This window comes from Adiantum capillus-veneris, chromosome 3 (assembly GCF_014529385.1).
Source record: "Adiantum capillus-veneris isolate H3 chromosome 3, ASM1452938v2, whole genome shotgun sequence".
Lineage (NCBI taxonomy): Eukaryota > Viridiplantae > Streptophyta > Polypodiopsida > Polypodiales > Pteridaceae > Adiantum > Adiantum capillus-veneris.
The window spans coordinates 122,904,068-122,976,156 of NC_140933.1; the positions used below are offsets into that span (position 1 = coordinate 122,904,068).

A 72,089-nucleotide genomic window follows, 5' to 3' on the forward strand; every position below is an offset into this window, starting at 1 on the left:
TTGTCTGTTCTTATCTGGCATGCATGTCGTGCTCAATCACGATATTGTTTTATTCATTTCAGACTGCATAACAGCAAAAGTCTAGTATTGAGGCCCTCTCAAAAGTCAGGCCTAGTGAAGTCTTCTTTGAAGTTTTTAAGCTTATCATCAAAGCACTTGTGGAGTTCCACCTCAACCAAACATGAGCAGGTTGGGATATAATGGTAGGATTTCAGCTGCCATTTTGGAGTAATTAAATTGGTGTGCTGAAATTTTAGGAAGTTTACACAATAGGCATCATGGTAACTATTTGAAAAAGTTTTGGGTTACAACTGATCATAAATTTGAAATTGTTTTTAATAGAAAAAACCCACGGCGCTGGAGGTTTCTTCTCTACACGAGGAGATTCTTACTGCAGAAGAACGTGAAGCTGCTCTTAAAGCCAAGTAAGATTTCACATAGTTAGTTAAGAGCATATTTCGTAGAAATACAGATACCCAAAATGCCACTTTGTAAAGGTCTACCCTACTTCACTGTGGAGGGTGTGAACGAGAGAAGGGAGGTGTGCTATATGCACCTACTTTTAGAGGCGAGAGATTCGGTTGTGAGTCAGCTGACCCTTAGCTTTGAATTTTAGGGTGGATCACTTGGACGAGATTTTAAGAACAGCGCAGCTGGCTAGCTATTTGTATACACGAATGGTAAATAAATTTTTGGCTTTGTGATAAACTTGTAGGAGTTTACCTCGTGATTAACGAACTTGTTTCTTCTGCTATCAGCGCTGGACACCTTTGCCTGGTGAATTGCCAGTGGAAGATGTCGATGTTGATGATTGGCTCCAGAGATTTCTTGTCCTTGAAGGATCTACTATTTTTTTCTATCCCAAGGCAGCAGGTTGCATGGAGTTTCTCAATTATTTGTGTGGAAAGTGCAGATTTTATAGTTCCACATTGAACAAATTTTCTTTCGCTTGTACAGATTTAAGGCCTCAAGGAGCTATCTTGTTTAGTGAAATTGTTGACGTTGGAGCAATAACTGGCCAAATTCAACATGACCAGGACAGTATAACCTGGTTTGGATTTCACATTACAACGTACGAGGGGCTTCGTCTTGAATGTGCAACTCCTCTAAAGTTGCAGGTACTATTACTATACATGCGTGTTTAATTGTTTTCTGTTGCAGAAGAAATACAGAAAGAGAATGTATGTTGAAGGAGTAGTGATGAGGCCCGAGGGTAGTTAGGTAGTTAGGTGCTTTGGTAGAAGTGACTCTGTGGTGGGTTAATTGTTCCTTCTCAGTGCTAACTTGCATTTTTATAGAGCTGTTCTTTTTGAGGTTTGTCTCCTAATTTGGTTTGATGTTGTTGAGAGTATGTTGGAGGGGGTCACCTGCATATATGTAACATAGCACGTGAGCTCAACAGAGGGGTTATTTAGCTTCACCTATGCATTTTGTAGATGTGATGCAGTTCTTTGCCGATTTTTCTCAATCCCTGGCTTAATGTACATGGCTAACTGGAGTTACTATGTGCAGGCAGAACTGTGGATGTCGCTCTTACAAGCTGCATGCATGGATCAACATGTAGATGAGGCAAAAATTGCTGAACCAGAACGTCAAAATGCATAGAAAGCTCCCAATTGATGCGAAGTTACTGGAATTTTTGATGCTATAGCCCTGTAAATGGTTAGGTGTGGGATAATTTTTTTTTGGCTGAGCCATATTATTGATTTTGTAAATTATGACAGAAATCCCTTTGAATTCAGGGGAATGCAACATATGAGATATTTGTATAATTGAGATGAGGCAAATATTTCGTAGACGGTTGGTGTTGGAGACTACATGGTACCAGATATCCATCCAATCTTTGTGGTAGTCTAGATTTTGCAATAGAGGTATTGTCCCCCCTTGCTTGCTTCTATGGCACCTAGCCCCCAGAGGCTGTTCCCCATGCTGGTATGATGAGTTCGCTAGGGTTATCCGGTCGGTTCGGCCCCAATCTCATGGGGGTTCGGTGTGTGGGTGGTTTGTACTGCTCTCTTGGATTTCGGACCAGAAAAATACCAGCAAATCTATCAATTCCTCCCACACGACATTTATGAGAGTGTAGATCGGGTTTCTATGGGGAAATAGTCCTTTTGAGGTTATTCTCGTAAAACTCTGTACTTAACTAATACCATCAGGTTTGCATGGCAACCTATGCGAGCTATTGAAAGTTTTTACTACTTTCAGTTGTACTTGGAAAGAAAAGGAGGGAGGCTTTATGTTGTAGAGAATTTCATGCGACACAAACAACTTTCAGGGTGCCCCCTAAAATCTCTAAGCAATTTGTATGTCAATTCACCTGCAAGATCAGCTTGCCTAACTCTTGCTGAGAGCAAGACATGTTGTTTTATATGCGTTTAAATGGTATCCCTCGACTAGACCCAAGCCACATGATCATTGGTATCTTTGCTTTAGAGTATTCTTCCCTTTAGAGTATTTTCTCTCTAGGGTATTCTTCCCTTTAGAGTGTCCTTTCTGCAATGTCGATGTGTTTGTATTCAAACTGATTTGATTGAACTCCATGTAAAACAAATCTATGAATAACTACACAAGTAAGACTGCTGGCTTAAGATGAGATTTCAGAGCCGAATCTTACACTAAGATTTGCTTAACATACCTTGAGCAGAAGATTTAATAAGTATTCACAATGCTTGGACCCATGCATATTCCTGTGAATAATGCTCGCTCTCTTTGGCTGATTTATGTGAGCAAGTAGGTGCTCCGAATTCGTTTTAATTCAAGATTTATTTGAAAGTGAATGAGAAAAGGTTAGAAACAGTAGTAGGAAATGTGAGATCTAGTATGGAAAATAAATGGACTTACATTTGAAAAGTCAAGTAGTGTAGAGGAGATGAAATGAGGAGTTTCATTTGCTTGTAAAACGAAAACCTTGCACGTACTCTCCCTCACACACACACACACACACAAAGACTACTGATCAACGCAAGTGAACTGTGCGACAACGCTCGCCAAATAGTAGGGAATCCCTCCTCATTATGCGTGCCCTTGCGAACTGCAGCAGCTTGGAATGGCTCGCGTCTTCAAATAACTGCCTCACAGGCAGACCTTCCATGTCAATGAGATTCTGTTTCTTCATCATTTGGAATAAGTAAAGCTGACAACCATCACATCCAGGGGATGGGACTCGGTATTCATCTAATATTACTAGGTTTCTACGGGTTCACCGAGGACATTGAATATTCGGCCGAGAGTGCTTGCAGCAGTTCGACTTGGGATTAGCGCAGCACACACACATTGTCACTTTATCTGGCTATAATGGCTTCATCTAGCTACAAACACCCACACTTGAGCTACTGATATGGTTGGTGACTATTTTATATTGAACCTGACTTTGGTTTTTAATAAGTTGTGCTTAAACTTCAATCTTTGGCTTGAGGATGGGAGCTTTGTACTACATAAACAACTACATCTCTTCTTTTGGGCGACTACCCTTTCTACAATAGCTCAACTTGAGCAGTGAATGAGTGTTGGTTTGTCTTGGGTATTCCATCTAGCTATAAGTGTCTCACCCAACTACAAACACTTGCACCTGAGGGGTGTTGGTTTGAATTGGTTTTTATCTCAATGGTACATTTTTTGTGTTACTTAAACTAAGGTTATCTAGCCTATATGCACCTAATGGAACTTATCCCTAAAACTATGTTAGAGGATATTACTAGTAGGCCTAGAATATCTTAACTAATTGACATTAGATGGAACTCTTTATACATATCCTTGGAGCTCATTGGGCAGGTGTGAACTAACCCATTTGATGGTGTAAAACAATGTGGTATGCTGGGAACATAACCCTAAAAACTCTCTCAATGGGTTATTCAAAACTAGGGACGTGTTGGGCACACTCTCTAAAGGGTTGGCCTAATCTCGAGCATGTAATGAATTGCACCGCTATTCGTCTGGCTATTGCTATGCATCGCTCCCTTGTCTCACTCTCTTTATATCCCTTGCACCTTGGCCTTGGAGACAGGCTGTCGGGATGATGGTATGGCACGATCGGATTACCGGGATGCTTTGAGGCTTCTACGAGTTGAGCTTGCAAATGACGCCTCCCATATTCGATCAAGGGAATTGCTATATTAAAGTGAGGGTGGCTCATCCCCCTCGCTTAGCCTTGCTTTACAAGTGTGTGTTTGTCATGAAAAGGTTTAGCTATGTATTCTATTGCCGACTTTTACACTGCAAGGTCTGGTGGGGCTGTGAGGGTGCGTTGCTTCCTGCTCTTAATACATTACACCTCGGTGATTATAGAACAAGGCTCTTCTTCTTAGGTTGGTACCATATCTTTTGATTAAATTGTTTGCACTTTGTCATAACTGGTTTTTGTTCTTGGGATTTGAACTATGGCATTTACTGTTGATTTTTTTACTCTGCTTGGTATGGGCATGCTATCACTAGATGTTTTTGTTAAAACAAGTTTTTACCTCTTCCATGAGTATGATTGGCAAACTGTTAGCTCCTTCTCATTGGTTCGGATTAAAGGATTGTTATTCACCAAATTTCATGCTCAGTGTTGCTCTATTTTGTGCATTTGTACACGTACAAACCTCTGAAAGGTTGACACTTAAAAGTACCTAGTGCTTGGAAAACAATGACAAGATTAATGTTGAGATTTCTTGGTTTGGCATGCCTTAATATTTTGTTTTTATTTGTGGACTGATCTCACTTATGATTATTGGGATGGACTTGTAAACTTATTCTTCCAAAACTTACTTAATATTGTTTTCAACATAGATATAAATTGTGGTTATGTGGTGGTATCGCTCTAAATGTATTAAATCTAAGGTTTGTTAATTTTTGGGATTGATTGAGCAAGGTAGGCTCCTTCCCATAATCCCTCTCGGATTTTGGTTAATTTTTGTAATTTTCTTTAAAAACTAAGTTTATACGAATTATGGTCTGCTTGGACCTTTTACTCCCTCGGGGCGCTTTTGGTGGCCCCTGATTGGATTTATCCCTTCTCAATGGGTCTGAATAATGGAAAGTGTAGGAGATGCTGACTGATTAGACTGTTTCACCTAGTATCTAACTTACCCATCATATCTATGTTGGATACCTTGGTGACATCCATTTCGTGACCTACCCAGTGTTGGATGCACTTTATGAATCTACATAGTATATTTTGGCTCTAAAATAGATAAAGCTAGGGTTAATACTGCTGTTTATAGATTATGTAAACTAGGAACACTTACAGTCGAAAAAGCTCTACTCCTTCTAACACTCCCTTCTTGGATTAGCTGCTAGTCATGAACATACTCCTGATGGTTTTTTTTAATGCCACTGCTTACGGTAAAGACCATTACCTGGCTATTACTCCCATAATTCTATTTTGATACTTACACTCTAATTATAAAACTGATCCTAGGAATTTTTTTTCTGCCACTACTTAGGGTAAAGCAATTACCTGGCTATTACTCCCCATAATGTTGTTTTTGATACTTACACTCTAATTATAAAGCCGATCCTAGGAATTATTCATGTCTCCTTGGATCATTTTTTCTTCGTTGGGGTGATTTGGGCTTACTTTTCTCACAGTGATAATGAATGTTTACTGGTTGAGAACATGAGAACATGTTGGCTAAGAACATGCTAGTTCTTGAGAGCTTGAAAATAAGTAATGGCCTTTCTGTTTGTTTAACTGTTAAAACATGAGGGATATTGATGGTACAAGCTACCCTACCTGTTTGCTATTGCATTGATGAATATCTCATACAATCTACTATGATACGGCATGGGATAGCTTAATATATGGTATAAAGATGATGGTATTACATTTGCATAGCCTAATCTATGGGTATAGTTTGGGTATTGTGAAATAGCCATTGGTTATTCAATACACTATGTTGACTAGTTGTGGCTTTCGATAAGCCTCGCCTATAGGCGGTTGGAGAACAATACCTTGATATAGAGTTAAATAAATGCTACTTTACAGTTTGGGGCTGAATAGGCTTTTGATAGTTATTACTTAGGATCATTTCCTAGTTATTACTTCCCATGCACCGGCATGGGGTACTGGCAGTGCTTGGGTATCGATTAGCTTGGATTGCCTAGCTGATATGGTGCTTTCCTACTTTTGTGCTTTGAAAGTCTATATACCCTACAATAGGTATAAATTGGAATTTCTTATATCACCAACTCTCTTATGATCTCAGTTGAGTTACGATACCTGGCTATTGATAATTTTTTTCATAAATTAGAAAACTACTTTAAACTACAGGTGGTTTGGTGGCCGGATGTTAGCACCTTCTACTAACTAGCCTGAGCTGATACTATTTTGCTAGGAAGGATTTAACATTTATAACTTCTAAACTACATGTCTTAAAACTAGTCTGTTGTACTATTTTAATAGATAGTGAATAAACCATAGATGGTTTTGGACTAAGATGTGATCAAACCATTTTTATTTTCAAAACAAGAACATCTTAAAACAAAAAAAGGGGGTACTTCACGAGATAAAAAATGGTTTGGATCACAAGGGGTGATGGCCTTCTGATTAGAATTTAATATAATTATTATGATAATATCCTTTTAAAAAATCAGGGTTAACTAGCTATTTTTACAAACTATTATAAAGATACCACTTGGATTAGAAGGGGTGATGGCCTTTAATCACAAGCCTTAAATAAAATTCATTTTTTTTTTGAAACACGCATTATACTTGAGGTATTATGGCCTCCAGATCTCAGGGTGATAGCATCATTACATTTTTTCGGGAAAGGATATTGGGTGAATGAAACTCTTTACAGATGGTTGGTATAGGTTTAAAAAGGTTTTAAGTAGGACATGGATAGAAACTGATAGGTTCGCTGATACCTGTAATGCGTATTCAAGGCTAACAAATCTGTTGTCTTGTTTATATGGATGGAGATGAGGACTCTATCTTTACTTAGAATCTTTTTAGTTGTGCTGCTATCTGTCACCGACATACTTGGCTTCTGTCACCTCATATCATATGCTTTTAACTATCTTATGTACAGATCACTAGAATGATACCTCATTCTCACTATGATGTACAAAAATGAATCAAAGACTGAGTCTTTTTTGTGCTAATCCTTGTCTTTAGAATTGATATGTTCTTTTATGTATAAGTATTAGTTTGAAAACAACAACACACACACACACACACACACACACACACACAAATAGTCACATTCCTTAGGTATTGGGTCTCATTCTTTGTTATCACTCTAAATTTGTGTTGGGTTCAAGCCCCATATGGTCTAGTCCCATGGGAACATGCCCTTATCATGCAGGAAAGGACAGTTCAATTCTAGTTTTGCATGGATAATCTCTTTTTATATTGTAAGGTTTTACGAGATAATACAATAGCGTTGTTTTTCATTATACTGTGTCGACTCTCTCTCTGCTCTTTCTCTCGTTCTTCTCTCTCGCCATGGCTTACAGCTGCCATCACCCACCATAGCCTCCGACACTCAACACTGGTATCAGAGCCTAGGTGGGCAAGCTTGACGAAGTCGCAGGTAGACAGGCCAAGGGCGGCATCACATCTCAAGATGCTGTAGGTTTTGGTAGGCATTGCAAGCGGGGGGCACCGACAACAATCTGCAAGAAACCACGTGGAGCTGCATATCGAAACGTAGGCCCCTCTGGTTTGGTAGCAGTAGCAGAGACACAGAGTTCTCTACATGGTGTTTCAAAACGTTGTTTGAGCACCACTCAACGTGATGGGGCTAGAGAAGGTGACGAAAAGAGCCCTGTCAATGCTGGAATCTCAAAACGCATTATAGGCGGCAGGTGCAACATGTGGTGAATTAGGTGAGGAGTTTTTGCAGCATATCAAAAGGTAGTAGTTGAGATCGTTAATAGGGCAACAAGCACAAGCGATCCACAACTTCTAAAAACGCCTATGAAGAGGGAGTGTAACGCGTCATAGTCGACAAGCACACTCATGAAGAGATTGTCTAGGGTGGTTGCTTACATATAAAGCATAGCAAATCATATCAAAACATTGCAAGTCAATGATATACACGAAGTGAATCAAGCCAAAGGATCTATCGACAAAGACAACCTCTCAACATACAAACACGAAGGTAAAGATGGTGCAATAACAAACAATAACCCTCGTTACCAAGCTTTTTGAAGGCTTCAATATGGCATCGAAAGTCAATAAATTTAATGGATCCGGCTTCCACACCTGGCAAATCAAAGTGAAGGGATATCTGATGCGGAAGAAACTTTGGAGTGTCGTGAAACCTTTATCAACTGACGAAGCCATCACATCCACTGCTGTTACGAGAGCACAGTGAACACATGGATTCTTCTTAAACAATCCTTTTTTGTCTGGTGATTGTTACACCCACAAATGGCAAAAGATCTAGTACCAATGGATGGTGGAGATGAAGATGAGGTAGAAGCACAATTAGTGATTGCATAGGCACTGGTAGTATCAGAAGAACTGATGGGAGATACTGCATTGGAGACTCTATATGCACTAGGAATAATGGGAGAATTGGTATGGGTTACTTGGTATGGAATACCCTTCTTTCTTCTTCCTGCAATGAATCAATGATTCCATCCAAGGAGGGCAGCGGATCTTTCTCTTTTAAAATAGTAACAATTTGATGGAATTTATCAGGTAAACTTTTTAACAAAACAGGTATGAGATCTTCTTCTAGCACTGGGGCTTCGACATAAACAAGTTGAGTTTAAATACTCTTCAGTCGGTTAACTAGAGATGTAATGTTTTCATCAGCACGCATAGCAAGAGAGTATAACTCCATCTTGAGACTCATCATTGAATACTTAGCTTTAGCACCAAAAACCTTCTCTAGCTGTATCCAAGCAGCACTAGAAGATTGCACATCATCCAAGTAATGAATAAAATCATCTTCAAGAGATGTCAGAATAATACCTTATGCTTGCTCATCCTTGCGTTGTTGCTCAGCAGATAGTGGTCAAACAAATCATCCTTCAAATAGGTGCTTTCAAAAAGGTAAAAATCAAATTCATGTGATTGAGGGAGACACCGAATCTCCAATATTTTTTTTCGACAATGATGTTTTTTAGATCAACTCTTTTCATGTTTTTCCTAGTCAAAATAAATTGTACGGGCTATAGACACTACCACACATGAGTGGTAAGACCTCCCAAATATCAGTTTTTGTTCAAGTCCTATTTTGTTATGCTTCTCATGAGGTTCTTGGGTACACCTTAAACCCAAGGTTTGACAGTGAACCAAAAACTCCATTTGTTGGTAGCTAATTGTAATGGAAATGGCCTATGAACTTTGAAAGTAGCCACATCTTCGGAGGACTTTAGGGATTCATTACTTTCTTGATCTTTGGATTCCTCCTCTTGTATGGGAGAGAGTCTTCTTTTGGGGGTCTCATAAAGAGGCCTCCTAAGCTCTCTCTCCTCTTGGAGAGGAAGGGAAATCCCATAAGCACGACGTTGTGGAGTAACTTCGGCTTGCAAAGCGGGGTTGCCCATAGCTTGTTTCAACCTAGTGACAAGATAATTAACAAACATGGGGGAATCATCATTAGCACCTTCATGTGCAAAATCAAAGTTATCAATGTTCATTCTACTCTCTTGGTTATTGTCAGCCATGTTAATTAGACTTATGTGTTTACTGAGTATCTGCTTTGGCAGTTCGAAACCTTAGTTGCTACTCCTCTTAGCCTTTGAAAATAGGCACTTCAGTATCTACACCCACGGCTCGAATTGGTTAATTATAGAAAGTAGTGGAGTGAGTCTAACATAGCGAAGTTACCGAGGGATATCTCCTTTTGGACTTCTTATGGCTCAATAATAGTAAAGCTATAGGCAAGTCTAAAAAGACTCCATTATTAAGAACAAAGCTCTTGAGGTGTGCACCATATCTCACATAGTGGGCTCAACAAAATCGATAATAGATCCCAATCCCACTTACCCTAATATAATTAACAAAATAAACCGTTAATAGGCTACTTAAGGACCTCTCTTCTTAAGCAAGAAAAGAGGAACCAAATGCTATGATACCAATGTAATGAAAATGGCCTATGAACTTTGAAAGTAGCAGAATTAGGAAATTAGGTGAAGCACTTTTGAGAGATTACTTTGTGAGCATAGCGGGTGAACTTAATTGATAGTAGCAACATAAGCATGGTACTTAGTTAACTTGGCATGAACAATAATTTTGCAAGAGAGAGAGAATTTAGAGAACATGACAATAGTTGAGGACCAGATTCATATGGAGCCGGTTCTCCCTCCAATAGGCATTTGTATTATAGTTTCTCCCATTAAGAGAGACTTGGTAAAATAAAATCTTTGTGTTCCTTGTGACCTAGGTGATGCAATGAAGATGGAAAGCTTCATGCATCACAAGCATAACATAAACTTTGTAGAAAGCATTAACTATCCCAAGCCTCAGTCCCAAGGCTTCAAACACATTCGAAGGTGGAGAGAGCTAGCAAGGAATGAGGATAGGGAAGAGGAAGAAGAAACATTCGATAGAAGAAAGAAATAATTCTTGACTTATCATTACTCTTCTTGCTAGCATACATAATAGTATAGTAATGAAGATGGAGAAGATGGCAAGCTTAAGCATTGAAGCATGGCTCTTGGTTGGATTTGCATTCCATAGCCAAGAGTGTTGGTGTAGGCTCTCACTTCTCACAAGCTTGGAGAAGGAGGTGGAGTTCCTCAACTTTTACCAAGCGAGAATGAATCCACAAAATGAGTGTGTGTGTGGTGTATATCTCCCCAACACCCCCCTTGCTTGCTTGGGGCGAGTTGTAGCTTTTACACATGTTTCAAGCTCATTGGACCCCTCTCCCCCTAGACAATTACATGCAACATGCATTCAAGTACATGGGTAGTCTTTGGACAAGTGTCCTCCTTACCCCTTAGAGAGAGAGAGAGCTTGAAAATATCTAGATATTTGCTAGATGGAGCTAGAAGCTCATTGGACCCCTCTTTAGTCGAACCAATAGCATTCGAGAACACCATGTGGTTAAGCATACGGAGACTTTGACATGTGTCCCATGTGCCCTTTGAAAAAGGGGCGCCCTTTGGGTGAGTGGAAAGTTAAGTCAAAGATTCCCCTAACTTTCAATGCATAGGAAGCTTCTCAAGTAGTTTGTAGGGTCTCTTTTTGACTCAAGCACCTTACCCCCCATGTATGGGAAGCTTCTCAAGCACCTTTCTCGTTAAGTTTGTAGGGTCTCTTTTTGACTCAAGCACCTTACCTTGCATGTATGGGAAGCTTCTCAAGCACCTTCCTCATTAAGTTTGTAGGGTATCTTTTTGACTCAAGCACCTTACCCCCCATTAAGTATGAGAAGCACCTCAATTACCTTAGTCATCAAGCATGACAAGCAACTCAAGCACCTTAGTCATCAAGCACGCACCTTAGTCATCAAGCACGAGAAGCACCTCAAGCTTAGGTCGGGTTCCAACCTCAAGCTCAGTCCTTTGCCTAAGGTCAAAGGACTTTTAACACTAACCATTGGAGGTCTTTAATAAAGCTAACCCTAAGGTCTTTTAAGCTCCATTAGATGCACATTGCTCTTTGATAGACTACCTCCTTTTGGACCCTTATTGAGATGTAACCATCTCTCCTCTTGGTCCCTTGCTGAGGTAAGTCTAAAAGCACTTATTGCAAATGGCTCTTTGATAGACCATCTCCTTTTGGTCCCGTGTTGAGATAGGTCTAGAAGCACATGTCTCTATTCTAATTCTTGTTCCTGTTTATTCTCCCACATTAAATGATCAGTTTAATATGAGAAAATCATTTGGTAAAAGATAATATATTTTATTTCATTACCTCTCTCTTGAAATCATAGTGGTCGTCGACTATGAGGTAGAGAAGATAAAGCCTAGTCATTAGTCCATGTTACTTAGCGGGTAGAGGATCCCTTTTTACCCTTCGACATCATTCCAAGATGGATGACTAATCCATTTGGTGCTTGAGAGACGTAGCTGCCGCAAGCATGTCTGCTCTTTAGTCCATATCATACTTCGAAAGTAGAGTGACAAGTTCTACTTGGTGTTTGGGAGACGTCGTCACCACAAACCTGATTTTAAGCATGCACACTTCTTAAATTTGTGCACAATAAAAAGAGAACTAGTCTTATAAGACAAAAACATTTTTCATTTAAAATGCATTTTCATATGCTTACTCTAGTGCAACATTGTAAGCATTGACAAGGTTCATATTATCCTTAAGCTAGGTTCTTTGCATCCATCTAGCATCTTTAAAAGAATAATTCTTAAACTTAATAAGATATTGTCAGATAATCTTACCGTTTCTTAATACCCTGTCTTCATGTCATAGGATGGACCCAGGTTGAAGTACTTCTTCTTGATCTTCAATTTTTGGAGGGTCTGCAACAACGATTGCTTCTTTTGGTGGTGCTCTTTTGTAAGGCTTATGTAGGTTCTCATGGAAAACATTGTGCATGAGCCAATGGTTGGGAAAATTCAATTGATAAGCCATCTCATTGACTGGCTTAAGAATTTTAAGGACCATAGTATCTTTTTGCTAGTTTAGCATCATACTCTTGGTGGTCCCTAGGACTCTTGCCCGTAGTATGCCTCAAATGAGCCTTGAGAAACTTTAGCAAGACCCAATCATTTTCCTTAAATGCTAAGGCTCTTCTATTCTTATTAGCAGCAACCCTTTTTGCCTTTGCTTTGAGATGGATATAACCTCTTTAATCTTTGGAAAAGATTCTTGTGAGTCTTGGCTAATATTCATAAGTAGGAAGGGACTTTTGGATCTTCCCTCTTTAACATTGAAAGGTGCTTTCCCCATAGAAGTATGTACAATGTCATTGTACGCATACTCTATAAGAGGTAGGTACTTCTATCATTGAGAACGTTGATCTACTTCCATGACATAGGCTTTTAGTAGATTCAAGAATCATTAGATGAGTTATTTCACTTTTATCATCCATTTGTGGATATTAGGCCGAAAGAGAAATTTAATCGACTTCTTAGATTCCAAAAGAGACCCTTCTAGAAATTACTGGTCATTCTAGGATCTTTGTCCGACACTATGGAAGTTAGAAAGCCATGATGTTTGAAAATTTGAGATCTGAAAAGGATTTCTATTTGATGTGCCTTAGTAGTCTTTTTGACAGGCATAGAGTGTATTTTCTTGTTAAGCTTGTCGACTGAAACAATCCAAGTTGCTTCCCTCGATCAAATTTCAACTTTTGGTATACCACACATTTTGAAACATACTCTTGTATGTTTACTTTTCATGATAGACCAACAAAAATACATATCTACTCCTAGACTATGGATCCCTCTTTGCCCCGCATAAGGAGAAGTATGGGATTCATACAAGACTTTCTTTTTGTATGGGTGGTTAACACATAGCCTATTGTCATTTGGAAGATAACCATTCTTCAAGGTGAATGGTTCTTTTTTCTTCCTATTGCAAAGGCTGTAATTACATACCTAAAGTCTCGGTCAGTAAAGTAGACTCATCTATCATAAAAGATAGATCATTGTGAGTTGCCATAGTAGACACCACATTTACTCTTAGTCGTTGTGAAAGTGCATCGACCACTCGATTGTGCTTGTTAGCAATGTGAGCAATATGAAATTTAAATTGAAAAAGAAAATTTGCCTACCTCATTTGTTTGTCAGAGAGCTTGGTTTGCGTCATGAAGTTCTTGAGGCTTTGTGATCCATTTGTAAGATGAATGGAGTCCCCAAGAGATAGTGTTTCCACGTGTTTAGGGCATATAGAATAGCCAGTAGCTCTTTTTCATATTTGCCCAATACTCACTTATCGAAGTTGAGTCTTTGACTCTCATATGGTATGGCATGCCCTTCTTTAAGCAAAATAGCTCCAAGGAAATCACCACAAGCATCACATTGGACCTAAAATGGCTTTGAGAGATCTAGTAGTGTGAGCACACGTTGAGAGATAAGATTCTCCTTAAGCTTCTTCAAAAGCTTCTTGCACTTTTGCAGTCCATGAATACTTAACGTTCTTTTTTGTTAAGTCATGTAATGGGCTTGCTATTAGCAAGAATTTTTTTAATGAAGCATCTATAATATACACACATACCTATGAAGCTTCGTACCTCCTGTAGATTCCTTGGATTAGGCCATCCTTTTATTATCTCTAACTTTGTTGAATCCATACGGGTACCATCTTTAGAGATAATGTGACCTAAATATTGAATCTCTTGTAGGAAAAATTCACTTTTCTTTTGATTAATGAAAAGCTTATTCTCTCTCAAAACTTGAAAGATTACCTGGAGGTGTCCCTTGTACTCCTTAAAAGAATTTGAATGGCCTGAAGATTTTGGTCCATCATGAGTTTGAACGCGTCTGGAGAATTTGTCAGGCCAAAACTTGTAAATTATCAAATAGATCTTCTATCCGCGGCACGGGAAATCTATTTTTGATAGTGATTTTATTTAGTGCTCTATAGTCGACACACATGTGATATGTGTCATCTTTCTTTTGCATTAAAAGGAATGGTGAACAAAATGGAGGGGAGCTAGATCTCACCATCCCTTTTTTCACCAATTCATGCACTTGCGTCATGATCTCCTCTTGTTGATTTTGTGAAACTCGATAGGGAGGCTTGTTAGGCACAGTGAGCTTCCTGGTAGGAGCTCAATTGCATGGTCATCATCCCTCATTTTAGAGGTAGCTCACTAGGGATGTCATCAATGAAAACATCTTGGGATCCATTTAGGAAATTAGACAACTCTAATTCCTCTTGATTCCCTTTATTGCAAGGATATGGTGTTCCCTGACTCATTAGCATCTATGTACATGCTCTCTTCCCTATAGTTGAAGTAGATTCTCCTTTCAGGGAACTTCATGTTGGAAGCCATGAGGTTAAACCATGGTGCCCCAACGATAACATTCTCATGTTTGAGAGGGAAGATGAAGAAATAGTTTTTGTCCACATAGCTTTGGATATGAAGCCTTAATATTTCAATGAAAGAAGTAACTGAGACATCTTGTCCCTTGATAGCTCCATTGTCTTTCAATGCATCTCCTATCTTGTGGGCTTGTATGCCTAGCTTAGTGGTCAACTCCGTGGATATGAAGTTGTGAGTTCAACTAGGGTCAAACAAAATAAAGGCATCATGCTCTTGTATCTTTCCCCATGCATAGGAAAGGAGAAATCCTTGGCAATGAGCATCCTCTTTTGAGCTTCAAACATAAAGACTCTAAGAGTTTCATTACGGGCAATTCTCTTGGGGCAAGGACGATAACCATGGCCTTGCTCCCCACACTTAAAACATTTGTGGTCCTTACTAAAAGCTTCTAGCTCTTTAGGAGAGAGTTTATATTTACCTTTGTAAACTCCCTTCTCCTTGGATCGATTGTTGTTGTTGACTATTAAACTAGCTACTATCGTATATGTGTAGATGTATTAAAGTAAAGTTGTATGAGATATTTTCTATTTTTAATTTATTTTGAAACTTTATTGAAAAGAAGTTTTTGAAAACCATTTTGCAACTACTAGGCACCAATATATTTTTCATCGCATAGGTTTCAAAGCCCGATGTTAGAGCTCCAAGTATTAGGAAAAAAATGAGGTCATACCAACCAAGCAAACCGTATGTCAATCATTCCTGAAATAAGTGAGACAACAAGTGCACTTTACTATAATTTATTTTTTTGTGAAAATCCACTCTCAGTCATAACTCCACTCAATCCCCCATGCCCAACCATATCAAAAGATCAAGTAATTTAGAACTAGTAGAAAGAGTGAAATAATGCCGGTAAAAATTTCAAGAATGCTAGAGGAGAAGCTGCAACAATTTTTCTATATCAAGAAAGTCAAAACCATGGTCATATCCATAACCAGATTAGTGTAATAAGCAATTAGGCATCCATCAAAAGGAAATTCTCCTTAGCCAATCAAGCACAACAATATAAAGCAAACTCAATCAACAATAATCAAGGATTAGCAAACTGAGCCATAGCCTCCTAATATCAAAACAACTAGAATCCCAGAACGTTTTTGGAAAAATCTTTAATTTTTAATTAACATTAACTAAGCATTATGCTAAATAATACCTTAGTAATAAAAACGAGAAAAGAGCCAAACAATGAGATAAAAAGGACAAATAACCCAGCCTGTGAAAGACTCTCAAAGCATTCCCAATTTATAGTAACCAAGATTAGAGCATAGTATTTCCATAGTATGAGAAGAACACTTATATCTAAACAAGCATAGAATAGGCATGTGAGGGAGCAGAACCCTCCACAGTCTCTAGGTGGCAAAAACTAGTAGAAAGTACTAAGATCTAGCAAATCTAGGTGAAGGTGGATGCGAACCATGTGCTCCTTATCTAAGCTCGATACTAGTTTCTGCCACAGTATGGTTTCAAATTAAGCAAGAATCCAAAAATCAAAACCAGTAGTGGGTCAATTATGCCAAATGCACACCAAGTCTTAATTGTTTGGTAATAGAAACAGTTAAGACAAGCCTTAGTGAGGTAGCCAGTAAAAATTACCAATTAAGAGCAAGACACCAAGACATTATAAGGTTTGTTTTCCATTTTTTATATGATCAACCATCAACCCATAGCCACCAAAATCTGCTAGAGTATAAAAACCAATAGACTATTGTAACCAACAAAAACTTGTGAGGAGGCTTCTCCAAAATACTATGAGGACAAGGTAAAGGCCTTAGATCAAGTACATGCTAGTAAAATCACAATAATGAAAAGTATTTCAAAGTTAGTTAGTAAGCTGAAGTTTCCTGTCCATACACAAGAAGATTTAGAAATTTTCTCATGTAGGAAAACAGAGTCTTTCTCAGTGTTTTTCATACAGTGCATAACATCATGAGCTTCTGCTCGAGAGGCACCGCATACCTAGCTAGGTATGCGGCGCCTCCCTCACAAAAGCTCATGATGTTGAGGTAAGTCGCAATTTGGGAAATATTATGAGAATTTGTCCAAAACTTCTTGTGATAAACATAATCAAATGAGCCAAGCCATCAGGACTATTTTAGAGTACGACCAATATATACATCTCATCAAGGTAATCACCAGAACTTTGGTACAAGACTTGTGAAAAAGAACCTTCAACAATTTCCATGTGTTAAAATGGTAGTGCAGTCAAAGTTTCCAAACATCGACAAGAAGGCATCGGATCAAAGCATCTTACGTCACACACTCACTCTCTCTAACTTTGAAAGACAAGCAATAATTCCAAAGGCCTTAGTGATCAAGTCAAGATCTAGCTTATGCAATCCACAAGAAGATTTAGAAATTTTCTCATGTAGGAAAACGGAGTCTTTTCTAGTGTTTTCCATACAATGCATAACATCATGAGCTTCTGCTCAAGGGGCACCGCATACATAGCTACGTACGATTGGGAGCAGGGACCACCGGCCCCCAATTGTACCTAGCTTGGTATGCAGTGCCTCCCTCACAGAAGCTCATGATGTTGAGGTAAGTCACAATGTGGGAATTATTGTGAGAATTTGTCAAAAACTCCTTGTGCAAGTTTATAAGTAGTTTCTTATAAAGAGGCAGTAACAAAGTCATGTAAATTTGTTGTATTGAAACAATTTATCTCTTGAAAATGAAAATGAAGATTAACTTCACAAAATGGGACATTTAAAGAAGTTCTCTACGTAAACCTTAGCGTTTAGAAAAAAACGATTTTAGAACAAACTAAGAAACACCATCAAAGTGGAATCCCTTTGTTTCAGTTCATAAGAAGATTTAGGAGAGAGGGATTGGGTCAGATCGATGCTTGGGGTGCATGATGGCTAGAGAAGATCTGACCCACCTATTCATGGACTGCCCAACTATTAAAGGCCTCGCAGGGAAAATATGCAAGTGGGTCCAAAGAACATGGAAAATTAGTTTCTTCAAGACTGATCCTTGGAGGCAAGAATTGAAGGAGTCCTGCCCTCCTCGTCAGTACTCAAATCACCAGATACTTCTTCTTACATAATGTATGGAGGACAAGGAACCGCCGTGTGTTTAAAGGAGGTTTTGAGGTGGCAAGCTTTCGAGAAATTACTCAAGAAAGAAAAGTGCTAATATGGACGCTCAGGCGCAAGCAACACTCGGAGGATTGGTCTAGGACTACTTGTGCCTTGTTGGCAGCAGATGGAATGCCTAGGACGGGGGAAAATCTTGGCCATTGGTAAATAAAAGATCTCATAAGGACAAGTTTATGGACCTTGTGTATCGAGGAGGAGGCGGCGGGTTAGTGGGGGTGGCTGCCCTGATAGTCGATGTAATTATAGTCCTTGGATGATGTCATGGCTCAACAAGAGCATGACAAGACCTTGTAATTTTTTGGGCTGTTCAATATAATTCACTCACAATTGTGAGTTTTGCTTTAAAAAAAAAAAAAAAGAGTAGCCTCATCCCCTCCATCACTTGGAAAACATTAGCATTTTCTAAGTATAGCCTCATCCCCTCCATCACTTGAAAGTAAGATTGCCACAAATTAAACATGCAAAAGGGTTAGAAAATGACATTATCTCTCACTTGTTTGCTCACCTTTTTTGGCTTGCTCACTTTTTGTCGCTTCTTGTTTTGACTAACCTCCACACAAATTTTCCTGTGCTTCCTCCCATAGCTAGGTTTCCAAAAGATTTTCCATCTTTCTGGCTCTTAAGATCTTGTTAGGATGAGACCCCCTTGCTATGAAGAGATTCCCACTTTTCTTTGGTTTATGACATTATTGTGTCTCTCTTATCTTTTCAATCTAAATAGCTACAACATTGCCCTTGAAGGGAGGTATTCTCTTAGTTCTTTAGCATGGATACCCTCAATCCTTTCTTGGGTTTCCTTAATCAACTTTTGATCAAATGATAAATATGCAACCTCCTCTCGTGCACATGGCTATTCTTGAAGCTTTTTAGGAAGCTCCTCCTTGAGGGGTATCCCTGCTGCTATCAAGCTATTATAGCTTTTGGAGGGTTGACTTCTACGTGTGCAAGGATTCCCTATACTCTCTCCACCATTGTAACTAATCTGTGAGCACTATCAGGGTCGCCTAGTCCCACTTGAACCCATGACCGGGTCGCAAAGGACAAGTGCTCAACTAACCAAGCTAGCTCCTTTGGACAAGGTGGAAAATGTTTTAGTCAACCTCTCCATTCTTGCAAGGCCCTTTATGAATTGACCCCTTGAAGTTAGTTTTGACACTTTTCAAATCTCCCCTTTCGGCTCTCGTTCCTTGCACTCCTTGCTCCAGGGCTAGAAAAATACATTTTTTCTAACCGAACAAAATCAGGGGAAACTTGAAATTCTCCCGGTGTTCAGGTCAAAATTTGAAGCTTTTGCCGGTAATTACACTAAAACTTGTGTAAATTTACCGGTTTTCTTAAAGGCAAGCTCAAAATCTAACCGGAATTTTATAATTTCAGTCGGTTAAAATACACTAGACCCCAATTTTTTTCTAACAGTGCCTTGCTCATTGATTGAATCATTGGTTGAGGGATACTATTTTCTCCTTTTAGAACCATGGGCTCTTTTGGAGAACTAGGTTTTTTCAAACAACATCTTATAGTCTTCCTCTTCCTACGAGCTTTAAATTGCATAGTGTCCAATAGCTCTTGTTGAGTTTTTTTTTTTTTTGGCTCAAGCTTGAGCATAAGTGACTACCCTTAAGCAGGTTACTTTGTCGATTTCCAAAGTTGAAGATGAGATTACTACAACTAAACTCAGGCTGATTTTTGGGGGACCTTCTTGCTTGGGCTTTGTTTGGGCAATTGCAGCTAGTTGTGTGATGTGACAATTCCCACAATGGTGTATTGCCATTGGCCATACACCCTCGCTATCATAGGGGCAATCTCTCATACACTGCTTAACTCCACATGTAAAGCACACACATCCTTTTGGCGAAGGTTGTCGTGGTGGTCTATGCATCATTTGAAGTTGTGGTGGTGGTCTTTGCATCATTTGAGGTATGGGCCAATGATGATTCACTAATCTTAGTGGATGAGATCCCTTGTGTGAATAATCCAAGAGATGGCTTCCTGAGTTAGAATATTCAAATAGGTAAAACCTTACAACCAGAAAACTCGTGTACATCAAAAAATCTTACAACCACCACTCTAGGAAAGGGAGGCCGAGTTCCTAAAATTGGGTCATCTTAAGGAGCTTCCTCATGTTAAAGGTTCACCCCCTCCCTAGGTAGCCTATTGTTCATTTATGAGTGCATCCATGGAGCGAGCCAAGAGCAGTGAGCCTCGAGCAAAAATGAGAAATCAGTTGAGCAGATAGAAGCGAGCACAAAGTAGCTTGAGACAACCCCACTGTAGTAAAATCAAGCCCCATGTATTTAGGGTTTAATACTTCTATGACAAATACTCCAGTGCACATAGAGAAAGACGATCCTAAAATCGCGAGAGAGAGAGAGAGAGAGAGAGGAAAATTTTTATAGACCTTCATGAATGTTAATACTCCCTAAGCAAAAATTGGTAGGGCAATGGAAAAATTGCATGCACCATGATTTCTTTTAAATCATGGGAAAAATTTATAGGGAGGAAAATTTGTAGAGAGCTTGTGTGTGTGCGTGTGCGTGTGTGTGTGTGTGTGTGTGTGTGTGTGTGTGTGAGAGAGAGAGAGAGAGAGAGAGAGAGAGAGAGAGAGAGAGAGAGAGAGCGGATTTGAGATGTACTACCTTTGCAAAAGGCCCAAATGATCTATGAGAGAAAAACATACATTAATCATACCTATGATACAATTATTTGAAACACGAATGAAACAACCTGAAAAGATTATGAGTGGTGGGTACAAAATGAGATAGTGACAAGCTAGAGGGGGTTTGAAGTGTGTGTGTGTGCGTGTGTGTGTGTGTGTGTGTGTGTGTGTGAGAGTGACAGAGAGCATGCAATTCAAAGTTGACCATTGGAAAGCAATGTAGAGTTGCAAAGTTTGCAAAAATCTTTGAATATGTTATGGATGAAATCTATCATATTCTTGAAGGAATAACCTAGAAAAAAAATGCTTTAGTACCTACCTCTTACAAAAAGTTTATGCTGATTCATTTCAAAAATTAGGTGCTGAGTGGGTTACAAAATGCACTAAGTAGGAGGAACTAAATAACTGCAGTGATCTATAGACTATAGGTTTTGCTATCTTGTCTACCCTTCCAAAAACAAAATAAGACATCACCCAGGCTATAGCCCTTATAGCTGATTAGGTTGGATTCTGACTGCCTTTGTTAGCATATCCTTAAGAATGGCCTTTGGAATTCGTGCTTGATGGATATGCATGTTGTTGTTGACATCTTGTCCAAGTACAATCAAGTACACAAAATAAAGATGCTTGCAAGCAAGAAAGGATGCTTTTTTTGCCAACCTGCCTTGAAAATCAATGCACGAACAAGATGGGACATTCTGAATTATAACTTCTATGCATGATGTAGGGGCTCTACTGTGACCTGTCAGTAGTTCTATGGTAAAAATCTCTTTCTCTCCTTCCACTTCTACGCGGCTTCCAATCAATTTTGCTGACATTTCTAATGCTGCATTAACTTGAGCATAGGCAGCCTTCGATACCCCTGGTCGATAGGGATAATTTTGATCTTCATTTTTGTTGGCATGGGGCTCTCTCTGATGCACTTCTTTGGGGATCAATGATTCCGTTGACACTCCAATCTCAAATCCTGCCTTCACAAGTGCACAAGCTTCTTGGATGTTGAGTTTGGTGCCCTTTGCAATAGGCCAAACATGCGAAGCGCATTCTGGTGGGTGTATGATGCTTGTGACCATTCTCCATGTATGCCTCACATCTGTGTTGCAAAAGTAGCAAAACTTTTGCTTCCGCCAAGAAGATAATTGACAGTCACTCCAAAAACATGGAGCTGGGTCTCCCGGTCTCTGCCTCAATCCACACTTCTTACCAGCTGTCCAATGGTTACACTCCACTCTACTTGATGTTGGTATCCTGCGAATAGCCCACTTTGTGTCATGGACATTTTGCTCTAGAGCTTGCAACAATTCACTGCATGGTTGCTCATGTGCTGCATTTGACGTCTTATCTTGCGTGACATAATTATACTCAGGCCTGTGGCTACAAATGCTTGTATCCATATCCATTAATGGTCGCTTGGCACGCATTGTCCTCTTCTCACCCTTGAAATTAACTTTGTTATTGAACATTGGAGTACCCATGGAAGCATCATCCACTGCCCTAGAGGTGGCTGCTGGTGATGGACTAGTCTGCATCCTTGACATGGCTCTGTCAACTAAAATTTCCAATGTTGGCCCCCCTCCAATATATTTACCATCCAAGAAGGCTAGACGCCGGGCACACTGAAGATAGGCATTAATAAGATCAGTGACACATGCATCATAAAGACTAATTTTTTGCTTGTACCCCTCTCCAGCCAACCAACTTGCATGTTTGCTCTCAGAGAGGTTGGTCCTTGGAATCAATGCATTCATTATGGGCTCCCCATCCTTGACCATCATATGTCCCCAATGGCTAACCCTGAAATGCCACCAACTCAACCAACTATCTAGCTTTGGTATGTTTTTATCTGTTGTCTTGCCTGTTGCCCACCAGCTCCTAATCCTACGAAATTGCTCGAGTGCCGCATCTGTTGTTTCAGACAATCTCCACTTCTCACACATCTCTTTATGCTTTGATTGGTACTGGGAGTGGATATACCTCTGTGTGTGCACCCTCAAAGTATCCTCCCAGTGCCATAGACAAGACCTTTCCCTACCCACCATTTCCTTCTTGTCCCCGAACACATATCTCACTGCATTCCAATTTGCTCCTGCCTCATCTGACATGAATCCTTGAAAATTGGCTGGCCTATCTGTGTGCTCAATCATAACCTGGTTCATAGATTCCCAAAACATTATTTGTGCTTCCTCATCCTCTTCTTTGAACTCGCATGTGGCAATAGTTAGAAGCTCTCCAATCCTAATAACATTACAAAGCCATGAGCCAAGGTATACAATAGTTTACACAATTAGTATCCACATCCACTTATTTATTTTTTAATACTTATTTGTTACTTACGTGTGATCATAAACATGTGCTCCCATTGTGTGCCAGCCTCCTTCTATTCGATGGACATGGTCAAAACAAACCCATGATAATCGGAGGTCTTCATGTCCATCTCTATCCATCCTTCTGACCACATCTACTCCTGAACCTGGGCCAGTAGTAGACATCTTGAATATGAAGGACCGCTCTTGTGATGTTGATGCTTGCAACGGAAATCGAGAGCCATGGAAGAACTGAAAGTGGCACTTTCTCTTTAGTTCAAGAATTGCATCATATCCATCACCCATTGGTCGAGTGGTCCTTCTACACTGCATCACCATTTGCTTTACCCTACAACATACATAATCATGGGTGAACCAATTTTTCAAGAATACAAGTGTTTTGGTGCTTATAAGTTGAAAACTTACTTCTTCATGTTGACAAGGGTAAGCAATTCTTGGGACATCTCATGGACCTCCTTCTCACTTATAAAATCCCCACTTGTAATATTGTCATCTGTGAAGGCCTTGAGCACCATCTCTCTAGCCAATATCATTTGTACCTTCCTAGGGCCTACTCTATTGTCCATTGTCACTGCCTTAGCTACTAAGGCTTTTATGTTCCGAATTGATGCTCTAGACATTCCCTTAGGGACGATGTGTTTGTGCTTGCCATGGTGCATAAATAGCCTACTATGGCAAGAATCCCTAGGCATAAAGTAGTAAACTGTTGCTGGACAATCTTTCACACACATGGGAACATGCTTGCAAAAAAAGCATTCCAAATTTCCATAGCTCCCCATGGCTAGGCAGCCATTCTTTGGGAGCTTGGACAACTGACCATTCCAATGTTGCTTATTAGTTTGATTAGTTCTGCTCCTAAATGAGCATCGCTCATTCATACATTGGAAAACCCCTCCACAAAAACTCTTCCTAAGGACAAAAGATTTTTGAGTTCTTGTCTGAGTTTGTGGTTTTGTCCACAAATTTCCCTCATACTTTTGCTCCATACCCTCCATTGCCTTCCCCTCAATCATTTCATAGATGCAGAATTCTTGGTAGGTTTTTGGTAGATCTTTGACCTTGCCCTTGTATTCACACTCTTGCATAATAGTGTGAAGCACATCATTGGGAGGGAGTGTACGGATGATCTGGAATGCAGAAACTGCTGTCTCAAAATTTAGAGTGTCCTCATCTAGCTTATCAAATTCAACATGATCTTCATTTTCCTCATCATCATCAATTTGTCTACAAGAGAGCAAAAAAAATAGTGAAGAATTGTTCAAATTCAAACCTTCCAAAATGATCTTGGACTTACATGCACTTACATTGGTGCAGGTGATGGACCAATTGGAGATGACTCAGGGGTCTGAAAGATGTCTTCTAGTCTTGCAGTGTAATTTTTAGATAATGATTCCTCCAAGATGAAGTATGCCTCCATATAAACCCCCGCATAGGTGGGAAGAGGTGCCAAAACATTAAACTCTTGTCCCTCCTGAACAAGAGCCTCGACAATGACCCTAGTTGTACCACACAACTTCTCTTGCAGGAGCTTGACGGGAAGGAGGCATTTTCCATGGATGAATGGAATGTTGATGGACTATCCGGACACAGATTGCAAGAAAATTTTAGCTTCCCTGCATAAAAGAGAACTTTCAATCAGATCAACACCATATCCATAGTTAATAATTTTGAGTAAATTGAACACGTGTCAAGTCAATCTGTACCAACAACTCTGTAAAGTTAACAATTTCACATTCATTCAAAAACACTATTGTCTCAATCCGAGTTTTTTTTAAAAATGAAATTCTGACAAATGCTTAAAAAATGTTAATCTTGAGAAATGTTTTAAAAAACGTTAATCTAGCGAAATGGTTGTAAAAGTTAATAATTTCACAGACATTAGAAAACACTACTATCAATCCCAGTTTTTTTTAAAAAATGAAATTCTGAGAAATGTTTAAAAAATGTTAATCTTGAGACATGTTTAAGAATACGTTAATCTGGAGAAACGGTTGAAGAAAGTTAGTTTGGTTTTTTAATTATATTCTAACTTTTCAAAACATTTTTATTGCCCTTCAAATGTTCAACTTCAAATGTTCAGCTTATTCTTAATCGTTCATATTGTTTGCCTGGTTTCCATCCTTTGCAACGCCATGAGGAAGGCAAGGCTCTTGCAAACGTCGCCACTGGCCAAATACTTCCACCCCTTAAGCCCCAAGAAAACAACAAAGGTAAGCTTAACCTTTTGATTTAAGGACCATCTTTCTCAAATCTTTAAGCACGCTGAGCGCGCTTAAAGATCTGAGAAAAGAGAAGGTGAATTTGACAGCAAATGAGAGCATTTGAGTTGAGCGTAGGTGTGAGAGGAATGGAAGATTCCTGTTGTTGTGTGTATTGAGCAGGTGGTAGCACTGTTGAAGCTTGCATCACTACTAGTTCGTGGTAGCAACAGAGCTCAGAGAGAGAGAGAGAGAGAGAGAGAGAGAGAGAGAGAGAGAGAGAGAGAGAGAGAGAGAGAGAGAGAGAGAGAGAGCTCCTATGAGAGACACTGTGGATAGTAAAGCTCCCTTAACACCTCAAACAGCGTGAGATGCAGGGTGTGAGTTGTCGATGGAGAACTGGAGAGCAAAGCCAGGAGGGGTCAGCGAATGGAGAACACACACACACACACACACACACACAGATAGAGAGAGAGAGAGAGTCACTTACATATTTGCAGAAAGAACAGATAGATTCTTCACATAAAGCTCCAGGAGAATGGAGAAGAGCAAAATGATAAGTGGTAGTATAGAGATGGTGCGAGATTTGTAAAGTGATAAATGTGCCAGCTGTAATGATTTCAACTCGCCATAATGACTCTAACACACCATATAGAGGTGGAGCGAGATTCGTGGTGATAAATGTGTCGACCGTAATGATTTTAACTTGCCATAATGACTCTAACGTAACACAACTACCCATAATTTAGTTAATGGCTGATGTTGTCCTTTCCAATGTGTCCGATTCAGTCATTCATATGGCTTTTAACTAGATTTCATATAATCGAGAATTTTCATTCTTTCAAAGTGTTTATGCACTTCACAAGATCGAATTGTGAGGATGGTAAGTGTGAGGCAGATATTATGAGTATGGTAACTATGCCTAAGAGAAGGAAAATTGTGCAGGGTGCAGGGGATTCTGGAGCAACATACAAGAGAAGAGGTAGACCATCAAAGCAGGACAACTTCAATAGGTCAATTGCAAGAGCAGGTAATCAAGAGCATTCTCAAGTAAGTCAAAAGGATGCTGAAGATGTTGAGGAAAATGGTGGTGCTGAGGAGCTGGTTGATAGTATTGTTCATGACTTGGAGCAAGAAAACGTTGAGAAGGTAGTGGATCAAGTTGCTATTGAGAGAGAGGAGCAGGGAGCTGATACTCAGAGAACTCAGGAAGATGATCAGAGTGAGGAGGTGGTAGTTGAGAAACATGACCAGATGACTAAGGGGCAACGTGATGATGAGGTGACTAAGGGGAAACATGATGAGGAGGAGGGGCAACATGATGATGAGGTGACTGCGGGGCAAGATGATGAGGAGGAGGGGCAACATGATGATGAGGTGACTGAGGGGCAACATGATGATGAGGTGACTGAGGGGCAACAAGATGATGAGGTGACAGAAGACCAGAATATCTCCAATCTTGCAGGGGGGAGAAGAAACAAATTAGAGGTGTTTGGTAAGATCCTTGAGATCTCTACACCACAGGCATTCCTTGAAAGAATCAGAGTCACATTTTCTGGACCACCCCCTAGGATCCCATTATGCAGGTTGCTGTCTAGTGAAGCCATTAGAAAAGTAAGCCCTTCCACCGAAAGATCACTCACAAGAAGTTTTATTAAGATGGGAGGATATCTTGAGAGCAAGGGAGCCTTTACTGTCTCCATTATTGATCTAGAGGGGGAGGAGACACCAATCACTCAAGAAAGGATAGATTCTTGGGATGACTGCTGGAAAACAATTAATGAAAGATTTGAGAGGTCCCTTGATTTAGAGACAGAGTGGGGACCCTACTTGAAAGGAAAGATGGTCCATGTCCTGGATGGCAACAATCGTCTGCATGCATGGATGGAATGCATTAGACAAGGTATTCTTTAACTTAATCTCCTTTAAGAACTTTTGTTGTGTTGATTGCACTATTTTAATATAATTGTACAATTATGCAATACAGGGTTTGAGAACGACCTGTCTAGACATTGCTCTGTGGTCTGCCACTTTTTGCAGTTTGCAAAGACTGATGTGGGGGAATTAATGTTTTCCTTGGCAAGATTGAACAAGTAAGATGATGTTGGGCATCTACTATTCTCCTTGAAAATTTTAATTGTTGTCTTGGAGTTATTGATATTCTTTTTTGTTTTAATGCTACAGGATGAACGATTATGCATATGTGCCAACCACATTTGGAGATAGGTTGTTCCAATTGAGAAGGCTAGGAGAGGCAGACAAGACTACTTTCTTGGATGGTTTGTCTATTGAAGACAGAGCATGGGTGGAGAAAGAAATGCAGGTTGTTTCATCTCGGGGGAAAAGGAGTTGGTTTACACTCACTGTGCAAATAATGACATGGTTGCTCTTTAAGGATGAGATGGAACAGAAGATTGAAGAGTTGGCTAAGGGAATGGATGAAACTGGTAGGGCCAAGGTGATAAAGAAGATGGAGATTACCTATAGGGGAAAGACCTCCAAGTATGCAAGGATTGCAGATCCTGCAAATGGAGAGAAGTTTTGGTGTGCTACTCTCTCCTTGCCTTGGCATGAACCGAGTGCGCATATTGCGACTGAAGAGAAACTCAACATGATTGGAAATGCTTGCATAACAGATGTGGATAAGGCACACATTGTGAAATTGTTAGATAGCTCACAAGTATCAATTCGATCCTTGGAGTGCCTTCCCAATGACAAAGCTAAAGTTAGGGACTGGCTCCACATGTATTGCTTTTGGTTGCAAGTCAATCAATATGGTCTAGGTCTATTACTAGACATTCAAAATGTTGCCATTGGAACATCGATTCAGCAACTTTGTCATGCTTTGCCGAAGAAAGTACTTCAATAGAGCATTTCGCGTTGTGGAAGGTGGCATTAAGTCGACCAATGCCATGAATGAGCAACCCGGATTACACAATGCAACCCGTCGAGTTGTTTATAGGTTTGTTAATTTGTATGGTTCAATTTTTTAGTCCTCATTAAACTAGTACTCAGTAGTTGGTGTGTGTTTAGATGGCTACTCAAGGAGATTGCACAACACATGCTTGATGAGATGCCCCCCTTGGCAAGTGTATGGACATATGTAGATAACCCTACGTTCATGTATTCCGATGTGAAGCTTGGAAGGGTAAGCGATGCATTACATTGCATTTTTTATGTTAACTCTTAACGCATAGGGAGATTATGCTAAATAATAGTTGTTGATTGTGCAGTCCTTGTCCACCATAGAGAAAGCCAAGTGTCCGTGGTGGCTAGACATGGTTAAGAACCATGTTCCGGATGAGGAGTTGGAATTATTTCAGCAACATAAAGCAGCCCTTCAACTTACAACTACTACGAATAGTGTCCTGGAAGAGGAGACGACGGCAACTTCTCAAGTAGTAGCATCCATTGCATCAGCATCATTTCGTAAGACACTTCCAATAAATCTTGGTAGGGAAGTCGTACATAGGGCATTACAAGCAAACAAGGCTATAGAGGATGGCAAGATGCAAGGGCAACATCAAAGCGCAAGTAGCAGTGGAGGGCTAAGAGAAAATGATGACATAATCAATGAAACATTGGAACCTACAGGTAGTGTTGATGCCTTTGCTTTGTCTATCTAATATGATCCATGGAGTGTTGTGATTGTTGATACATTTTCTTAAATCTAAAAGCTTTGATTTGTAGGCACTATTTACGTTTTCAACATTTCTGTTGAAGAGCTTGTTCATATTATTGAATATCCCCAACAAGCAGAGCAAATGGGGCTTGAGGTGTTAGAGGCCTTCAATGTAGTTTGTAGCCAAGGCACTGTGAAGGGCACTCAGCTAGACTTGTGCATAGACCTCATATTTGCAGATTTTCCATCTAACGTGGCTGTCGAGGGATGCTTTTGCAATAAAGTTCCGTTTTGGAACAAGATAGTGGATAACCTGTATGACACCACATTTCAGCTTGCAGACTCATGCTTGAGTGATAGGGGGTTTTTTGTTTGTTTGTACACCATGGAGGAAGGGGTGAAAGTCGAGCAAGCTGGCAAGCAAAAAGGGTTTAAGATATATCATCGTCAGGTTGTGAGATGCACACCACCTATTGGAAAGAGGTTGGGACCCATTGTCACACAGGTACAAGTAATTGATTCTTGATTTAATGTGCAATAGAATTTAGCGTGGCATCCTATTCTTTAATGACATGTATGACATAAAGCTTTCTATTTGAATAGGTGAATTGCTTGATCTTGTCTGCTTTTGTTCGTTGTTCGACAACTTGTGTGTATCGTATACATTATGATCAGTTGCCAGAATTGAAACTTGGTGGTGACCTTCAATTTGGACAGGACCTTATCTTCGATATGTGAGTTGACTCTATCATTTACTTGTTTATATGCCTAATCCATCATTTATATATATATATGCCATTAAAGTAAGTAAAATATGTATTCAATGTCAGAGTACCTGAAGCAGATTTAGTAAAGAGGAAAGGAAAGCCATGGAGGGGTGGTTGTCAAAGAGGTCAAAAGCTTGTGAAGTACATAATCGCACTTTTTAGCCGTCCACAGGATGTAGTCCTTGACATATTTGCTGGCACGGGTAAACTTGGCTTGGCAGCTGGCTTCATGGATAGACATGTCATTATGTTTGAGAGGGATGAGCGCATATATGATCGCTTGTTGAAGCCATTTGGAGTCAAGGTATGTTAGGAGTAGGTTCGTTGAAAATTATAAGTTGATTGACAAGAGGGTATGTATTAAGCAATTGTGTATTTTTTTGCAGATGGATTGATTTTAAAGGGTCGCAATGTAGTTGAAGATTGGATCCAACCAAGCTTCACATTTTCTTTTTGCTATTCTCTTAGATGATTGTGCTCAAACTTAGACTCACTGGCAGTGTTGTAGATTTCTTCAAAACTACCTTTCTTTTATGGTTGTATAAGAACGGTCGAATATGGTACTCGTGTGTTTGATGGTTGTATAAGAACAGTCGAATATGGTACTCGTGTGTTTGATGGGGCTATTTTTTTGGGATAAAAACGCTAATTCTTTAGGCTAATCTGGGGCTGATCTGGGGCTGTTTTTTGGGGCTAAAAACGCTAATTCTTTAGGCTGATTTGGGGCTGTTTTTTGGGCTAAAAATGCTAATTCTTTAGGCTAATTTGGGGCTGATCTTGTCTGGGATGTCGTCTCATGGAGTGCATTGACTACGGATATGCCCAACATAAGCGAAAAAGGCGATGAAGCTTAGGGCTGTTTTGAGCATATGCAATGCAAGGACGCCTCTCCAAATGCGATCACCTAATCTTGCATCTTCACGGCATATGCCATTACGCAAGACACTAATATGGGCAAAATAGTTTAGATGATATTGTTAGTCAAGGGCTATTGAAAAACGATGTCTTTCTTGGAATTTCCTTGGTCGACGTGTATGCCAAATGTGCTCTATCTCAGCAAGCACAAAAGGTGGTCGAGGAGTTGCTTGTGAGGGATGTCGTCTCATGGAGTGCACTGATTGCGGGATATGCCCAACACGAAAAAGGCCAAAAAGCTTTAGGGCTGTTTTTAGCATATGCAATGCGAGGACTTCTCATGGAATGCACTGATTGCGTGATATTCTCAACACAGGAAAGGCCAAGAATAGGAGCTAAAAATGCTGATTTTTTGGGCTGATTTGATGGATCATTTAGAGGCTAAAAACGCTAAGTTTTAGGGCTGATTTGGTGGTTGATTAGGGACTGATCTTGTCTGGATGTCGTCTCATGGAGTGCATTGACTGCGGGATATGCCCAACACGAGAGGGAAAGGCGAGGAAGCTTAGGACTGTTTTCAGCATATGCAATGCAAGGACGTCTCTCCAAATGCGATCGTCTACGCTTGCATCTTCAAGACATGTGGCATTATGGAAGAGGCTAATATGGGTGAAAGAATTTCGATCATATTGTTAGGCAAACATTTCTGGAAAAAGATGTCATGCTTGGCATTGCCTTGGTCAACATGTAAGCGAAACGTGCTCCACCTCAGCAAGCACCAAAGGTGGTCGAGGAGTTGCTTGTCAGGTATGTCATCTCATATAGTGCACTAATTGCGAGATATGCCCAACACGGGAAAGTCCAAAACAGGGAGCTAAAAATTGCTGTAATTTTGGGCTGTTTTGATGGCGGATTTGGGGCTGATCTGGGGCTGTTTTTTTGGACTAAAAATGCTAATTTTTTAGGTTGATTTGGTAGCTGATTTGGGGCTGATATGGGGCTGTTTTCTTGGTCTAAAAACGCTAATTTTCTAAGCTGATTCGGTGGCGGATTTGGGGCTGATCTGGGACTGTTTTTTTGGGCTAAAAACGCTAATTCTTTAGGCTGATTTGGTGGCTGATCTTGTCTGGGATGTCGTCTCATGGAGTGCATTGACTACGGATATGCCCAACATAAGCGAAAAAGGCGAGGAAGCTTAGGGCTGTTTTGAGCATATGCAATGCAAGGACGCCTCTCCAAATGCGATCACCTAATCTTGTATCTTCACGGCCGCTATGCCATTACGCAAGACACTAATATGGGCAAAATAGTTCAGATGATATTGTTAGTCAAGGGCTATTGAAAAACGATGTCTTTCTTGGAATTGCCTTGGTCGACGTGTATGCCAAATGTGCTCTACCTCAGCAAGCACAAAAGGTGGTCGAGGAGTTGCTTGTCAAGGATGTCGTCTCATGGAGTGCACTAATTGCGGGATATGCCCAACACGAAAAAGGCCAAAAAGCTTAGGGCTGTTTTTAGCATATGCAATGCGAGGACTTCTCATGGAATGCACTGATTGCGTGATATTCTCAACACAGGAAAGGCCAAGAATAGGAGCTAAAAACGCTGATTTTCTGGGCTGATTTGATGGATCATTTAGAGGCTAAAAACGTTGAGTTTTAGGGCTGATTTGGTGATTAGGGACCGATCTTGTCTGGATGTCGTCTCATGGAGTGCATTGACTGCGGGATATGCCCAACACGAGAGGGGAAGGCGAGGAAGCTTAGGACTGTTTTCAGCATATGCAATGCAGGGACATCTCTCCAAATGCGATCGTCTACGCTTGCATCTTCAAGACATGTGGCATTATGCAAGAGGCTAATATGGGTGAAAGAATTTCGATCATATTGTTAGTCAAACATTTCTGGAAAAAGATGTCGTGCTTGGCATTGTCTTGGTCAACATGTAAGCGAAATGTGCTCCACCTCAGCAAGCACCAAAGGTGGTCGAGGAGTTGCTTGTCAGGTATGTCATCTCATGTAGTGCACTAATTGCGAGATATGCCCAACACGGGAAAGTCCAAAACTAGGAGCTAAAAATGCTGTAATTTTGGGCTGATTTGATGGCGGATTGGGGCTGATCTGGGGCTGTTTTTTTGGGCTAAAAACACTAATTTTTTAGGTTGATTTGGTAGCTGATTTGGGGCTGTTTTTTTGGGCTAAAAACGCTAATTCTTTAGGCTGATTTGGGGCTGATCTTGTCTGGGATGTCGTCTCATGGAGTGCATTGACTACGGATATGCCCAACATAAGCGAAAAAGGCGAGGAAGCTTAGGGCTGTTTTGAGCATATGCAATGCAAGGATGCCTCTCCAAATGCGATCACCTAATCTTGCATCTTCACGGCCGCTATGCCATTACGCAAGACACTAATATGGGCAAAATAGTTCAGATGATATTGTTAGTCAAGGGCTATTGAAAAACGATGTCTTTCTTGGAATTGCCTTGGTCGACGTGTATGCCAAATGTGCTCTACCTCTGCAAGCACAAAAGGTGGTCGAGGAGTTGCTTGTCAAGTATGTCGTCTCATGGAGTGCACTGACTACAACATATGTCCAACATGGGAAAGGCCAAAAAGCTTAGGGTTGTTTTTAGCATATGCACTGCGAGGACATCTCTCCAAATGTGGTCACCTATGCTTGCATTTGAAGGACATGTGGCATTATGCAAGAGGCTATTATGGGTGAAAGAATTCCAATGATATAGTTAGTCATGCATTACTGAAAAACGATGTCATGCTTGGCATTGCCTTGCTCAACTAATATGTGCGAAATAATTCAGATGATATTGTTAGTCAAGGGCTATTGACAAACGATTTAGTGCTTGGCATTGCCTTGGTTGACATGTATGCCAAATACGCTCTATGAAAATGTTATATAATGGACTTGGGAGTTGGTTGACTCTCTTACAGTGTTTTATGGCTCTCTAGCTTTTATAGACATGTAGAATGTCTTACTCTATTTAACTCATGAGCAATATATAGGTTTCTCACCAAACTTGCCATCTCCCTCCAACTAGGATTTTTTGTGCATGCCGCTCGCTCCTATTGCACTTAGATTCTTGATGGTAATAGTTGCTCGCTCTCATGGGCTCGCTCAACGGCCACCCCCGTTTTGGTCCCTCATACCATAGCACATTCAAGCTTGTCTGTTTCCTTCTCTTTGTTTTTCGAACTCAAGCTTCCACTCAAATTCAATGCCCTTTTACGATGAGACAGGGTGTTAGTGCGGTAATTGATAGGCTTAAGGATCCTCAATGGGGAAACTTCTTGCTGTCTACCCTATTTGCAAACATTGGCATGCCATGATGCAAGGTCATACGCCTTAAGAGTGAATGAGTTGAATAGATAAATTTTTGTTTGCCATGCATCAAAAGAAAGGACTTCTCGCTCAGTATATTTGCCACCATATCATCTTTTGCCTATCATACTCAGTGTTAGGATTTGACAGGCAACTCAAAATGTCAAAAGACAGGTATGTAAGAAGTATGCCCTTTTGGATAAAAGGGAAAAATTTAACATTGCCCTTCCAATGACAAAAGAGGAAAAAATGTCCCCTTACACATCACAAAAAACTTAAAGAACAAGCATTTTTTAGCACTACCAAATACTTGTTCATGAGAAAGGCTAGCAAAGACTCATAGCAACATTTGTACAAATGCAAATTGAACATCAAGGCATCCATTTTCCATACAAGAATCAAGTAGACTCTATTGGAGAAACTAATCAATTCTTACATTGTTCGAGGCTGAGAGCCTGAGAAGAGTCCGAAGGTTGCTCACAAGTCTCTGCTCATGAGTCTTCGTGTTGTCAAAGGACCTTCCAACTCTCTCATGCATTGATGTAGCAAATCCCACGTTTCTTTTCCCTCTTTTGCTGCAGTTCCTTTGTTGTGTGTGGGGATGATGTTAGCCCCTTCTGACCATCGACACTCGATATCTTTCCAAATCCCTACAGGCACGTACATAGAGGGGCTGAGAGCAAGAGTTACACTCGAGGTGCTCGCGCCACGGCTCTGGAGTCTAGCTCGTTCAAAATTTTGTGTGAGCACTGAGTGGCCCATTTCCCATTAGGTTAAGTTAGAACTTAGCAATGGCTACTAGCCCATTTCCCATTAGAATTTAGGAAATTACCCAATATGAATGGCCCAAAATTTTGAACACTGAGTGGCCCATTTCCCATTAGGTTAAGTTAGAACTTAGCAATGGCTACTAGCCCATTTCCCATTAGAATTTAGGAAATTACCCAATATGAGTGGCTTAACCCCACTCCCCTATCCCCCTCGTCTACTTTTTAACTCCTCTCAATATGTAAAATGCGAATGTGAGTGCAAATGTCTCCACTCCTACCTTTGGTGGGCCTTGACCTCAGTTCAAGTTCAGGAAGGGCTTTCCTAAGGGTTGCCCTTCTAATGACAGGAGAGTGGGATTAGCATCCTTCCATGAGGATGGGCATATTTTGCCTTCTCCCTTCAAAACACCGGTGTTGCCTCAAAGTGGCCTTCATACGAAGGGCTCGAGAGTCAAAGAAGGGAAGAAGAGAGTCAAATCCTAACACTGAGATTCATACTCACCCAACCTACTGGTACCCCCTACCCTCCTACTACTGGCTCATATCATATTCAATTGATAGGAATCTTTCCAGATCCCTCTGCAACCTACTCGCACTATCTCACAACCAACCAAAAGTGCCAGTGCAGGATCAAACGCAGATTGATTGGTGCACCTACAGAATGTAGACCATCATCTAACCATAGCAACACAATGGCCGCAGTGTTACTACTGTCACCTCTTTAATATTAAAAAAATGCTTTCGCCTCTGCTCTCGCAGCTCCCGCAGCGAGTCCTTCATCTGTGCTGGCAACAACCCTTCAGATGTGCAGGCATGCTCGTCCCCTGCTTTCTCTATGAGCATATATCGGGGATGGAGAAGATGGAGCAGAGAGATTGAGGTTGCCCTGTCGTTAATGTGTGTGTGTGTGTGTGTGTGTGAGAGAGAGAGAGGGAGAGAGGAGAAGCGTGCATATGGAGGAGGTTGCCTTGCCGTGATTGCCCCATCTGCCTGTATGTTTTCCAAGCAAGGAGGTGTGCTACCAGAGCTTGTAGCCATGCTTTTCATGCACCCGCTTGGCCTCATCCATCGCCTCGCAGAGAGAGAGAGAGAGAGAGAGAGGCTTGCAGCCTTGCCTCGCAGGTCGCCAAAGAGAAAAAGAACCAGCACTATCTCACACATGCATGGCTGGATGAGATCAATGGCCCACGCCTTTTTTGGGGAGCGTGGATATCATGGACCGTCGATCTCGCGGTGCATCCCGAATTTACCCGTTTGCTTGAATTTACTAAAGCCTAGTCCATCTTCTATTTTTGGACCTTGCATGCATGCAAGAGCCCCCTTAATTTGGCATTCCTTGGACTCCACACAATTGCATGAACAACTCCATATGCGAGGCACCGACAGCGCCGTCGGTGCCCTCACACTTACTCTTCAAAAGATAGGGCCCCATAGGGCGCGTGCAAACGGCCTCCTGACCAACTAGTGCCACATCGACAATGCTCGAATGCCCCCTATGGGAACCGCCACTGTCAGGAGCTACCGCTTATGCAAAAGCGCCTGCTCACCGCCCACATGGGCCAAGAAGGCTGCTAGAGTAGCGCCATGAGCCACCAACTCCAGGGTATATAAAGCCCAAATTTCCAACCTTCTCAATGATTTCCTCCATCCATGTGTAGCACCTCCCAACAATTTCTCACCCATGTCCGCAACCATCCATGCACACAATATACCCAAAGCACAATGTCTCACCCATGTCCGCAACCATCCATGCACACAATATACCCAAAGCACTTTAGCATCTCTTCATACATTTACCTGCCTCATCAACACACCTAGTCGTGTGAGCATATTACCTGAACCAACTAATGTATCTGGCTCTGCAATCACATCATTTGCACCAACCAACAAATCTGACCCTCCCTCCCAACCATGTAAAGCAAAGCTCCTCTCAATGGAATCCTGTATCCGATAGATAACATACCTCACTGATGCTCTTACAAGCATATATTCCAACCATGTATTGCATACCCCTTTAGACAGCTTAGATGCCTCTAGGGAATCTCCTTCATCTTCCATGTAACATACCTTATGCACTGGACTCTCCACCTCCTCTGAATTCGTACACTCCTCTTTGTCAGCAATGCCCTCCGTACTAGCATCATCAAGATCTTTTTCTTCAACTATCGGCTCCTCAAGGTTGATCTGCTCCACCTGCCTGCCATCTTTAACTGCCTGTTCTTAGACTACCCCTTCTACTACTGCATCATGCTTTGCCAAAGTAGAGAGAAACTCCCCCCACACTGCATCATCTCGGTCCTCATATGTAGGCAAGGCCACCTCATCCCTTTTGGAAAAATCATGCACCACTTCTACCTACATATCCTCATAGGTGGACATAGACTCCTCCACTTGATCCTCACTAGGCATATCGGCATGCACTACTCCCTGCTTTTCATACATATCCACTGTATCTCCATGCACATGCAAAATATCAAACTCTTCATACCTAGATTGGGTTGAATCTGTTTCCATGCTTGTACACAATTGACAGCAGATTATACCAAATTTTGCCCGCGTACAATCGTGCCACAACACACACCGCTCTCTCTTTCTCTCTCACACTGTCTTTCCCTACTTATTTGCATGTTATTTTGCATTGCTCTATGATTTTGAACATGATTCATGTTTGGTTTTCTTGTAGCATCAATAATTTTTTTGCAACACAAAAGACAAATCTATATAGCAAAGATGGTGTGCCATGTTGTGAGGTTGCTAGGATTATCTTTGTAGATTTTCCTACAAGTTTACTTATGGATGGTCTAGGACCAATCTCATTGGGTAAGTAACTACTCTTTGGACTAGTACCTACTATGGCTTACTATGGTTGTATGCTTACATGTCATCATTCACTTTTGTAGAGGGCATGAGTGTTCCCAAGTGGAACACATTTTCCAGGGGTCTAGTCACAGGGTGCATGGATGTTGTACGTGAGTTTTTGGTCGTTGAGGGGTTTTTGGTCACCATGTGCATGGCAGAGCATATTGGATATTTTATTGCAGATGCAACTAGGGTAGGATTTGTGCTCTTACGTACATGGACCCTCATGTGTAATAAGAAGGCATATCAACATCCACTCACTAGAGAGGTTGTGAGATAACAAACTTCATTTCACAACTAAAAACATTGTAACGAAGACATTCATTCTTTGAGTTTTCTATTTGTGCAAGTACTTGATCTTACCATGTGTCTTTGGTATCGTGTTGGGTATCCTATACTACGCCTTGATAGAGAGGCAGGGGAGAATTGCCGAGAGATTGTATCTAGCAGATTGTAGCTACATGATAGACGATTTTGTCTTCCCCATGGATATTGATAGTGTTATTCTTAGGGACGGAGCATAGCGATCTTCTTTGTTTTTTTGGTAAGACTAGTCCAATGTATGATACTAGTCAATGTTGTAGTATATGTGTGTTTGCATTAAGTTTCTAATTGACTTTTTATATGGTCATATGATTGCTGGCAACATTTACAGAGCCTCATGACTATGTTTTGGACTTGTTTGCGGGGTGTGGGGGTTTGGGCCGAGCTTGTGCGAAAGATATGAGGCATTGCATGTGTCTAGAGCTAGATGATGTGCTCTATGAAAGATGTTTGCCCGCCATTGCATGTGGACCTGTGTAATGTTGATTGCGAATGCACACTTGGTTTAGGAAACTCTATTCTAACAATACATCTTGATGTTTTGATTTATGTGTTTTATGTACATGGCAGTCATATGACACTGACATGGCATTTTGGTGTTTTTGTAGTATGAGATGTATGATATGCTAGCACTTGTAGTTTGATTTAGAGGGTTCTTAAGCTGATTTGGTGTGCTATACTCTCTATACATTTCATTTGGATGTTTCATTTGTATTCGTTTTGTACATGATGGCCACATGATGTGGAGATGATATTGATTGGAGGTTTCCTATGTAGTGTGATACACATGTTGCACCACCACTTGGAGGTGATTTAGTTAGATTATTTTGACACTATTGAGAATGTGTTGAATTTTGTGAGATAAAAAATTCGGTAAATCCCACATTGGAGCCCCATTTGGGATGGATGTTTCCTTTGAAATAAGAGTTTATATGATGGAAATCCCAGGTGGGAGCTTAAGAAAGGGTGTACGATTTGTTTATATGAAGAGGTCTCCATACAAAGGAGACTTTGACAAAAATTTTAAGATTCACATTTTATGTACAAGCTAAAAAATAAATGCAAATGGTGCTTTTTATAAAGTTGAATTTTGCATAAGCATAGACATGCTTCCATATTACTTAAAATTGTTTGATAGTTGAAGGATTATACTATGAGGTTTTGACTTTTTCCACATCATACTAATACTTAAAGATACCATTAGTGAAATGCAAGCATTCAAAAACTCGAAAAAAAAGTTACAATTGTAAAATCTCGAAACAGAAAGCTTGCAAAAATAAAATCCCCTATTGCAGGGGGGATGGGAATGGAGAGAGTTTGAGGGAGCTTTTTCTAAGCCTTTTACTTCAGTATTGTTTGTATGGATAAAGCTTTCCACACCATATGTGAAGAGAGCTTTTTGGAGGGAGATTTCTTTGTTATTTACCAATCCAATTAAATCTAGGCCAAAGTAGCAAAGGAAGATGAAGAAAATATGCTTGCAGACTATATATAGTTTTCTTTGTGCCACTCATTCTGCAGAGTCTCCACATGTACACATCGGGCTACTTGCAATATAAACTTCATATCACTCTCCTTGGACTTGTGAAGAAGATTTCTCTACCATGAATTTTTCATGCATGCCTGTCTTTGAAACATTGTGCTGCACAATCTGGGGTTCAATTCTCTTGGAGGCTTGAATTGATAGTCCTAGCCGATAATGCACATTGCTTGTTTTTGTAACTGCAGTGTTCTTCACTATGAAGCCTCTTGTCTCTACTGCCAATTCAATTCTCTTGGAGGCTTGAATTGATAGTCCTAGCCGATAATGCACATTGCTTGTTTTTGTAATTGCAGTCTTCTTCACTATGAAGACTCCTGCCTCTAATGCCAATAGGTCTAAATCAGTCATGTTTGTTCCCCTTTCCATTGGTGGGGACTCTTACATGGCTTTGTGTGGTTGTGTTAAAATTATCTACCATGTGTGATCCACACTATCATTGCAAAACCACATGAATTGTGCCTTTGAACCAATACCATGAGCAGTCTTATCCCCTCTTTCCCATGTCTGAATACCCCAAAAGGATGGTGCAACATCACCTTTATGTGTGTTCTTCATATTTTTTTTTCATTTTCCTACTCTAGATCCTAACCACCCTTGACATTGAACCTTGCTTCCTTTGGTGTATGGAGGATTGCCCACATTATGAATGTCTATTTCCTTGACCACTAGCCCACCCTCGTGTTCTCAACTATTTCAACGACCACTATGGAAGTTTCTTGGATGCCTCCACGACTTTGCAGGATGTTCTATGTGAGATACTCAGGTCAATGTGAAGCATTCTCCTCCTAATAGCTTACTGTCCAACCTATTTTCGCTTCCTGGCACAAACTTAGCCAACAATCTATTTGCGACAAGTTACAAGGAGACGCTTTTTTAGTTGCCCACCAAGCTCTTATATTTCTGTACAGGCTGGTTGCCTCTTCCTCGCTCCTTGCACATCGCCATAATTCACATATACGCTTATGCTCATCTTGGAAATTTTTATGCACGTACTGCATGGTGTGAATGTGCAAGATTTTCTCCCAATAAAACAAGCATGAATGTTATCTTCCTTCCATAGCATTCTCACGTCCTCCGTTGAATATAGTTTGAATAGCTATCCAATTTTCTCCAGTTTCATCTGCCATGAATCCTCTAAAATCAGCTGGACAGTGGTTGCTATCCAACAACATTGAATTCATCATCTTCTACCTTAGTCAGAAAGTCGCCATCCGGAGTGGAAACGATGGAAAACATCCCGTTGTTACTACTACCCCCATAACTGCTAGGATTCACCATAGAAAAGCTTGCTGGGCAATCAAACAAAAAAAGTTCATCGCTAACAGTATTCAAGAACATACTTACCTTGCTTGACGAAGAGGAATCCATCACTCGTTGAATCCTTTAGAGCTTATAAGCTGTCTAGATATATGTAAGCTGACACCCAAGCCTATATTTAAAGACAATCGACACCTATTTTTGGACCTAAGCTTGAAATGTACCATGTTTGTTGAGTGAAATTTATCAATTTGAAGCCAACATATTATTAGTTCAAAATGAGTGTAATTCTGGCTAGATGAAAAATCACTTCCTCCTTTTTGTTGTTTAGGATATTAGCTGCCCCAAAACTCAAGGAAGAAGAGCTACATAGTGAGAACTCTATAAACACATTCAAAATTTCCCTTTGATCATGAAGGAACTTCCAAAATATTCATCAAAATGTGAATTTTATTAGTAAATTAGCAGATACATGGGCTTTCCATTTTATATTCATCAAAATGTAAATTTTATTAGTCAATACATGGGCTTTCCATTTTATATAAGCATAAAAACACCTTTAGAACTACCTATGCTAGCTATGTATCACTTTCGAGGTCACTAGTTTCCTTGTAGGATGATCTAATGCTAATTTTATAAAAAATTGTCAAAAACAACACACATTTTTGTGGCTCAAGTTAGGGTTTTAATTGTTATTCAAACCTAACGCTAAAGGTCAAAGCAGTAGCCCCAAATAAATCTCAATTTTTTTTCAAGTGATAAGCTGGCTTTGTGGATATAGAGCACTTTAGAAGCTCCTTGGCATCTCAACAAATAATTCTAGGAAGCTACTCAATTAAGAGGACACTACAATGTGCAAGGACATGAAAGTGTCATGTTACCAATATTCTAGTGTTAAGCCAAATGCAGTTCTTTGTGATGTTGTTTTTTTCCAAGAAGCGTAAGGGGCTGCCTAATACAAACGGTCACTTAGGCAAGGTGTTAAAAATAAGGGAAAATTACCAAAATACCCCTCTAATTTGTGGAAATTCCAAAAATACCCCCAAAATTTCAAAAAATCCCAAAATACCCCCAATACTTTGTCATAAATTCCCAAAAGGCCCTTCAAATTCTCCAAATACTCAAAATACCCCATGTTGTGAGATTAAATTTCTTCAAAGATAAAATTTATTGTAGCTTTTGAAAAGAAGACAAATTGTCTATCGATAAAAGATGGTAAAAGTAGAATTTGAGTTGATTATGTATGCTTTGGAGATGAATTGCTTCCTTATTTATAGACCTAATTGTTTCTTTTACGAGGTAATTCGTGACAACTTACATGTTAAGCACTCAAAAACGGATCTCAATTGTCAAAAAGGGATAAAGATTGAAAAATCTTGACCAATCTAACCAAAAAAGATACAAGGGTATTTAGGAATTTCCACAAATTAGAGGGGTATTTTGATAATTTTCCCTAAAAATAAAAATGGCCAGGCTATTTTTTATTTAAAGAAATAAAAGGTGGTGTAGTTAAAAATAAAGCTACATTGTAAAATAAATGGGAGATAGTCCAACAACTTAGGGGGGAAGGCTACACAAAATCGGAAGGCTTGTGGAGATATGTTGTAGAAGAGGGACCGAACAATTGAATGAAACACAAAGTGCTACAAAAGAGGGGAATCATCGACAAGCAGAGGAGAGAGGAAGCAGCTCTGCAAGGAGCAACACTAAAGCAGGAGTTGACTAGGGCGCCACAATTTGTAGAGGTGGAGTATTTAGCCCCGGGCAGTTCACCATTCAAGACCCACCTATATAACGTGCATTCGTGGGGTATTAAAAAACCCCCTCGTTTAACATGTCTAAATGAATAACATGACCCCTTATTTTAGGAAATTTTCCAAAATTGAATATAAAAACCCTTTATTTTAATGTATCTCTGTTAAATTGCCTAAAATTTTTGCATTTTAAAACCCCTCCTTTCGGACTCACGTTATACATTAACATGATTACATAGTGCACCCCCGAGTATTTAGCATTGAGACGAGCTGTAGGATTCCACCAACGAGCTATAGAAGGTGAGCACGTATTGTCTGAGGGCGTAAATTAAATTGTAACCGCCTATAGATTGCATGATGCCACATCTCCCTCTCTTTCTCTTTTGGCTGCATGGCGGTCCACGACAATCTGAGAGCTAGCCCTCGCTTGTAACAAAAGCAAGTGAGAGAGAGCAAGATGGAGGGAGGGATCCAAAAAGCCAAGCGCTAGCACTCGTTGGCAGCTGAGAGAGGTCTAGAGCGAAACTTTTTTAAAAATGGAAAAACTACCAAAATACCCCTCTTATATATGGAAATTCCCAAAATACCCCTCAAATTTCAAAAATTCCCCAAAATACCCCCAACAGTTTGTCATGAATTCCCAAAATGCCCTTCACATTTTCCAAAATTCTTAAAATAACCCTAGTCGTGAGATTAACTTTCTCTCAAGATACAAGATGCTAAAACTAGAATTTGAGTTGGTTATGTAGGCTTTCGAGATGAATCCCTTCCTTATTTTTAGACATAGTCGTCTTTTTGGCGAGGTAATCTGTGACAAATTACGTGCAAATTACTCAAAAATGGATCTCAATTGTAAAAAAGGAATAAAGATTAGAAAATCTTGAACAATCCGACCAAAATAGATATAAGGGTATTTTGGTCATTTTCCCTAAGGAAAACGCCAAGCAATAGTGCTTAAGAGAGATTAGGGGAGAGGGGCGATCATTGAGCCTTTGAAGGTACGCTCTCTCACCTTCTCCTCTCGTTCCCTCTCCATCTCCTTCTTTCTCTCCCTATCTCCCTTTCTTTTTGTGAGTAAAGCCAGTGAGCGCTAGCGCTCGGATTGAATTCTACGTGAGAGAGAAATAGAGAGAGGAAGAATCAGAGAGCGATAGCAAGATAGATTTTCAAAAAATTCTAGCGCTAGCGCTCGTTTTTAGAGAGAGGTAGGAGCAACTTTTTCAACAAAAATCCAAGGGCTAGTGCTTAAGAAAGATGAGGGACGCATGAGAGATGAGGGGAGATGAGCTTTTCAACTAAATAATCAAGTGCTAGCGCTCATTGATACTTGTCAAAATGGAGAGTAGTAAGGAGGGAGGGTGGGAGGCGCCTATATAAAGGCATGGTGTGCGTTAATGTTTTTGACTTTTTAAGGTATTTTTTGTGAAGATCATTAAACTTTGAAGGTACGCTCTCTCACCCTCTCCATCTCTCTGTCTCCATCTCCCTCTTTCCCTCCCTATCTCCCTAACTTGCGACTAAAAAATTGAGCTCTTCATCTCGTTCCCTCTCCATCTTCCTCACAACATTTAGATGATATGATGATTGTGGAGGACAATTAAATCCAAAGAAATGTCATTTGGCACAACCTAGAGTCAAGCTTCTCAAACATGTGATATCAGAGAATGGAATAGATCCAGATACTGAGAAGGTCAAGGCATTAATGTCTATACCATCCCCAAAGGATACGAAGCAATTAGTCACTTTTATCCAAAAAGTTAGGTATATGAGTCGATTCATGTCCCTATGCAGCAAAGGTTGACCCCTTAATTTGAATTGTTGAATGTGAAGAGGTTTTTGAGAAATTTAAGGAGATTTTGAGTTCTCTTCCTACTATGCAAGCTCCAGATTGGGAATAAGAGTTTTATGTGAACCCATCAATGGGAGAAGATGCTATTGGTGCCATGCTTTTAGAAAAAGGAAAATGATGACAATATATGAGGCCCATATATTGTGCCAGCCGAGTTAAGAATGCTACTGAGAGAGGTTATTTTGAAGTGGACCTTGTTATGGTTATTGCTGTATATGCTTGTAGAAGATTGATGCATTATCTACTAACACGGCCTTTTACCTTCTTGACGAGCTATTCTCTATTTCCTCAATTGTTCAATAACTCAAACATGTCAAAGACAACGATGAAATGGATAATTGACCTTCAAGAGTTTCAATTCTCATTTATGGTTGAGGAAAGCACTAAAGATACTTTGGTAGATCTTCTTATGTATAAAGAGAGTCCACTTTTGCTCAAAGAGGAAGCCGTGAAGCAATAAAGAGAATACAAGAACTTGAAAATGCATGCTTGATGTAATTTGATGGGGCTCATATTGGAAAATTCATGATGCGGCATCTAGAGGCATTGTAATTTATGATCCCAAAGGAGTTTTGCTTAGAAAGTAAGGCCTAAATCTTGAAGCAACAATGAGACTGAATACATTGCTCTTCAAGTGGTTTACATATGTGTTTGCAACTTGGAATCTATCGTTTAAGAATAAGGGGTGATGCCTTGCTAGTGGTTAAGAAACTTCTGGGAGTGTGGAAAAACAAAAATCCAAAATTGAAGGGCCTTTGTGTGCAAATGAAGCAATTTTTGAAACAATTTGAAGCTTGGAGCATCATGCATGTTGATAGGTCCCAAAATGAATAAGCTCATAATGTTGCACAGGAGATGATCACTGAAGTGTTTGTCATTAAAGTTGATGAGGCGATGTATCATGGATGAGAAGCCGTGTCAAAAGAAGAAGAGTTTTTGCAGACAAGCCTTCTACCACAAGACATTCTAGCATCAAAGAAGTATGCGTTCATGAGGAAAGTTGGTAAGTTTGTGCTTTATGATGATGTTCCTTTCATGAAAGGGAGTAATTTGGTGTACGTCATGTACCTTGGAAGGAAGAGATTTATAGAATTTTAGAAGAAAGCCATGAGGGATCTTGTGGTGGACACTTTGCAATGAACGTAACTTTACAGTAGATCTTACAAGAAGGGTATGTGTGGACAAGCATACAAAACGATGTCCATCTTCGGTGCCAATCATGTTTACCATGCCAACGTATGGGTAAGAGAGTACTCAAAGCTGAATTTTGCAACATTATGTTGGCATATGATGTGTTTGAGGAATGGGGCCTTGATGCAATAGGGCCATTGCCCTATGACTGGTAGAGGAAAATGTTGTATTCTTAATGCAGTTGACTATTTGTCAAGATGGGCAAAGGCAAAGGTAGTAAAGAAGATCACTAGCAAGGATGTTGGAAAATTTGTGTATGAGGATATATATTGCAAGTTTGGTGTACCATTGGAATTTCTCTCTGATAATGGTTCGGGCTTTTGTGGAGTGTTGATTGACTATTTATGTGAGAAGTTGAAGGTACAACATAGGTACACCACTCCATATTATCCGCAATGCAATGGAATGAATGAAAGATTCAATGGAGAGCTTATGAGAATACTTACCAAAATGACTCAAAGTCATAGTAAAACATGGGATCTTGAACTTTCATGTGCTTTGTGGGCTTATAAGACATCTGTGAAATCAGGAACGAGACTTTCTCCATTTCAATTGGTGTTTGGAAAGGAAGCGTTGTTGCCCATTGAAGTTGATATTTCTTCTATCAAGATTCTCATAAAGTTAAATGAAGAGGCAACAAACATGCTTGAAGAGAGACTTTTTCGTTTACAATGTCTACAACTTGATTGTACTCTTACTTTTCAGCATTATGAGAAAAATCAACATGATCAACAAAGAAGGTTCAATGAAATTGTGAAGTACAAAGAGATAGACGAGGGTGAAATAGTATTAAGATACAATAGCAGATTGGATAACACCTTTAAAAAAAAGTTTCAAATCAAATGGGAGGGTCCATTCATGGTAGAAAAGAAGTACAAGAATGGCACTTATCACCTTGCTGATTTGGATGGAACCATGCACTCATTTAGAGTTAATGGATACAAGCTCAAGAAGTATGTGCCAAGAATGATGACAATTGTAAAAGATGATATACTTCTTGAAGAGCATGACAACTCAAATGTCACTTTCCATGCAGAGGTAACTTCTGGGGATGATATGCGCTGAGTAGGGGAAGGGAGAGAGCTTTTGGAGGGAGCTTTCAAGGGAGCTTTTTATGGAAATTGGACCAGCTGGAAAATTTATTGAAAAGGCTCTCTCTATGAACTTTGTGATGGATTCCCTAATCTTATGCAAAAAGCTCCCTTTGTCAAATGCTAGTTGATAATGCAGGCCATCACCCAAAATTTGTTGCCACATTAGAAGACACCACTATAGAGTGACGGTTGGGTTGTTGGAGGTCTTGTCAATGTGCTTGCATACAAGCTACATTACATATGAAGACAAGTGTATAAGTCTCACACCACGCGAGAGCATTATATGACTCTTGCTTCCACAAAATAAGCAATAGATTCTTCACCTTGGAATACAATAGAATTAAAATACGAGCATCAAAGTAAATGGTGCTCGATAGAACTTCTCTAATGTAGCATTTGGTCCATTGTAAAGGTTAGCCAAAGACAATGCACGCTTGCATGTTTCAATTATTGAAGGATGCATTGCACACGATCGGGGGGGGGGGTGTAGAGATGTACTTAACAATTCAAGAGAGAAAATCACACCTCAATTGGCATGTTGCAACAGGTGTGAGTGTCAGCAAGACCCTTCATGCTCCATCTACAATTTTTTTTTTAGAATTACATGTAATATCAATTCTAGACAATGACCTAAGGTAAGGTCATGAAACACTGCTTTACTGCTATCCAGCTAGAGTAGTCGGTTACTATTTTGTGATGTTTTACCTTCATCATTAAGGTTAATAGCAGGTCAGGTTAATAGCAAGTCAAATGCATGAAAGAGTAGCGATATAAGGGTGGGTGCTTGCTACTGTTGTGCTCATGAAAATGACAAGAGGAAGAGAGAGAGAGAGAGAGAGAGAGAGAGAGAGAGAGAGAGAGAGAGAGAGAGAGAGAGAGAGAGATTAGACAAGTAGGGTTGAATCACGATGTGAGACCTGGGAACTTGTGATTGGTAAGTTCAACTACCAAGATAGTAGAACCACGGTGACTGCAAGTTTATTGAGGAGAGTTATAGGACTACAAAAAATCCATTTATTTAAAAAAACAGACAAGTCCATATATCTCTCTTACAGTACATGGATAGGTTTACAAGAATAGAAAATATTCACTTATTCACAATATCAAACCACTTTAGAGTAAGCACACCTCTTTGTTCAAAAGAATGTTAAAAGAATCCGTCTATAATGATTTACAAATAAGATCATTGTCCACACAATGCGAGGTCTTGTTTGAAAAATCTACTCTAAGTCATGGGCCGGTGGATCTAACTCCACAAGGTTTGGATGCGGTTCCAATAGAGATGATGCCTTCAGGGCATGCTCCACCTCATCTGCTTGTCTCTTGTCTCGCTCATGTGTCTCTCTCAGGCGGCGGGCTTGCATTTCCAAAATAGTGCATAGTTTGGTGGAGAACTCCTTATTGCTCTCAAATATTGTCATCATACGTCCTAGTTGGTTCCCTAACAAACCCAACGCTTCACAGTCTCCTCCGTACTAAACAAGAACGTTTTTCTCATTTGTATAATGTACAAGCAATTTCCATACAAACCAATGCCCACATTCCATACCCCTTGCACAACAAATAGATGTCAGAGCATGTAGAAAAACTTTATCTAAAGATAGTCTACGGCAAACTATACCTCACATAGGTGTCCTATCCTCCTCTTTCGGCCAATCATCCTCCTATAGCGAATCGAACCAGGCATCCTATGACGGTATGTCAATGGCCTCTTATGCCCAAGTGTGATCCTTTCTCATTGAGACACCAACAATCTTCACACAGTTCTACTTTCCTTCTTGCATATTGGTATCTTACAAACAACCACGTCTAGATGGTCTTCATGCCATCATACATTTGCAACAATATCACCTCTCTCTCTCTCTCTCTCTCTCTCTCTATTCCACCTCCTCTCTCACATGACTCTTTCACCTCTCTCTATCACTCTCTCTCTAGAGTCCGCTCTATAATTCTTTATCTCTACCTTCTATAAGTCCAATTAAGGGTAAGCTCTAAAAGATACTCCCAACAATGGCTTCAATCTTGTCAGGCAAGTTGAGTTTGTTCTTGGATATATTAGCAGTGAACCTTTGTTACTTGATTTTTGTGCAAGATTTTCATGATTTAATAGGGTGGCGTGTATCTTCTTGTCATGCCCCTATGTTCGAAGCATAAATTTTTTTGATGTACATGTTAGATTGAGATTCAATTGGATTGTAAAATAGGAAAGAAAGCTCCTTCCAAAAAGCTCTCTCCAACAAGGATGTGGAAAGCTTCTTCCTTGCAAACACTACTCCAGTAAAAGGATTAGAAAAGCTCCCTCCAAAATCTCTCTCCATTCCCATCCCCTTTGCTGAGAGGTATCCTCTACTAGATCCAATATGGGTGCCAAAGCTGAAAGAATATGATAAGCGGGCCCTCATACTTGATTTGAATGGCCTATCAGTTACCATTGTAGAGACCCTCTTTGGTGAAAAGACTCATGCATATGCAGAAGAAATGGTAAATCACACATGCAATCAGCACTCTCGAGAAGTGTATCGTCACAAAGACAACCACAGGTTCTTGGATTGGTGCTTTAGATTTTTCGATGTGTTTATATGGAGAAATTGCATGACAACTAAAGTGGAAGGAATTCTAGACAGTGTCTTCAAATTGCAACAACCTTTGATATCAGGTGTTATGTCACAACAAGATTTCACAAGGGCATCTTGGTTGATGCACAATAAGCATGTATTCTTCAAAGACTTGAAGGTATTTTGGAGAAAAAACCCACATTTAGGCTTGACAACACTCTTATCATTGATGGTAGTAGATACAAAGTGTGCCAGAATGATGAAAGAACTTGGCTTCTTACTCCCAAGTTGGAGCACAAGACTAAAAAGTAGTGACAAGACTTCTACGCAGACACTTTGGCTGAATGGCTATTTCTATGGTTAAAATTAGAGGATCGTAAAGTGTATACAAATGACTATGTGTCTCACATTGTCAAGGATGCAATATTTGATGCAGTCATAAATCAACTAGTATTTGACCAGAGAAGTTGTGAGATGAAGCCCAATGGAAGGAAGTGAATCGGTGGTGACAAATGGAGGCTGACCTAGAAGTCGAGAGGCACGAGAAAGAACGGCTAGAGAGGAAAATAGTGGAGAGGAAAATATTGAAGTGTCTCAGGTGGGAGGAGGAAGCAAAGAAACCAAAGGTCAATTACAAATGCCCACAACAAAGCAAACAATTAGACCCCCTGCAAAAATAGCAAACCTTTTGTAAACTCAACTTTCAAACCCCAACAAAAAACATGTTGTAAATTCAACTAGTTAATTAATGTAATGATGGGAATCACCCTTTCAATATACAAAATTAATAATCATGTTTGTGACTTTTTTTTTTGGGAAAACCTGTGTAGCTTACTAGCATGTTTGTTGCTTTCTTCCTTTTGTAGGTGTTTTTGCATAGAAATCACCTTTTTATTGGTAGAAACCACCCGTGGAGTGGAGAAACCATAATTGGATCTGCTAGAAATGTGCCTTGGGATGAGAAACCATAAGCTTGGGATAAGTAAAAAGCATAAGCAGACCTCCTAGCAACTACAATAGCCAAGTGGTATAAAGCAATGAAGGAAAGGGTAAAAACAATTGACCTGGTAGAAACTAGTTTAGGAACCATACCAAGACACTGTTTCTACCACTGCAATGGTATAAACAAATCAAAACCATTTTGGACATGATAGAAACCTATTTGTTGGAAGACACCATTATGAGCAGCAAATGGAGAAGAAACAACGTACATGTTTGAGAAACAATGAGATGGTTTGAGACAAGAAGAAGCATGTAGTACATTCTTATGAACGGGTTTGAATACATTGTCCATATTTTTCAACACTCATCCTCCTCAATAGCCACTCTATCGTGTAGCTCAAGATCTAATGGCATGCTATTATATACCACCTCGTAAACTTCTAATGACATTCTATATAGACTATTGCAACTCTCCACTTCTTCTATGGGAATTTTGATGACTCTCACAAGGTGTGAGTACAAAAGAGAAGTTGACTTTTGCTAGAGGAGGGTATATGTTCTTCCATCATCAACCACTCCATAGAACATCCCCATTACAAAATAGGAACCCCTGTCAATAGTATTTCCTCTTCCATCTTGTATGTGCCTTTTGGCCCTCTGCTTCGACTCAATGTACTTGAGAACGTAAAACTCTACACCTTCATCATTGTCTAGTTATGCATTGACTGCAAAGTTGTCTCCAAGTGTGAGACCGTCACTCAAAGCATCATGATGGCTTGCATACAAAGGCTCATCAACATTCTCTTCATCATCACTACCTATTTCTCCATGACTAAGGTGCTTGAGGGGCTTAAGGTGTTTCCAAAGTCAACCACAATCCCCACTCATTGGGGGGCGAGCCTTATTGTAGGGGCATGAGAGAGAACACACACACCCTCACACAAGTCAAGCCTTGTCTAAAGAAGCAACAAGGACACATGTCAAGTTCCTCTCCATTTTGCCCTCATAAGGTTCCTAAAGCCTATTGGTTGGCCTCTCAAGGGGTCCAATGATAATTTAGTTGATTAAATTAATTGTTTGTGCATTTATCAAGTCCTCTCTCTCAAAGGGGAAAGGGGGACACTTGTCCCAAGGCTAGCATGGTTGCTTGATATACACAATGCATGTGATTGGCTAGGCTTGTAGGGGTCCAATCAACTTTCAACATGAGCTACAGGGGGGGGGTCGATCAAAGCAAGTTGGGGGTGTGCTTGGGGGCTATACCCTCTCTCAGACACACTCACAAGGTCATTCTCACTTGGGCAAAGTGCAAGAGCTCCATCTCCTTTTCCAAGCTTGTTGAGAAGTTGAGAGCCTACTCAACACTCTTGGCTATGGAATGCAAATCCAACCAAGAGCCATGCTTCAATGCTTAGGATTTCCATCTTCTTCATCATCATTATTTTGCTATTATGCTATGCTATATAAGAAGAGTGATGATAAGTGAGGAGCTATCTCTTTATATGTTACTTCTTCTTCCTCTTCCCTACCCTCATTCCCCGCTAGCTCTCTCCACCTTCGAACGTGTTTGAGGCCTTGGGACTGAGGCCCGGGGTGGTTAATGCTTTTACAAAGTTTATGTTATGCTCATGATGCATGAAGCTTTCCATATTCATTGCATCACATAGATCACAAGGAACACAAAGATTGTATTGTACCAAGTCTCTCTTTATGGGAGAATCTATAATACAAAAGCTATTGGAGGGGGGACTAGCTCCACAAAATCCGTCCTCAAATGTTGTCATATTCTCTAATTATCTCTCTTGCAAAAGTATTGTTCATGCCAAGTTAATTAATTATAATGGTTATGTTGCTATCGCTAATTAAGTTTACCCTCTATGTTCTCAAAGTAGGCTCATAAAAATGCTCATTAAAATTCTCTTAATTTCGCTATTCTCAATGTTCATAGGACATTTTCATTACATTGGTATCAGAGCTGTTGGTTTCTCTTTTCTTGCTTAAGAAGAGATGTCGTTAAGTTGTCCATGAACGAGTGGACGTATTCATTGCAATAGGGTAAGTGGGATAGGATCTATTATCTTGGTTGAAAAGGACTTAGTTTGAGGTACACCGTTGGGAACTATAGTCTTAATAATAGATTCTCTTGGGGCTTGCCTTTGGCTTAACCATTATTGAGCTACTAGCAAGCTCAACATGAACCATAATAAACCAAGCAATGTTAGACCCTCTCCACTAGTCTTTGCAATCAATAGTGTCTAAACCACTAGTGTGGCTTCTTGAGAACTAATTTTCAAAGGTAAAGAAGAGTAGCAACTAAGATTTTTGAGGGTACCAAAGCACAAAGTAATTTTATACATAAGTTTAATTGACATAGATGACGATAACCAAGAGAGTGGAATGAATATTGACAATAACCAAAAGAGTAGAATGAATTTTGACTTTGATTTTGCACATGAAGGTTCTAACGATGATGCCCCCATGTTTGTTAATTATCTTGTTACTAGGTTGCAACAAGCTATGTGCAACCCTGCTTTGCAAGCCGAAGTTACTTAACAACTTCATGCTTATGGGATTTCCCTTTCTCTCCAAGAGGAGAGAGAGAGAGCTTAGGAGGCCTCTTAATGAGACTCCTAGAAGAAGACTCTCTCCCATAAAAGAGGAGGAGTCCAAAGAACGAGAAAGAAGCCAATCACTAAGTTCCTCTAAAGATGTGGCTCCACGAAGACAGCGGTCTAGACGATCTCCAACTCCTCCCAAGAGGAAACGGTCCACCCATAGTCCTTCTCCTTGTCACTCCGAAAGGAAAGAGAGAAAACAAAGGAAGAAAAAGGCAAGAAAGAGGCCACCCTCTTCTCCTTCTTCTTCACCTTCCTCCTCTTCCGACGAAAGCAACAACTATTCTCCTAGAGAATACAAGAGGAGAGGACATCGCAAATCCTACCCTGCATGGAGAAGGTCTCAAAAGCTCAAGAAATTCAAAGAGGGAGGAAAGAGTATCTCTTTTCTCACCTATGATGGCACCTTTGGTGCTACCAACAAAGTATTGGCCTTCATTTAGCAATTTGATGCGGCCTTTGGAGACAAGGGCTTCACGGAGTCCTCCAAGCTACATCATGTAGCTATGCACTTCCAGAAATCTGCTTGTCAATGGTGGGCCAGCCTTCATGGCAACGACGAAGCCCCAAAGACATGGAAAACTCTAGGAGTTTCCATCATGAAGCAATTCCTTGCAAGCGATACAAAAGACAAAGTGCTTATCGAATGGTGGAGTTTGAAGCTACTCTCCAATGAGTCTATCCACAAATATGTGGACAAGTTTTCGGATTTACATATCAAGGCTACCGTCTTTCAAAAGATAGACTTCACCGAGCAAAAGCAACAATTCTGCAGGATTAGTTGAAGAAATGGCCGAGTATGTCAACTCCCAACGGCCTGGTTCTATCACCAAAGTAATCCACCACATTATGGTTGCTTCGCGCATCAATTTCCAACGAGGGGCTAAAAGGAATGCCAAGCCCATGGAAAACAAAGAGAGAAATGATGCAAAGGGAAAAAACAATGCTCAAAACTCTTCCCAAGGCAATTCCAACAACAGTAACAACAATCGGTCCAAGGAGAAGAGAGTTTACCAAGGTAAAATAAACTCTCTCATGAAGCGCTAGAAGCTTTTGGCAAGGACCACAAATTATTTAAGTGTGAGGAGCAAGGACATGGCTACCATTCTTGCCCCAAAAGAAATGCATGCAATGAGACTCCTAGAGCTTCCATGATCAAAGCGCCAAAAGAGGATGCTCATTGCAAAGTATCACCTCTCTCCAATAATGCTTGGGAAAAGGTCAGGGAGCATGATGCCTTCATCCTGTTTGACCCTGGCTCTACTCACAATTTCATATCCACAGAGTTGGCCACCAAGTTAGGCATTCAAGCTCATGAGATGGGAGATGTAGTTGTAGCCGATGGAGCCTTCAAGGGGCAAGAAGCTGCAGTTACTCCCTTGATTGGGAAATCGAGGCTTCATGTCCAAGGCTATGTTGACAAAGAATATTTCTTCATCTCTCCTCTCAAGCATTAAGATGTCATCCTAGTGGCACCATGGTTTGACCGTATGGCTGTTAATGTAAAGTTCCCTTAAAGAAGGTTGTATTTCAAGTATAGGGAAAATAACATGTACATAGATGCTAATGAGCCTGGTGGTACCATACCCCTTGTAAATTCTCCTGCTTTTGACAAATGAATGAAAAGCTCAGTTTCTGCGTACATGATTTTTGTCAAACAATCTATTAAAAATCCTAATGTTTTATCAAATGAAGATGGTAGAAATCAAGAAGAGTTAGACTTGTCTAATTTTCTAAATGGATTCCAAGATGTTTTTATCGATGATATCCCTTTGGATTTACCTCCAAAAGGAGGGGATGATGACCATCGAATTGAGCTCCTACCAAGAAGCCACCGTGTAACAAGCCTCCTTATCAAGTTTCCCAAGCTCAACAAGAGGAGATCATGAGGCAAGTAAAAGGATTGATAGACAAAGGGATGGTGAGGCCTAGCTCCTCCCCCTTTTGTTCTCCAGTCCTTTTAGTGAAAAAGAAAGATGGTACATACCGCATGTATGTAGACTATCAAGCGCTAAACCATATCACTATCAAAAACAGATTTCTTGTATCGTAATTAAAAGATATGTTTGATAAGCTATAAGGTTTGACCTACTTCAGCAGGATTGACCTTAAAAGTGGCTATCATCAAATAAGGATAGTGAATGAAGATATCCTAAAGACTACTTTCCGTACAACGTTTGGTCTTTATAAATATCTAGTCATTCCTTTTGGCTTGAATAATGCACCGGCCACATTCAATCGTTTGATGGAGAAAATATTTAGACCCTACCGCAAGTTCACTGGAGTGTTCTTTGATGATATCATCATCTACTCCAAGTCCTTGGAGGAGCACAATCAACATCTCTAGTTAATTTTTCAAGCTTTGAGGGGAAACAAGCGTTTTATCAATCAAAAGAAGAGTGAATTTTTCCTTCAAGAGATTCAATGCTTAGGTCATATTATCTCTCAAGATGGTATCCATATGGATCCATCAAAGTTGGAGGTAGCAAAAGCATGGCCTAATCCAAGGAATCTACATGAGCTAAGAAGCTTTATTGGTATGTGTGCATACTATAGACGCTTCATAAAAAAATTCTCTCAAATAGCAGGACCATTAAATGACTTAACAAAGAAGAACCGTTAAGTACTCATGGACTGCTAAGGAGAAAAATGCTTTTGACAAGCTCAAAGAGAAGCTTACCTCCCAACCGGTCCTTATGCTTATGAATCTCTTAAAGCCATTTGAGGTCCAATGTGATGCTTGTGGTGATTGCCTTGGAGCAGTCTGGCTTCAAGAAGGGGATGCCATAGCATATGAGAGCCGAAGGCTCAATGCCGATGAATGACTCTTGGACATATACAAAAAAGTACTTTTAGCTGTTCTACATGCCCCAAACACATGGAAGCACTAAGCTACAAGTAGTACAAACCTCCTAAGAACTACTAGAAAGCACCTACTATGCGATTTCTACAAACCTGTCAAGGATTAATGGAAAATACCTAGTCAGTGCAACAAACCACATAGTCCCATATAGCAACTTGTCAACAAGCAGTACAAACCAGCCACACACTACTAGAAAGCACATAATCAACTGGAAACATTACTAAAAAACACCTAATTAGTGCTAGAAACCAGGTAGTTCAACCACTAAAGCACTGCTAGAAACCTCCCAAGCTTTGGTGATTGGGATCTACGACTAAAGACCCTATAGTCATCCACTACAAACCTGTCAATAATTACTAGGACACCTACTCAGTGGTAGAAACTAGAAACAAGTCAAGTACTACTAGAAAACACTCGTGCAATGCTAGAAACCAGTAAAGCTTTCCCAAATCAATTTTGAAGTGCTTCAAACCATTACAACAAAGAAAACCAGCAAAGCACTGCCATAAACCAATCCGACATTGCTAGAAATTGGTCAAAAAGGAAGCCATTAGGTCTATAGTCATGCAAAGCAGACAAGCTGACCTTGCTAGAAACTAGACACGCTAGAATCTAGTCACGCAAACCATCTTAGCTTTGCTAGAAGCTATAAGATAATTCAAAAGCCAATCAATCACTGCTAGGAAACACCACTGTGATGTTACAAACTAGACTACAAACTAATTTTCTAGTGCCACAAACCATCCCATCACTGCTCCAAACCATTAAAACATCTTTCAATTAGTCAAGCATCGCCTAAAACTAGACTTGCAGTGATAAAAATCAATCAAATTGGAAGAAAAGTGGTTTACTATTATAGTACTAAGAATTAATCTTGCGATTGTACAAATCCTGGAAGAGTGCTAGAAAGAAGTTGAGCCAGGCTATATACAATTAAGCAAGGTATGAAAGCATCACAACAGTAGATCATCACCATAGTGGTATGCAAGCCAGGAAGAAATACTAAGAGGTGCTCACCTACATAGCAAAATAGTATTTCTAAAAAGTGGTACACTTCCAACAAGTATTCAAACATTAATATTATAAATTGTATTAAAGAGAGAGGGTAATCTTCTAAACCGATGGTATGTTCAACATATGAGTAGGATGTTTAACGTAAGTGTTTCTTCCTATGCGCTTACGAGCGACAAGCATCTTTTTTGCACGGAGAGACCCTTGTTTTAGTAGTTCAGAACTCATAAACAATGTCTTTTACTTCATGGGTAAGGGCTACTGTCTTCGGCATGTTGCTAATGAAAATGATCCATCCTCTTCTTCCAGCCTCATGCAATGTTCAATTGAGTAGAAATTCCTTTGGTGCCACTCCCAAAACTCTAGAAGCTCTTGCAATGTTTAGATCCTTCGATTCAGAAGACCCATCTTCGTTCACTAGCATCAACACAACTAATCGTTTAAAGAAAAGCTCATTTGAGGATCTTGGTTGCTTCGCAAATGTCAGGGTGTTTCAAATATTTGAGACAAGCACGGCTTGAACAACTTGCACCTCCCTTGAATCTGTAACATCCTTCAAAGACGGATGTAGGAGGAGTTGATCAAACAATTCTTTTCTGATTGTTGATTTAGTCCCCTCATGCATGTATCAAAACAATGCACCACTTCATTGAAAATCTTGCGGCTTTTTTGCTCACTGATATCATTGTTTTCTGCAGAACAAAGTAGCATAGCTGCTTAGCTCGTGTTGTGTTAGGATGGGTAAGATCCTCTTAGGTTGTATAGGCTAGAGGAGAGGAGAGTTGATGGTAGAACATGAGGGAGTTAAAGGTGAGGGGGGGGGGATGGCGAGGGTAGCAGGGGCACATAGTCCTAGCAAAAGAAGATTCGTCAAATCTTTTAACAAATGATTGGCCTGCATAAGGCGATATAGGCCGTGGTGTCTTTGGAGGAGCAATTGTTGCGTCGTTTTGATGAAGTGCACACGATGTTGACGAGTGTCATTTTTGGCTATCCTCATGACACTTGAAAGTCCATACATTTTAAAGTTTTGTATCTACGCCGTCTAGGAGAGTTTTGCCAACCTATGAACTTCCTCGATACTTGGGGCTTGCCACCTTCGTAGATGAGCTTGTCGTTGCATGTGCGTCGTCTGCAAGCCTTTCCCATAAATCATAAAGGGAGTCAGGGCAGTACAACCGCACACTCAAGAATGCACCCAGCTGCATTGACACCTTGAGTAGCATCGTAGAAACTCACTTGCTCTACCCTCGATACGGTATACAATGTTGCCATGAGCACATCGCGTTTCAAAATATCATTTTTTCATACAAGATCCTTTTCAATATTTCTTGAGGAGGAAGTTTTGAAGAATTTCTTGTGTATTTCAAAGCAATACACTAAATTTTACAAATTTCAAGCAAGCTTTCTCCTTTTCACTCTACTCTTTGTGCATTTTTCGATTCCAAAAGAGGAAGCATATTAAGCTGACACATTGCCCAAACGGCGGTCATCTTCCTTGCCGCATGTCTTTGTAAATATTGTTTATACATCAGGATATGGTATACGATCCCAAGGTGTTCCATGTAATCAATGTAAAGGATGCTTGAGCTCTACCTTGAATAGATGTGTGAAATTGTGACGACTTTTGCAAGGTTAATATGCGCCTTTGTGTTTAAAAATCATCCAAACCTAAACATATCATAATAGCCCTAGTTGAGACATACGATATTATGAAAACCTACAAAATGAAAGACGTTGAAATACCTAAGAGGCCCATGGGAAAAAGAAGCAACTTCTCTAAATAGAATGATTGCATGCATTCGCTCTTCACCTTGATGGTTCTAATGAAGCAGTGTTTCAAAGAATTTCACAAGGTTCTAAGAGTGAAGAAGAGCATTTGATAATCTTAATCCAATATTTCAAGAGCTACACAAGCATAAGCTTCAGATTAATGCCAAAAACATTGAATGTTTCATCTTAGAAATTCTCTCATAATCTTATGCAAACGGATCAAGCTAAAGTCAAGGTCATGGTGGATTCATCTACTATGGATACATTGGTATAGAGTTTTTTTGGTTTATGTTCTTAGGATGACATACATTTACAAGGCTTTGCAAATATTGTTTCTCATCACATGATTTGACCAAGAAGAAGATCAATTTTCGATGGGATGCATTACAAAACTAGACTTTCTATTTAAGCTTCCTCTGGGTCATGGGCCAGTCCTTACAACTCTTGATCCCCATAAACCCTTTGAAGTTCATTCTCATCCTTTTGAGCGATTGTGTTGGAGATGTTTAATCAAGCTCATCATGCAATCACCTTTAAAAGTAGAAGATTGAAAGACCATGAAGACATACCTAGTTTACAAGAAAGAGCATTTTATTCCCTTACAACTTGGAAACATTACGTGGGGGATTGGTTTTTTCACTATGCCTTGACTTAGAAGAAGCTCTTGATGAAGAAGCAAATGCGGTGGTGGGCTAACCTCTTCATACATCCCATAGCAAAACCATTGTAGCTAACCTCGTGTTAATTATTTTACTTTTTAGATCTCAATTTTGTTACAACATGGGGATATACTTTAGAACGGTCAAACGACTTATCCTTTTTCTATCACAAATGATTCTTGATCTTAATCAAGCAATAGGCGTTGCTAAACTTTTTATAACACAAGGTGATGGAAAAGCACATGCTTTGCTTGGGTAAAGATGGATTTGCCACACCCCAAGGCCGATGGATGCATGGGATACAGGCGCCCATTGTGGCAGACCAACCAAATCCCTTATTCTTGTATGTAGAAGATTAAGCTTAGAAAGAATAAGGGGTCCCACTCATTTGGTAGGGAGTACTCTCCTTCTTTGCACTCTTCTTCTTGCATAGCCTTCTCAATCGACAAGAGACAAGGCATTAATCACAAGAAAGCAACAAAAGGTAGCACCATAGCATGTGGCTTTCCCATGCACGAGCTTCTAGAGGGATGGTTGCAAAATAGCCTCCATCAAAAAAGGTTTTGAGGGTGCATAGCTCCTTGAAAAATCTTCTTAAAAAAGTGGGCTAAATTTTGTTAGCATCTCCTCTCTTTGTTAATGTGCTAAACTTTGATAAGTGCCACGCCTTCATGGTGTAGTGTGCACATCTAGAAACCCTATCACTTGCTTGGGGATCTAGAAAACCTAGCATTTACTCATGCATAGGAAACTCAAACTAAGGGAAGCTGCTGCAACAAACATGGCTCTTAAAATTTCATATGGCACTAAAGGCTCGTTGCATATTCATCTGAGACAAGTGAATGATATGAGGTCTCTATATCTATGTCCACTAAATTGTGGCAAGTTAACCCCATGCTATATGCATTTAGCAGGTGCATACGTTTTTAAGGGTGTGACAAATATGTTAAAAAGCCACCATAGTCACGGAGACTCTAACATAGCCAAACCTACACCCTATGTATGTTGTTCACGAGCTATTTGTCTCACCGAAAAGCTTGGCACCACAATACGGAATGCAATCCCATGATATACATATATATATATATATATATTATATATATATATATATATATATATATATATATATATATATATATATATATATATATATATATATATATATATATATATATGGTATGCGTTCTCAAGGTATGCCTTGTAGTCATTTGCCAATGTAAAGGATGCTTGAGCTCTATCTTGATTAGATGCGTGATAAATCATGACCTTGACTTTTTCAAGGTTCACTGTGCGGGCCTCTATGTTAAGATGTCATTATATCCCTATCTGAGACTTAGAGAGAAAGACAATCTTATGAACATACAAAATGAAAGAAGTTGAAGTACTTAAGAGGTCCATGGGAAATAGATGCAACTGAATGATTGCACACAGTCACTCTTCATCTTGATGGTTTTGATGAATTGCAGTTTTTCAAGAATTGCACAAGGTTCTAAGAGTAAAGAAGAGCATTAGAAACATCTTGATGCAATATTTCAAGAATTACACAAGCATAAGCTTCAGATTCATGCAAAAAATAGTAAATTCTTCCTCTCAAAAATTCACTATGTGGCTTATTCTTTCATAATCTTGTGCAAGTGGAACGAGCTAAAGTCAAGGTCGTGGTGGCTTCATCCACTCCAATCTCAATATATGAAGGTATGAAGTTTTTTTGGTTTATGCTCTTATGATGTGTACGAGAATTTGCAAAAATTGCTTCTTGTTCATGATTTGACCACAAAGCAGGTCACTTTTCAATCCATCAATCAACAATAGAGCTAACCCTCCATGCGGTTTTATAGGGAGCCCCCAAACCCGTACATAGCCAGAAAATAACACGAATAGACCATAATACCGAAAAAAGAAAAAAGAAAATCACATCCTGGTTGCTACCACCAAGAGGGCGCAAAGGGGAGCTGAAAAACAAGAACCACCGTCGACGAGCTGAGCAATGAGAAGACCACCACTAGGATTCCACCATCGGCCATGTAGGAACATGAACATGGGAGGCTGAGTAGAGCCTTGTACCATCCCATGAGCTAATGCAACGCGAGAGGGGGAAGCATGAGGTGCCAGTCTAAAGGGGACCCCGCCTCCCGGATTTGAAACCCCAGTACCACCATGTCTGGTGGCTCTTTTCATAAGCCACAATCCATGCCGGAGAACCACCAAACCATGGATGTCGTTTGCACCCAAGAGGGAGCTGGGAGGGCGTCCTCTGCCGCTACCAAAAATAAGGGGGAGAAAAAGGACCGGCAGGAGCAACAAGGCGGGACAATCAACACCTCCAACCCAAGGAAATCCCAAATGTACCTTGCGACAAGAGGCTTCTGCGGCTTGCAAGGTTTGCATGAGCAGGGAGGCTTTGGGCAGCATGCGATAGACCAGAGGCTCCTTCCTTGTGTGTTGGATTGTGCATGGCTACTATGGAATGGGCCGAGGGAATCTTCTGTTGATAAGTCTCAGCGTTGGTCTTTATATAAATTTTTTTGAACATTTTCTTTATGTGAATGGCACATTTACTTTGAGTGAAAGGAGCCTCTCATCCAACACACAAGGAAGGAGCCTTTGGCATAACGCATGCTGCCCAAAGCCTCCCTGCTCATGCAAACCTGGCAAGCTGCAGAGACCTCTCGTCGCAAGGTACATTTGGGCTTTCCTTGGGTTAGAGGCCTCTGCGGCTTGCAAGGTTTGCATGAGCAGGGAGGCTTTGGGCAGCATGCGATAGACTAGAGGCTCTTCCTTGTGTGTTGGATCGTGCGTGGCTGCTAAGGAATGGGCCAAGGGGATCTTTTGTTGATAAGTCTCAGCCTTGGTCTTTATATAAATTGTTTTGAACATTTTCTTTATGTGAATGACACATTTACTTTGAGTGAAAAGAGCCTCTGATCCAACACACAAGGAAGGAGCCTATGGCCTAACGCATGTTGCCCAAAGCCTCCCTACTCATGCAAACCTGGCAAGCCGCAGAGACCTCTCGTCGCAAGGTACATTTGGGCTTTCCTTGGGTTGGAGGTGTTGATTGTCCCACCTTGTTGCTCCTGCCGGTCCTTTTTCTCCCCCTTATTTTTGGTAGCGGCAGAGGACGCCCTCCCAGCTCCCTCTTGGGTGCAAACGACATCCATGGTTTGGTGGTTCTCCGGCATGGATTGTGGCTTATGAAAAGAGCCACCAGACATGGTGGTACTGGGGTTTCAAATCCGGGAGGCGGGGTCCCCTTTAGACTGGCACCTCATGCTTCCCCCTCTCGCGTTGCATTAGCTCATGGGATGGTACAAGGCTCTACTCAGCCTCCCATGTTCATGTTCCTACATGGCCGATGGTGGAATCCTAGTGGTGGTCTTCTCACTGCTCAACTCGTCGACGGTGGTTCTCGTTTTTCAGCTCCCCTTTGCGCCCTCTTGGTGGTAGAAACCAGGATGTGATTTTCTTTTTTCTTTTTTCGGTATTATGGTCTATTCGTGTTATTTTCTGGCTATGTGCGGGTTTGGGGGCTCCGTATAAAACCTGCAAGAACCTCTACCGGCATATCTCTAGCATGTATAAAGTGCTTTGCTACTAGACCATCATGATCATATGCCCTGCTGGTCCTCATCCTGTCAATGCTATCTTTACCATCTCAGTGGTAAAGAAGGTGCTGGTGGGTGAGCATGGCTCTGTAGGATTTGGAAGGGGGTCCTGTCCAAGAACTGTATATAACGATGTCGCATACTGGCCCCACACATTAGGAGGAGTAATCACCGGGGGAGGAGAGTGCTCATGAAAGAATCGTCATGCCTCTCCTGAGTCTCTACTCAAGAACAATTGATACAAGTCTCGCTCCATCTGGGCCAAATAAGCTCGTTTCTTCCGTTTCATAAGGCGCTGGGAAGCAATCCGAGACTGTCTAAAAGTGATGACTCCTAAAAGAAGATCTCTCTGGAGCTGGGCTCTCATCTCTCTGCACTCCTCATCATACCAACTATTCTAGGACATGCTCCCAGAATGTCGCCTCCAACCCGGCTGAGTGTGTGGGTATACCTTTGATGCGGCACCATGCAGTGTCTAAGTCTGTAAAGTGGTGCACTCCTCCACTGAGAGACCAGGACTAGCTGTGCATAGACGGCTATAGATCTCCTCTGTATAAACCGAGTCAGTCTCTGGTGTAAATGTATAGCGGGTACGTGACCTGATTCCTGACGTCTGGACTGTACTATACTGAAATGAAACGGACAATGTCAAAAGAGCATGATCCACTACTACACCCATTGGTCTAGCTCCCACTATGAAATCCTGAATACAAGAAATAAAGCTCGGCTGTGCCATAACATAGTCCACTGTACTGGCCCCATGTCTGTATGGAAAGCATGTGAAACCGGATTCTCCAGGAAATCGTTGTAAGCCATTAAGTATGCCTAACCCATGTGTGGTCGTCATCTCCGTGAGGTATCTCCCATACTCCGTCTGCTCTCTATCATGTGAGCATCTGTCAAGCCCCAAGTCAAGCATCTCATCTGAAGTGTCTTAGAAGATTGTCTGAGAGTTGCCCGGTTCGGGCACTGATGAACAGACTTGGACACTCCAAGTCAAGAATCAATCACGACAACACCAAATAACCACTTCAAACAATTCACAGATCACAATAGATTTGCACTGGCCCGGCGGAGTTCCGTGCCTAGAGATATTGGCCCCAAAGACTGGCGCCCCTTTCGGTATTTCTGCTTGTATTAATCAATCATCAAAGTACAAGAGAGTGGTTAGGGTTTCACTCTCAGACTCTGCGTCCAGATGCTCTGAGAGTGAAACCCTAACCGCTCTCTTGTACTTTGATGATTGATTAATACAAAAAGGAATACGGAAAGGGGCGCCAGTCTTTGGGGCCAATATCTCTAGGCACGGAACTCCGCCGGGCCAGTGCAAATCTATTGTGATCTGTGAATTGTTTGAAGTGGCTATTTGGTGCTGTCGTGATTGATTCTTGACTTGGAGTGTCCAAGTCTGTTACAGTGGTATCAGAGCACGGCTGATTTCTCTTCTACAGGAAATCCGATCCCCGATTTTTTTTTTTCACGGCACCTATGGCTTCAGGCAATGATCAGTCGACTCCCTCTGCATCTGGAGATGCGGGCAGGGATCACAACGAAGATTCCGGCACGGAGTATGGCCCGCCTAGGCCTACTCCAGCGGAGCAGCGAGAGATGGTGGAGTGTCGAAAATTGATTGATGATGCAACAAAGATGATGCTCAATTCTGCCAAGGACCCGAAGATGGCAAAATATATGAACCAAACCTCTTTGGAAGAGGTACAGATGGAGTGGCAGAGAACCACAACACCACTCCCGAAACCCGCTCTCAAGAAACCTTCTGCCTCTAAGAAATATACGGAGAAGGAACTGGAGAATGTGGTTGATGCACGGATTGCTCAGCTTTTCGACGTGCAAAAGAAGGACAAAAAGCACGGCAAAAAGCAGAAGAAAGGCACTGACTTCCCGGGATATTTGGGTCGTCGGTCGACATTTGACAAGGCAAAGAAACAGAAGAAGCGTGTCAAGTTTGAAGGCTTACCCAGTTCTTCTTCTTCTTCTGACAGTTCTTCTAGCTCTTCAGACTTGAGTGAGGAAGACAGGAAAAGAAAAAAGCGAAGCAAGAAACAACGCTTCGGAAAGGGCAAGAGAAAGGCAAAGAAGACTAAATCTCGCCCGGAGACTGATAGTTCTACTGAGGACTCGTCTACAGACAGCTCAGATTTCGATGACGGAAACTTTTATGGGAACAAGAAGAATTTTTACAAAGCCAACCAGTATGACTTTCTTGAAGATAAAAGCAAGAAAGTCAGAGAGTTTAAGGAAGGTGGCCACTCGATCAAGTTTGATACTTTTTCAGGATACTCAGATGCTTCGAAGGCTTTGTCTTTTATACAGCAGTTTGATATCACTTTCGTGGGAGGACGCTATTCAGAGCACTCCAAGATTCGGAGAGCTACCTCTTACCTTAAGGGGAATGCTCGTACTTGGTGGTCCACGCTTCTTTTAAACAAGACTGCGCTAGTTAAATGACTGAAATTTAAGAAGCTTTTTATTTCTTCTTGGTTGACGCAAGAATATGAACGACATATACGAGCTGCTTGGAACCATCTTCGGATGACCAAGAAAGATACAATCAATGCTTATTGTGAAAGATTCTGGAGCTCTTTTCTACCCGCCTCTTCATTCAAGAAGATCTCGTTCAGAGAACAGATTGAGCGGTTTACCTTGGGTCTACCTACAGAGATCCGAGATCACTGTTTGGAACAGCAGTCAGCTTCTATTCAAGAGTTGATGAGTCATGCGAAGCGGGGCTTTGCCATTCACTCTGGTAGTCTGACCTACCCCACAGATGAAAACATGACACAATGAGCCGAACAGACTTCTGGGAATGAAAGTAGAAAGAAAAAGAGCAACCCAGAGAAAAAGGATGCATGACCCAAGCTTACTCCTGAGGAGCGAGCTCGCTTCATTAGAGAGGGGAAGTGCTTTGGATGCGGGGAACATAGACATATCTCCGCGAAGTGCCCTAAAAAGGCATAGAAAGAACAGAATGATAAGAACGACGATAGGCCTGAGAGTTCGAGAGCAGTTGAGGAACGTGGCAGAAAAGGCAGATAGAAAAGCAGAACTGGTACCACATGGCGTGGGACCTGCACCGAATCTAATGAATGAAAGTACAAATTTTGCCGCTTTTGGGAAAAAGTGAAGGATTAGGAAGCTCTTTTGAAGGAGCCAAGGCCAACTCCTTTTCACATCGGAATTGGCGGCTCGATTTGGAATTACGCCCGACAGACTGACGCCACAGGCAGAGGTGATTCGACTGGCACCAGGATGGGATGTTGCCATTACACCGAGCATTGGCAAACTTCGTTTTCAATGACAGGGGTGTTCAGGGCACGCGAGTGACGTTCTACTCAGGATCCCTTGGTACCACAAGAACTACGCCGTGGTTGACTACCGGGCCGAGAAAGCGACTTTGATAAATGAAGGGCTTAGAGATTGTACTTGATGAACTTCAGTTTCTTACTCATTCTTTTGGGAGAGAACTGAACGATGGATAAAGGTTGAATATGTTTTGACCTGATCAAAAGAACGCCAAGATTTTTCTCCACACTCATGCCGATTGCTTTTGAGAGGGCCTAAAGATCAAACCATTGATCTGATACCTGGAAGCACGCCACCGAATCGGCCACCTTACCGTGTGAGCCGAGTACAAAATGAAAAGATTATGAACCCAGTGAAAGACCTCTTGGAAAAGGGTCTTGTCCAGCCTAGTACTTCACTAAATTGCTCTCCAGTGTTGTTGGTTTTGAAGAAAGACAGATCTTGGAGAATGTGCATCGATTATAGCACTCTCAACGAAATCACCATCAAGAACAGATTTCCGATTCCTAGGATCGATGATATACTTGACAGGTTACAGGGATCCTCGTGCTTTAGCAGGATTGACTTGAAGAGTGGATATCATCATATTAGGATAGCGCCAGGAGATGTCTACAAGACAGCTTTTCGGACGACTTTTGGGTTATTTGAGTTTTTGGTGATGCCTTTTGGCTTAACCAATGCTCTTGCGACATTTAACCGGATGATGGATAGATTTTTCGAGAGTACAGGCTATTTGTTGGCACTTTCTTTGACGACATCATTGTTTTCTCCAAGAATGAGGCAGAACACGGAGATCATCTGCTTTAGGTCTTTCAAGCATTACGAGATCACAAGTTAGTGATTAATGCAAAGAAAAGTGAATTCTTCCTACCAGAGATACACTTTTTGGGACACATTGTGTCAGCAGTAGGAGTGCAAATGGATCCGGCCAAGATAGAGACTATCCGTGATTGGCCCGACTTGAGGTGAAGTGAGAAGCTTCTTGGGACTGTGTTCGTACTACAGGCGGTTCATACGAAAGTTTGCAGAGGTTGCTTCCCCTTTTCATATCTTGACACAGAAAGGAGTACCTTTTTCGTGGGGACCCACAGAGGTGACTGCCTTTCAGACATTTAAAGAGAAATTGACTACGGGACCTATTTTGACTTTGTCGGACTTGCAGAAGTCATTTGAAGTATATTGTGATGCTTGTGGTTGTAGTCTGGGTGCGGTCTTGATGCAAGAAGGCCATGTCATAGCTTACGAGAGCCGTTTGTTCTCTAGGCCGGAGATGACAACACAGATTTTTGAGAAAGAGCTTTTGGCTGTTATCCATGCTCTTACTTAGTGGCGGCATTACCTACTCGGAGCGGATTTTACTGTCTTTACAGACCATCAGAGTTTGCGCTACTTCTTGTCACAAAAGCAGCTTTCGGAAAAGCAGATGCGGTGGGCGAACATCTTGTCACAGTTCCACTTTCAGATTATCCATGTGCAGGGACAAAAGAATGTGGTGGTGGCAGATGCTTTGTCTCAGAAACCATTGGTTATGGCTATTTCCGCGATACATCATAGGAGCTTTGTGGATATGGTCGATCAGTCTGTCACAGATACAGATTTTGCAGATATTTTCACACGGATACGGGATGGGGAGACAGTAGCTGGATACTCCCTTCGGGAAGGCTACTTGAAGAAAAAGACTATGTTGTGCGTTACACAGCCGTGGAGGGAAAAGGTTATGACTGAATGACACTGTCCACCTTTTACGGGTCACCGCGGCATTGCTACCACCATGAAAGGGGTAGAGAGATATTTCTTTTGGCCAAGACTCAAGAAAGATGTGGAAGAGTTTGTGCGCAGTTGCTTGGTATACCAGAAGGTCAAGTTTGACGGGCATAAGGCACAGGGATTGTTACAGCCTTTACCCATACCCACCCGCCCCTGGGAAAGTATAGAGATGGATTTCATTTTTGATCTCCCGAGAGCACAGAGTGGTCACGATGGTATCTCCACTGTTATTGACAGATTTAGCCAACAAGCTCATTTCATTCCAGTGAAGAAAATAGTCAAGCCGGATCACTTAGCGAGACTGTCTGTGGCCCAGATTTTCAGATTACATGGCATGCCTGAGATGATTGTCTCCGACAGAGACCCCAGATTTACGAGTTTGTTTTGGAAGGCAATTTGGGAGAACATTGGCACGCGGTTGCAGTTCTCGTCATCATTCCACCCGCAGACTGATGGGTAGTCCGAGATTGCCAATTCAGTGGTTCTAGATTTATTGAAGTCTTATATCTCAGATCAGAAGACTAAATGGGAAAGATATTTACCTTTGGTGGAATTTGCCTACAATAACACAATACACTCGTCGACGGGGAAGGCGCCATTTGAGATTGTTGAAGGTGCTGCGAAGGTTCCACCCTTCTTGAGCACGAAAGATAAGATCTTTGAAGCGAATGAATATACGCGAGATCTGGATACGGATTTTGCCAAGGTTCGCGAGACTTTGCAGAAGTCTCAAGAACGACAGAAGAAGGCAGCGGATCGCCATCGGCGCGACATGAAATTGAAGGAGGATGATTGGGTGCTCTTACGTTTTGAGAAGGCACGCCTACGAAAGAAAAAGGGAAAGGAGAGGCTTTTTCCAAAGCTTAGTATGCGATACTACGGCTCTTTCCAGATTACTGAAAAGATAAATGATGTCTCCTTCCGATTGAAACTGCCAGATACTTGGAGGATTCACAATGCTTTCCATGTGAGTCTCTTGAAACCTTCTAAAGGTGATGTGCCTGATGATGGGGAGCCTGATGAGCAACCCAAAGTGGACGAAAATGAGGAGATCCTTGTTCCTGAACAAATTTTGGCACATAAGGATACAAAGACTAAGGGTAAAGTCCGAAGGCGGTTCTTGGTTAAGTTCAAGAATTATCTTGCACTTGATGCCAAGTGGATGGAGGAGGAGGACCTAGCAGATACTCCTCAGATTGTGAAACTTTACCTCGATGCTTTTGGTTTAGCATAGTCTACTCCAAATGGAACCCAGAATTCAGCTTGGCCGGAGATTTGGTACAGTGGGATGCACAAGAGGGGAGTCACTCCACTCCTTTGTCAACAGATGCCTTGATTTAGATATTAGAGTCACTGATGTCTCTTTGAGCTTCAGGGATACTGAGAGCTGACAATATTCTGTTGTATGACTTTATGAAATGGAATTCCTGATAATGATACTGATTTGTTCTTGACTTCTTGTGAGTGCAGGAACTGATAGCCGAAATGACTGCAGCATTTTGTTCTGATTGATCTCGAATAGACATGGTTGCAATAGGGGTTAGTCAATCGGACATCGATGAGGTCCCGATTGGACCTAGATGTGATTGCTAGCTACATTGCCGATAAATCATGGTCTAAGATCCGAATGAATGTTGAATGTCATGTGATGTCCTGTGATGTCTGGTGATGTCCTGTGATGTTGTGTGATGTGACTGTCGATTTGGTACATGTGCTAGATGTGTGTCCCTAGTACGTAGGTACTAACAGTTAGTGTCTGCTAAGACGGTTTATGGCTTTTGTTGGTTTTGCAGGCGTAATCGCGGTCGATTACAAAGCTTTCAAGAGGGGGGTATGTCACAAAGTGATGACGTGGCGGACAGCAGAAATCTTGATTTCTACCACAAACCCTAATTTCTGAAAATCGCGGAGGCTTTATGTTTTTTTATTTTTTAATGATGAGCGACGCTGTCAGGAGTTTTTTGGAGCAAGGGATTGCGCATATGTACATACCCATGCATGGTGCATCAAATAAAGTATTGCCCATTCTCCAGAGCCAGGTGGTTACGTGGGGCCCACATGTGTACAGGTAGGACAGCATGTACATAGTGCATCGATTTTCACTATTACCAGTACCAGTGTGTTTTTTCTACAATAATGAGGAGTTGGTAGCGCGTCAAACTTCTCGAGGAAGCTATCCGCGGGCCGACGACATGAGGTCAGCAGGTGCGTCAGATGGCATCTAGTGGTGTCAGGAGGGTGAACGAGGTCAATATTTGCACGCAGATGAGGACGGACACAACGTGGGTGTTTTCTTGTGAGAGTTGCGCAGAAAGGTCATCATTAGGACCACTTTTTGGGGCCACTTCACGTGGTGGCGAGATGCATTATTGGAAAAAAGCTGAGTGCCAGGTGTGCGGATGATTCAAAAAGGTGACAACTATGCACTGCGAGGTCAGTTTTTGGCCTGTTCGGGATCCGTTTGAGGTCATCTAAAAGGCCAAGGGTGCCCAACTAAAAAAGCTAAGTGTGGGAACTGAAAAAAGAGAGAGAAGACCAGAAAAAACGTGGAGAAGAGAGGAGGAACAGCCGCAGGTGTGTTTTTTGGGTTTTTGGAGCCTGTTTTGGCCGTAAACTGCTCATCCGAGGTCGGATTTGAGCACTTTGACATTGTAGACTGGGGTTTTGGGCCGTTCCGGACGCGATGGCGCTGTCCATTTTGCCAAATTCCTCACTCTTTTCTTGCTGTTTTTCTGTGTAAGTTTCTCCTATGAGCGAAGTTTCTGCTCTAGTTTGTGATTGTATCTGGCTTATTTTACCCATATTGTGTGAGCTATTTGCCCCATTGGTGTTGGCCCAAGCTCAATTGTATCTAAACATCAGAAATTCTCCTATTTTGAGCTGAGTTTTTTGGGTGTGTGTGTGTGTGTGTGTGTGTCTATGTGGAGTGGGCAAGTGGATAGTCTCTCTCCTCTCACTCCAGAGGTGTGTTCCCTGTCTCGGCCAGGTGTGTTGTCTAAGCCGAGTGGTGCCCCATAGTGTGTGTGTGTATCTTCCCAAGAGTGTGTGTTGGGTCGTTATAGAGGCGCTGTGTGTGTTTTCATCCCGCTCACATTCTTTTGGTGCCCCCACTGAGGATCTTCTTCGAGTACCTTCTGCTTCGAGCTTCGAGCTTTGAGCTTCGGGATTACAGGTTGCAGGTTGCAGATTACAGATTACAGGTTACAGGTACAGGTGCAGGTGATTAACACAGGTACAGGTAGCTGGAGTACAGTGATATACTAGCAGTGATGTCACTTGCAGTTGTTGTGGGCATGCATCACTTGGCGCCTATTTGAGCGCATTGTCTGCTGGATTGTACGTTACTTGTGGAAACTGCCATTGTACGCATTTGTGGAGCCATATATGGTTTTATTTGGCAGTCCCAGCCATTTCTGAGACTTGGTCTGGAAGATAGTCATTTCTGAGACTTGACTATACGCAATTTGCATTAGCCTTCGTGTGAGGGTCGATAGCGTGAGGTTTTATTGAGCTGGGGGATTCTCAAATGTGGAGATCCTTTCGGTGATACAGGTAGCTGGAGCACCCTTTTTGTGACCTCGCCATAGGCTATGTACTAGTGAGTCCTACTTGATGCTCGGGTTCTATTGTTGACAGTTTATGCATACATAGACAGTCTATATTTTGGGTTCCTACTGCTCTACTTCTGGGGAAACTCTGTCGAAATTTTCCCAAGTTACGATGGCTGGTTTTTTGGTATTTTGAGCCATTTATGCTGTTATGCTGCTGAAATTTTGGCAAAATCAGAGGTTGAGTCAGGTGTGCCTTCTTGGGAGCTTCATGGTTGGCTTTAATGGATGATCAAAATGGCCCTCAGTTCACTCCTTTTCATTTAACGCAAAGAATTCAGATTAATGTTCATGTGTCCAGGAAGATCTTTTTCCAGCAGCGCATAGTCTTTATGTTTGGGCCAAGAAGATTGAGAGAGATCCTGGAATGTCCTTTGCCTATTGTCATTCCGATGATCAACTATGAAAACTCATTTGATGTGCATGTGTTTGTCCTTATCTAAAGTTGAGCTCCATTGAAGTTTCTGGGGATTGGGTAGTGAAAAGTTTTGGGTTCTTGCATGTGTGTTCGAAGGGGTTCTCAAAGCATCATAATTTGGGTAGCCATGGCTTTCTCTTATCCCGAGTTTCATGGAAGAAGTGATGAAGATGTGGAAGAATTTTTGGAAAAGATGGAGGTTGCCTGCATTAGCAACCAGATTCATGACCCTACGCAAATGTTACGCCTTCTCCAAATTTGTTTGAAGAGTGATGCACGAGCTTGGTCCAAAGCATTTGAAGAGGAGTTGCGTATGGCTGATCCACCTATAAGATTGAGTTGGGACAATCTAAGGCATGGATTGGAAGTGGAGTTTGTGAAGATAGAAGACCCTGACAAAGTGTGGCAAGAAGTACTGGCTTTGGTGCAAAAGGAAGGTGAGCCAGTAGATGCGTACATACGTAAGTTTTCATTGGCATGGGAGCGAATGTGCAAGGCTTTAGCACCACAAGTACCCCCGCCTGACATGATGAAGAAGGACAGGTTCTTGGCTGGTCTTTGGGA

The 72,089-nt window shown here is 41.0% G+C and overlaps 4 protein-coding genes across 6 annotated transcripts in view; 2 read left to right on the forward strand and 2 right to left on the reverse strand.

The window, feature by feature from the left end:
• LOC147461635 (uncharacterized) overlaps window positions 1-1,798 on the forward strand; it is a 22,310-nt gene extending 20,512 nt beyond the window's left edge. For all 3 annotated transcript variants that reach the window (XM_086509134.1, XM_086509136.1, XM_086509135.1), the window contains exons 5-10: window positions 63-189; window positions 343-425; window positions 617-680; window positions 759-873; window positions 958-1,118; window positions 1,513-1,798. In XM_086509134.1, the coding sequence (XP_086365260.1) occupies window positions 63-189; window positions 343-425; window positions 617-680; window positions 759-873; window positions 958-1,118; window positions 1,513-1,605 (643 nt within the window). In that variant the 3' untranslated portion in view covers window positions 1,606-1,798. The remainder of the gene's footprint in view (window positions 1-62; window positions 190-342; window positions 426-616; window positions 681-758; window positions 874-957; window positions 1,119-1,512) is intronic.
• A 19,335-nt stretch (window positions 1,799-21,133) lies between these two features.
• On the reverse strand, window positions 21,134-22,066 carry LOC147461636 (uncharacterized). The gene has a single exon (XM_086501470.1). The coding sequence runs from the start codon at window positions 22,064-22,066 to the stop codon at window positions 21,134-21,136; it is 933 nt and encodes a 310-aa protein (XP_086357596.1).
• Window positions 22,067-22,673: 607 nt separating this feature from the next.
• LOC147461637 (uncharacterized) lies at window positions 22,674-23,589 on the reverse strand. Its single transcript, XM_086501474.1, has 2 exons — window positions 23,375-23,589; window positions 22,674-23,297 (listed from the first exon to the last, which is right to left on the reverse strand). The coding sequence occupies exons 1-2, from the start codon at window positions 23,587-23,589 to the stop codon at window positions 22,976-22,978; spliced, it is 537 nt and encodes a 178-aa protein (XP_086357600.1). The 3' UTR covers window positions 22,674-22,975.
• Window positions 23,590-26,019: 2,430 nt separating this feature from the next.
• LOC147461638 (uncharacterized) lies at window positions 26,020-30,151 on the forward strand. Its single transcript, XM_086501475.1, has 9 exons — window positions 26,020-27,070; window positions 27,155-27,260; window positions 27,352-27,669; window positions 28,201-28,315; window positions 28,401-28,761; window positions 28,858-29,294; window positions 29,393-29,523; window positions 29,620-29,860; window positions 29,943-30,151. The coding sequence occupies exons 1-9, from the start codon at window positions 26,020-26,022 to the stop codon at window positions 29,949-29,951; spliced, it is 2,769 nt and encodes a 922-aa protein (XP_086357601.1). The 3' UTR covers window positions 29,952-30,151.
• Window positions 30,152-72,089: the final 41,938 nt, after the last annotated feature.

Excerpts from the sequence above, each read along its gene's own strand:
- LOC147461636 (XM_086501470.1), bottom strand. The coding sequence starts at position 22,066 with ATGCGTGCCAAGCGACCATTAATGGATATGGATACAAGCATTTGTAGC.
- LOC147461638 (XM_086501475.1), top strand. The coding sequence starts at position 26,020 with ATGCACTTCACAAGATCGAATTGTGAGGATGGTAAGTGTGAGGCAGAT. Across the intron at positions 27,261-27,351 it reads TCCTTGGCAAGATTGAACAA|GATGAACGATTATGCATATG; the intron begins GTAAGATGATGT and ends TTAATGCTACAG. Across the intron at positions 28,316-28,400 it reads CCGATGTGAAGCTTGGAAGG|TCCTTGTCCACCATAGAGAA; the intron begins GTAAGCGATGCA and ends TTGATTGTGCAG.
- LOC147461637 (XM_086501474.1), bottom strand. The coding sequence starts at position 23,589 with ATGTCTAGAGCATCAATTCGGAACATAAAAGCCTTAGTAGCTAAGGCA. Across the intron at positions 23,298-23,374 it reads ACCCTTGTCAACATGAAGAA|GGTAAAGCAAATGGTGATGC; the intron begins GTAAGTTTTCAA and ends TGTATGTTGTAG.